Below are 72,089 nucleotides of genomic sequence, written 5' to 3' on the forward strand. Positions count from 1 at the left end.
CTGACATTGAAGGCTGTAGGGCAGTTTTAAACTGCTATTTTGACTTGATAAAATTAACCTTTGCCAGGCCTAAAGCTTTCTTTTTGATACATATAAGTCACCCCTAAAGTAGGCTCTAAGGAGGCCATAGAACAGGGTGCATTGTACTTAAAAACTAGCACTTTTTAAAGTTTTATATGTCCTTGCAGTGAAAAACTCTTAAATGTGTTTTTCACCACTGTAAGGCCTATCTAGCCCATTGCATAATGGTGAGTTACCTTATTATATTTCAGAAGTGCTAACATTTGATTGGCAGCAGATTGAAATGTCATGTTTAGACTCAAAATAATTGTAATTTAAAATCCTTTTTTAAGGTAAAGTTGATTTTAGATTACCATTTTTAAAACGCCACTTTTGTCAAAATGCATTTAAGGCCTTTTAGGAGTTACCAGCTGCACGGGTCTTTTAATTACTCCCCAATTAGGAATGTGTATTGTGCTTAGACAGAGAATAATAGGTGATGAGATGTGGCAAGTATGAGCTATCTTTCAAGGATTGTTAGGGGTGGAGCTAATCCCTGCCTCACTTACATTTCAAAGGGCTTGTCTCCAGCACACATAAAGAAACCTAACACTTATATTTGTGACCTCTTTGAGCCTTTGCAGGGAACAACTTTCCAGAGCCAGATGTGGAGGCAGACAAAACAATTCCACCACATTAAAGGATGGCACCAGTTACAAATATTGGACTGCCTGAATTAGTTGTCAGTACACTCCTGGACTTGCGGATATTTCAGAAGAAGGACTGCCTTGTTCCCCAGATGTCTGCCCTGCTGATTGAGGCTTGCCTTGTTCCCCAGAGGAATGTCCTGCTGATTGAGGCTTGCTTGTTCCTCAGAGGACTGCCTTGCTGCTTGTGGCTTGCCTTGTTCCCCCATAGGACTGTCCTGCTCTAGGCCTGCCCTACTCCTTGTGAAGGAAGGTAACACCCGCTTCCTTCATCCCAGGCTACCCCAGTGACTCGAGGGGTCAGTTGGCTGACCTCCTGTCCTGAGCTACAAGGACACACAAAGCCCCAGAGGCCTCCTTGACCAGCATACCTACTGCAACTGGACCTTGCCTAGACCTGCTACTGGACCTGCCTGGACCTGCAACTTGACCTACTTGAACCCTGCTGGCCTCTGCTGGAGTGAGGTCCTGATCCCCAATAGGTGCTTTGACCAGCCCTGGACCCTTGGCTGGTATCAATTGAGCTCCTTCTGTGAAATCTTGAACTTTCGAACTGTTTGCGCCGGACTTTGAGAAGGTAACTTTTCAATGGGACTATCTTGGTCCCTGTATGCCACCATCCATTTCATTTGGCCTGAATTTGTGACTTTCCCCTGGTCTAGCACGACTAGATGACTGCAAGTGGCACTTTGTGCTTTTAGGGGCTATTCATACTTAAACGTTTACAAGGCATATCTCCAATTCTACTGTTTGGATTTTTGTTGTTTTGGTCTCCATGTATTTATTACGCATTGCTGTATTTTCCTAAATTGGGTTTGATTTCTTGTGTTGTGTTTTCACTTTATTACAGTTTGTGTGCTGCATAAATACTTTTGACATTGTCTCTCAGTTAAGCCTGATTGCTTTTGTGCCGAGCCCCCAGAGGGCTAAGCACAGGTTTATTTGGTGACTTTCGTGGTTCACCCTGACAAGGCTTGTAGTTGTAGCTTGAGTAGGGTTTCTACCCCACAAAATAAAATTCCAGTTTCTTACACAGGAGTATTACAAAGGCTTTTTTCACTTGATCTAATATTACGGAGATGACGCAGAGAAGATGTGTACTGTGGATGGTAATCACATTCAACTTTCTGTAGTTTATACATGGCCTGTATTCACCATTCAACTCACAGATGAAAAATATAGGAGCCCCAGTAGTGGAAACAGATTGATGAATGAAACCTTCAGCTAAATCCCCTTCGACATATTGCTTCAATTCCAAATCTTCTTTGGGTATTAAGGGAAAAATTCTCTCCCGGGGACTCTTGGCTCTACATTACAGGTTGCTTGCACAGTCCAATGCACGGTGAGGGTGTAGGGTATATACTTTTCTTGCTGAACACATCTATAACGTTTTCATATGCAGGCAATATATGCAGATCTTTTGATTGTTTTTGAAGAGCGAAACATGTCAAAGTTATTTAAAGCCACACCTCCACTTATTTAGGTTTGAAAATACTTAACTACATTCTAATACTAAGATCTGAAAAGATTGCCCCAAAAATAGTGCATAACAATCAGGCTGACTTTATCCAAAAGTTGTTTGAGCCCTTGTTGGGGAAAGGTATTCAACAAGGCAAGATAGTCCTTTCTATATAAAACTTAGATATTTTGGGATTCCAGGGTAACTTATATAGGTATTATGTGTGAACCTTTAATTTAGGGAAAGGAATTAATTAGGTCTATTCATTTTCACCAATTTACTTTTATATAGTTGTAGAACCCCACTTACACATCTGAGAAATTATCTGATCTTATTCTATAAGGTACACCTTCCAGTACATCTAGTATCAGACTCTAGCCTGTGCTGATAATATGCTACATTTTCTTCTCAAACCCTATTACCTTTACATTGCAGGCTTTAAACATTATTGAGACATATAACTAGTGCCCAGGCTTCAAAATCATGCTATCTAAAATACAAGTATTCCTAATCTTTAAAACTTACAATAAGTGGCAGGTGACAAGTAAAGACATTAAAATCAGATATCTAGGTATACACATACTGTTGGACCCTTCAAATATTGTTGTCTTTAATCCACAGGACATTATAAAAAGGTGAGGGAGATAATTGTTACACTGAAAACACTGCCCATCTTCATAGACCATTTTAGTTGTATACTACATTTAATTAAGGAAAAATGTTTAAACCCAGCATATAAGTTTGTTGGGGAATACCTACATTTTCATGGGAAATGCTGAAAAGAGATTCAACCAGGGGTGGTTTTGTATTCCTGGGTGTTTAAAGATGTAATCTAATATTTACTTAAAAAAATTCTGAATGGTAGCAAGGAAGACAATCCTTGTATTTTAATTAAAATAGAATCTAGCACCTTGAAACCTTTTAGTATTGGTGCAGTTTTGTTTTGAGGCAGAATGCATACAAAAACAAATTGACCAAATCTAGTATCAGACTTTGAGAACAGGCACTGAAGCAGTTAAAACAAGTAGCATAGTATAACTTCAGAAGGAATCTGCAATCTAGGCCCTCATTATGAGTTTAGCAGTCTTTTGGCAAGACCGCTGTGCTGTCGGCTGCCAAAAGACTGCCAGTGATGGTAGTACAGTAACTGCTGTATTACGAGTCGCAAACTGAAGACCGCCCAAATACAGCCACAAATCCCAAACCGACACATGGACCGAGGGAAGGAGAGAGAGATGGTGCCACCACCAGCACCGCCATGCTGACTACACCCTGCTCTCCATATTATGACCAACGAATCAGCACAGCAGTCATTGCATGGCGGGAAACCATTGGCGGTGCGAAATCGCCGCAGTCAAAAAATCACTTCCACCAGAACCTGACACCACATTGGACAGTTTGAATAACCCACACCTGACACACACCCCACACACCTGCACACTGCACTGTATAACACACCCTCACACATTCCCACAATCCTTTGCAACCACAACTACCAACAGAGACATCGAGGAGCACACCAACCTAGGACACTGCACAACCATTACACAATACACAATTGCACCAGAAAAACAGTTCACACACTGCCAATGCACACATATACCAGATACCACCAACACACAAAAAAACCCTCCCAACCCACCAACCACCCTACACACCCAACCCACAACACAACCACCATGTCCTATCAGAAGCACCCACGTTTCACAGATGATGAGTTGAGGGTCATGGTAGATGAAATAATCAGGGTAGAGCCACAACTGTTAGGAGCTCAGGTCCCGCAAACCTCGATAGACAGGAACATGGAGTTATGGCTGAGGATCATTGACAGGGTCAACTCAGTGGGCACCCATCCATGCACAAGGGAGGACATCAGGAAGGGGTGAGACAACTTAAGGGGGAAGGTGCTTGCTATGGCATCCAGGCACAGATTGCCATCAACAAGACTGGCGGTGTGCCCCCACCTCCTTCCCCAGAGTTCACACCATGGGAGGTGATGGCCTTGCACATCATGCATCCTGAGGGCCTGACTGGAATCATCGGAGGACTCGACTATGGTAAGTCAAAAACGCTCCGTAGGCACCAACTACTCCTGGACAGCATGTGCCCCCACCACCCATCACTCCCTTATCCACCTAATCTCACACTTTTGCATCCTCCCTTCCCCCCACACGCTTCCCCTGCATGCCACCCTATTCCACTGCGACTATCCCCACACAGTCCCTCCCTCATGCATGGATACCAATCACAGTTCCAAGCACCAGAACTCCCACAATGCATTACTCCCTACACATCAAAAAATCACAGCCCCACTTCACAGTGAACACCTGCACGGAAAATTATAGCACATGCCACACCAACTGGATGCTTGCACTGTGTACCAACATATGGCAATGACGGCAATGCTAACCACAATCCACAACGGAAAACTGATACAATGCACAATATGTCACACGCAAGCAATGCCTGCAGTGCTACAGCTGTCATTGCTATCACTGGGAAGCAATTAAAGCTACCCCATGCATCAGACGATGACAGGAACAATTACATCTTGTTAGACTTCTCATCCTTGGTGGGGTCTCCCTTAACTTTTTGCCTCTGTTTCCCAGGTTGTTGTTGTCGCTGGACTCAGTTTTTTCAGTTTTTGTTACTCTGGGCACTTTACCACTGCTAACCAGTGCTAAAGTGCAAGTGCTCCTTTACAAAATGTGAATGAAATTGGTTCATCCTTGATTGGCATATTTGATTTACTAGTAATTCCCTAGGGCAGTGCACTAGAGGTGCCAAGGGACTGTAGACCAAATACTACTAGTGGGCCTGCAGCACTGGTTGTGCCACCCACATAAGTAGCTCTGTAATCATGTCTCAGACCTGCCACTGCAGTGTCTGTGTATGCAGTTTCAAATGTAAATTCAACTTGGCAAGTGTACCCACTTGCCAGGCCTAAATATTCCCTTTTCTTACATGTAAGGCACCCCTAAGGTAGGCCCTAGGTAGCCCCAATGGCAGGGTGCAGAGTATGGTTAAGGTAGGTCATATAGTACTGTGTTTTATATGTCCTGACAGTGAAATACTGCTAAATTCATTTTTCACTGTTCAAAGGCCTGTCCCTCTCATAGGTTAACATGGGGGCTACCTTTAAATATGATTAAAGTGTAGATTCCCTTTGGGAGCGGATGGACATATGAAGTTTGGGGTCTCTGAGCTCACAATTTAAAAATACATCTTTTAGTAAAGTTGATTTTGAGATTGTGTGTTTGAAAATGCCACTTTTAGAAAATTAGCATTTTCTTGCTTATACCATTTCTGTGACTCTGCCTGTTTGTGGATTCCATGTCTGGGTCAGTTTGACAGTTGGGCTGGTTGTACCTCACACTAGACAGTGACACAAAGGGAGCTGGGGTGCAGTCTGCATTTCCTGATGAGGCATCTGTGCTAGGAGGAAGGGGAGGAGTGGTTACTCACACATGAAATGGCTGTGCCTGCCCTCACACCATGCAGTCCTCAACTCCCTGGTGAGTGTCTGGGGCCTGGCCTGGGCAAGGCAGGATTTCACAATCAAGAGAGACTTTGCTTTGAAGTAGGCCTACTTCAAAGGAGAAAATGGGTATAAGAAGGGCACCCAAAAACACAGACTTTAGAACACTTCTGGAAACCAAAAGGAATCTCTGCCTGGAGAAGAGCTGAAGAGCTGAGGAAGAAGAGCTGTCCTGCCTGTGAATGTGCTTTGTGGAGCTATGCTGTAGTTGCTGCTTCTGCCAGAGTAGGAGGGCAGAGACTGGACTTTGTACGCCTTCCATCTTGTGAAGAACTTTCCAAGGGCTTGATTTAGAGCTTGCCTCTGTTGTTTGAAGTCTCAGGGACAGCAAAGACTTCTCTCTGCAAGCACCTGGAGTCTCTGGAGAGACTCCTACCCTGACAAGTGGTGCCCATCCAGTTCCTGGGATCCTAAAAGGAGAAGCTGGCAGCCTAAGAGGAAGAAATCCACGCACTAACCGCCGTGCGGGGAAAAGATCGACACAACTCTGATCTGCAGTTAAAAAATCAACGCGCCACTGGCTTTACGGCTGAAAATCGACGCTCGCCTACAACGCAACCTGAAGATTGATGCCTGGGGCTGGAGAAACGATGCACAGCATAGCTGACGGAGGCTGGTGAGATCACAACCTGCGCTGCGTGGTTTACGGATCATTGTGCAGCTGGTTTTCTGACGCAAACACCGCTAGGTGCGTAAAAGCAACGCAAAGCCTGCCTAGACCCGAGAGTGCTGACCAGATCGACGCATCGCTCTCTTGCGGAGAGAAGAACAGACGCACCCCGACCTGACGAAAGGAGAAATGACGCAAGTTCTCACTTGTGAGTGAAATCAACGCATCGCAAGCCCTTTTTGATGCACACTCTCCTGAGCAGGGTTATTTTTTTCACGCCCAAGGTACATTCTCATGCTAACAGTGTTAGTGTCTGTTTAAAATTACATGAAGATTCTTTTTGCATTTTTAGTGATAACTTCACTTGTGTATTGTGGATTTTTGTCGTTTTGGTCTTGTTTTGTTTAGATAAATATTTCCTAATTTTCTAAACCTGCGTTGTGTCATTTTGTAGTGTTTTCATTAAGGTACTGTGTGTGTTGGTTCAAATACTTTACACCTAGCACTCTGAAGTTAAGACTACTGCTCGTGCCAAGCTACCAATGGGGTAAGCAGGGTTAGCTGAGGGTGATTCTCTTTTACCCTGACTAGAGTGAGGGTCCTTGCTTGGACAGGGGGTAACCTGACGGCCAACCAAAGACCCCATTTCTATCATTGGTGATCAGCGGTTGGGAGTAGACTTGTAATTGCACTTGACAAACAGTAATTAAGTGTACACTACTGTTTGAGTTCAGACCACTACGTGACCACATATTACTTGTCTTTTAATTTTTGCTTTTCTCTTTGGGACTTCTTTTTGTTCTACTTCTTGCTGATCCCTTGATTGACTTTTTTTTTAAACTTCATTTAGGAACTTGTTTTTCTGCCTTTGTAACTTTGCATTTTTTAAAATCTTCATCATGTCTCAATCTGGAGATGCATCAGCTGGAGTTGCCTTTGACATAGAGAAAGTGGAGAGCAACACAGTAGCTCAGTTGAAGCAATTCTGCAAGGATTGTGCCTGTCCCATTAAGAGCTCATCCAAGAAGGAGGAGCTGCAAAAGGCGCTGAGGGCCTGGGTGACAGCCAAACAAGCTGAGGGGCATACAGATATTGAGCAGGAAGGGAGGAAGAGGTGCAAGTCACTCACAATGATGTAGTGGGTGGGCATGAACTGTCTAGGGGGAGAGTCTCTAAGGCAGGTAGCAGTGTGTCCTCCAAGGGTCTGACACCTGAAGAGTTACAGGACAGACAGGCAGAAAGAGAGTACCAATTGGAGCTTAAGAAGCTCAGCCTAGAGATGAAAGAGAGAAGGATGGTCATTGAGGAAAGGAAGATACTGCTGGCTCATGAGCTTAGCTTAAAGGAGTTAGATCATAGGAGCCAGTCCAGTAGAGATGGTGGCAGCAACAGTACAGTGCAGCCTGAAAGAAGGGTACACATCCCAAAAGACCTAGTGAAGGAATACAAGAGGGAGGATGACATATACATGTGATTCAAGGGGTATGAGTCTGCTCTCCACATGAATCTGGTCCCCAAAGCTCATTGGGGGGGCGGGTCTGTGGAAGCACTTTGAGGTAGAGGGAAGGGATACACTGACAGCCTTAGGTGATGCTCAGAATCTCACCTACACTATCATGAAGGATGCCCTACTGACAAGGTATGGTCTCACCCCTGAGCAGTATAAGGATACGTTTAGGTCCTATAAGAAGAAGGAATCCCAAACATGGTTGGAATGTGTTGTTTCTTATTGCAGGTCATTGGATGGTTGGGTGAAGGGCAGTAAGGTAACTACATATGAGGGGCCTTTACAATCTGATTGCTTGGGAGCACTTGTACAGTTTATGTTTTCCAGAGCTGCACCAGCACCTGATTGACAGCAAGCTGACTGATCCCAGGAAGCTTGCGCAGAAAGTGGACCGAATGGAGAGCATCAGGGTCCAAAAGAGGTATGGGGGAGACCACGCCAAGGGTGGGCAGGGTACCTCTTAGAAGAAAGGGGGGGTAAGGGTAAACAGGGGGAGTTCTCTAAAGGGCCCCAAACTGATTCCCAGGGTAAGGATTCCCAACCCCCAAGTAAGAAGAAGCCATGGTTCTCCAAAGGGAAGATAGTGGCAGGGGGACCCCCACCTAAGTGTTATGCATGTGACCAGGTGGGTCATGTGAGGGGGGACCCCAAATGCCCCAAAAGTACACCGGCACCCGCTGTTGCGCCGTCCCAGGGTTTGGCCAGTGTAGCGCTTGGGGAGGAGTTGGTTCCAGGTGGGTGGGAGCCAGCTGAGAGGACCCTTGTCTTACTAGGGGACAGTGAGATGGTCCAGAGGACCCTCGTGCCTGAGAACACTAAGGAGTACAGGCAGTGGGTGACCATCAGTGGACAGAGGGTAGAGGATCTGAGAGACACAGGAGCCAGTGTGACAACAGTGAGGAGTCAACTGGTGTCTGAAAAGCAGATTGATCCCTGGGTACTTCACTAAGTAGTTGCAGTGGACAACTCAGAGCACCTGTGCAGAGTGGCACAGGTTCCCTTTGAATGGGGGGGCCTCAGGTTCCTTGAAGGTAGCTGTGAGTCCAACCATGCCTGTTGATTGTTTGCTAGGCAATGACCTGGAGGATTCCCCTTGGAAGGAGGTGGAACACAGGTCTCACTTGGAGATTTTGGTCTGCCTAGGTGGGTATGCTTATCCAGCCGGTCAATGGCAGCCCGTCAGGGTGGTCAAGAGCCCCTGGAGCCTAAAACAGTGGCCCAGGGGACCGCCAAGAAGAGGAAGGGCAGGGGGAGTGGGAAACTGGTCTCTGAAGTTCCCACGGGCCGAGAGGAGGCGGAGCCTGAGGGTGACACCCTGGAGCCTACAGGGGACCAGGTGGCTGAACTGGGGGAGGTCCCTGAGCTGTCGCAGTGGCAGCAGGAAGGGGGGCCCACCAGGGAGGCATTCTATGAAGCATAGAAAACTTGCTCTACTTTAGAGGGACTGCGGCGGCAAGCTGCAGCCTGGGCAGCTGGTGAGGAGCCAGGTACTCACATGATCTATTTGGAGGATGGCCTCCTGTATAGTGAGCCCAAGGTTCCTGAGCCTAGGTCAGCTCATATGCTGGTGGTACCCCAGTGCTTCAGGGCCTTCCTACTGGGGTTGGCTCATGATGTGCCTTTGGCAGGACATCTGGGGCAGGACAAGACCTATAAGAGGCTTGTCTCCCACTTCTATTGCTCCCAGATGAGCAAGCACACTGTAGGTCTTGCCCAACTTGCCAGGCAAGTGGCAAGAGTAGGGGAAATGTAAGGCTCCCCTCCAACCTTTAACTGTGGTTATTACTCCCTTTGAGAGGGTAGGTATTGCCATTGTGGGGCCTCTGGACCCCAAGACAGCCTTGGGCAACAGATTCATTCTGGTCTTTGTGGACCACGCCACCCGGTACCCAGAAGCCATCCCTTTGAGGTCGGTCACTTCCCCTGTGGTGGGTCGTGCACTGATGGGGGTTTTTACCCGCATGGGGTTCCCCAAGGAAGTAGTATCTGATAGGGATACCAACTTCATATCCACGTATATGAAGTCTCTGTGGAAAGTGTGTGGGGTGACCTACAAGTTCACCATACCTTACCACCCCCAAAGTAATGGTCTGGTTGAGAGATTCAACCGCTCCTTGAAAGGCATGATTCAGGGCCTGTCAGAACCCTTGAGGCGGATGCTCTCTTGCCATGCCTGCTGTTCGCTTACAGGGAGGTGCCTCTAAAGGGAGTTGGGTTTAGTCCCTTTGAGCTCATCTATGGCCACCCTTTGAGGGGACCTTTGAGTCTGGTGAAGGAGGCTTTGGAGAAAGCTCCTAGTAAACCCCCCCAGGATGTATTTAGCTACATGCTGGCTTTTAGAAACCAGACTGCCCGCTTCAGGAGTCTCTCACAGGAGAACCTAGAAGCAAGCCAGGAGGATGTGAAACGGTGGTATGATCTGAATGCCACTCTGGTCGAGTATCAACCTGGACAAAAGGTGTGGGTGACGGCACCAGTGGAGCCTAGGGTGCTCCAGGACAAGTGGACTGGGCCATTTGAGGTGGTGGAGCGCAAGAGTGAAGTCACCTACTTGGTGGACTTGCAGTCTCGAAGGAACCCTTTAAGGGTCCTGCATGTCAACCGCCTCAAACCTCACTTTGAGCGGACTGAACTGTCCATGCTCCTTGCAACAGATGATGGGGTGGAGGAGGAGAGTGAGCCTCTTCCTGACCTCCTGTCTGCGGGAGAAAAAGACGGGTCTGTGGAGGGAGTGATCCTCTCCCCCTCCCTGACTGAAGAGCAGCAGAGTGACTATCGCCACATGTTGGGACAGTTCCCCTCAGTATTTTCCCTCATCCCAGGAGTCACACACTTGTGCACACATGCTGTGAACACTGGGGACAGTACACCCATTGAACAAAAGGTTTACAGGGTGACTTACAGGGTCAGGGCTTGCATTAAGGATGAATTATCCAAAATGCTAACCCTAGGGGTTATTGAGCACTATAGCAGTCCTTCAGCCAGCCCAGTGGTATTTGTCCCAAAGGCTGCTGCACCTGGTGCCACTCCAGAACTCAGGTTCTGTGTGGACTACCGTGGACTCAATGCGGTCAGCAAGACTGACGCACACCCCATCCCCCAAGCTGATGAGCTCATTGACCAGTTAGGAACTGCCAAGTACCTCAGTACGTTTGACTTCACATCTGGGTACTGGCAGATTGCCTTAACTGAGGGGGGCAAGGGGAGGTCAGCATTTTCTACCCCAGATGGACACTTTGAATTTAAAGTCATGACATTTGGGGTGAATAATGCCCCTGCCACCTTTCAGAGGATGGCCAACCAAGTGTTGGCTGGGCTGGATGAGTTCAGTGCTGCCTACCTGGATGACATTGCTGTGTTTAGTTCCACACCTGCAACACCTCTGGAGAGTGTTAGAGGCCCTTCAGAAGGCAGGCCTCACTATTAAGGCAAGCAAGTGCCAAATAGGGCAGGGTTCAGTGGTGTACTTGGGACACCAAGTGGGGGTGGCCAGGTGGCACCCCTACAGCCAAAGATTGATACCATTCTGGCTTGGGAGCCCCCCAAGACCCAGACTGAAGTGAGAGTCTTCCTAGGTCTCACAGGATACCACAAGAGGTTTGTCAAGGGATATGGTACCATTGTTACCTCCTTGACTGAGTTGACTTCTGAGAAGCAACCCAGGAAAGTGATCTGGACAGAGGCTTGCCAGAATGCGTTTGATGCCCAGAAGGCTGCCATGTGCACAGCACCTGTGCTGAAGGCACCTGACTACTTCAAAGAGTTTGTTGTGCAAACAGACGCCTCAGAGCATAGTATTGGAGCAGTACTCTCACAGCTTAATGAAGAGGGACTAGATCAACCTGTAGCCTTCATTAGCAGGAGGTTATTTCCAAGGGAACGTAGGTGGAGTGCTATAGAATGTGAAGGGTTTGCTGTGGTCTGGGCGCTGAAGAAGCTAAGGCCCTACTTGTTTGGGACTCACTTCTGGGTTCAGACCGACCACAGGCCCCTCAGATGGTTAATGCAGGTGAGGGGTGAGAATCCAAAACTGTTGAGGTGGCCCATTTCCCTACAGGGGATGGACTTTACGGTAGAACACCGTCCTGGTACAGAACACGCCAATGATGATGGTCTGTCCCAGTTTTTCCACCTTAGTGATGAGAACTCCCATGAGGGTGGGTAGTTGCTCCCCACTTTCAGCTGGGGGGGACACATGTTAGACTTTCATCCTTGGCGTGGTCTCCCTTAACTTTTAGCCTCTGTTTCCCAGGTTGTTGGTGTGTGCTGGACTCAGTTTTTTCTGTTTTTGTTACTCTGGGCACTTTACCACTGCTAACCAGTGCTAAAGTGCAAATGCTCCTTTACAACATGTGTATGTAATTGGTTCAACCATGATTGACATATTTGATTTACTAGTAAGTCCCTAGAACAGTACACTAGAGGTGCCAAGGGCCTGTAAACCAAATGCTACTAGTGGGCCTGCAGCACTGGTTGTACCACCCACATAAGCAGCTCTGTAATCATGTCTCAGACCTGCCACTGCAGTGTCTGTGTGTGCAGTTTTAAATGTAAATTTGACTTGGCAATTGTACCCACTCGCCAGGCCTAAACCTTCCCTTTTCTTACATGTAATGCACCCCTAACGTAGGGCCTAGGTAGCCCCAAAGGCAGGGTGCAGTGTATGGTTAATGTAGGACATATAGGCCCTCATTACGACTTCGGCGGTCTTTCCGAAAGAACGCTGAAGCCGCGGGCGCCACTATACTACCAGTGCTGGCAGTATATGTGCCTCCCTATTTAGACTTTTCCGCTGGCCCAGTGGAAAAGTCACATCAACATTGCAGCCGGCTCATAATAGAGCTGGCGGAAATGTTGATGTGCAGCGGGTGCAGCAGCACCTGTTGCGCATTTTACTGCCTGAAATTCGGGCAGTGAAATGCATGATGGGGCTGTGCCTGGGGGCAACTGCACTGCCCATGCCAAGTGCACGGGCAGTGCAGGGGCACCCCAAGTGCCCCCATACCGCCAGCCTTCCCATGGCGCAGGTGGGCAGTCATAATCCCCAGGGCAGCTGTGCTTGCACCGCTGCCCTGGGGATTATGACTGCCAGACAGAAGCCTGGTGGTATGTTGGAGGGGCCTGCGGTATGGCCGTCGCTAATGTGCCACGGTCATAATATGCTGGCAGAACACTGCCAGCCTGTTGGCAGTGTTACCGCCAGCTTATCGCCGGCCGCCAGGGTCGTAATGAGGCCCATAGTAATGTGTTTTATATTACCTGACAGTGAAATACTGCTAAATTCGTTTTTCACTGTTTCAAGGCCTGTCACTCTCATAGGTTAACATTGGGGCTACCTTTAAATATGATTAAAGTGTAGATTCCCTTTGGGAGTGGATGGACATGTGGAGTTTGGGGTCTCTGAGCTCACAATTTAAAAATACATCTTTTAGTAAAGTTGATTATGAGATTGTGTGTTTCAAAATGCCACTTTTAGAAAGTGAGTATTTTCTTGCTTATACCATTTCTGTGACTCTGCCTGTTTGTGGATTCCCTGTCTGGGTCGGTTTGACTTTAGGGCTGGTTGCACCACTAGACAGTGACACAAAGGGAGCTGGGGTGCAGTCTTCATTTCCTGATGAGCCATCTGTGCTAGGAGGGTGGGGAGGAGTGGTCACTCGCACCTGAAAGGGCTGTGTCTGCCCTCACACAATGCAGTCTCCAACCCCCTGGTGAGTGTCTGGGGCCTGGCCTGGGCAAGGCAGGATTTCACAATCAAGAGAGACTTTGCTTTGAAGTAGGCCTACTACAAAGGAGGAAATGGGTATAAGAAGGGCACCCAAAACCACAGACTTTAGAACACTTCTGGAAACCAAGAGGAGTCTCTGCCTGGAGAAGAGCTGAAGAGCTGAGGAAGAAGAGCTGCCCTGCCTGTGACTGTGCTTTATGGAGCTATCCTACAGTTGCTGCTTCTGCCAGACTAAAAGGGCAAAGACTGGACTTTGTGTGCCTTCCATCTTGTGAAGAACACTCCAAGGGCTTGATTTAGAGCTTGCCTCCTGTTGTTTGAAGTCTCCGGGACAGCAAAGACTTCTCTCTGCCAGCACCTGGAGTCTCTGGAGAGACTCCTACTCTGACAAGTGGTGCCCATCCAGTTCCTGGGACCCTGAAAGGAGAAGCTGGCAGCCGAAGAGGAAGAAATCCACGCACTGACCGCCGTGCCAGGAAAAGATCGACGCAACTCCAATCTGCTGCTGAGAAATTTACGCACCGCCGGCTTCGCGGCTGAAAATCAACACTCACCTGCAACGTGACCCAAAGATCGACGCCCGGGGCTGGAGAAACAACGCACAGCATCACTGATGGAGGCTGGTGAGATCGCAACCTGCGCTGTGTGGTTTTCAGATCATCGTGCGGTTGGATTTCTGATGCAAACACCGCAGGGCGTGTAAATTCAACGCAAGGTCTGGTCGGACCCGAGAGTGCTGACCAGATCGATGCATCACCCTCCTGTGGAGAGAAGAAACAACGCATCCGACCCGATGAAAGGAGAAACAACGCAAGGTCTCGCTCGTGAGTAAAATCGCCGCATCGCAAGCCCTTTTTGATGTACACTCTCCCGAGCTGGGTTATTTTTGACACGCCCAAGGTACATTTTCACGCTAACAGCGTTAGTGTGTGTTTAAAATTACATGAAGACTTTTTGCATTTTTAGTGATAACTTGACTTGTGTATTGTGGATTTTTGTACTTTTGGTCTTGTTTTGTTTAGGTAAATATTTCCTAGTTTTCCAAACCTGTGTTGTGTCATTTTGTAGTGTTTTCATTAAGTTACTGTGTGTGTCGGTACAAATACTTTACACCTAGCACTCTGAAGTTAAGCCTACTGCTCGTGCCAAGCTACCAAGGGGGTAAGCAGGGGTTAGCTGAGGGTGATTCTCTTTTTCCCTGACTAGAGTGAGGGTCCTTGCTTGGGCAGGGGGTAACCTGACTGCCAACCAAAGACCCAATTTCTAACACATCTCCACAATGTAATGCCCTCCCTCTCCATCCACAGGTCCTGTTGCCACTGCTACCCGGCAGCCGAAGCCGTAGAGAGAAAGCCCTCCTCATGATGAAGGCCCCAGTGGATGTCTGGAAATTCTCAACTTGCCTGGCACCTCTAGAACAACTGGTCAGTTCACCACCACAAGCCCCACCCTGGATACATTCGAGTCCCCCACCCATGTGACTACCACAGCACAGCCAACCCTTCATCCTCAAACCTGTGTCCCAAGGACAGGTCAATCAGCAGTGTGCCCCACAGTACAGGAACCCGAGTGAAGCCCACACACCCAAGACGATAAAGGACCTGGTACAACTGGGAGTGGGCACACTGTGCCAGAGGCACAGGCACAGGGGGCCACAGGATGTAGGAGGGCACCTGTGGGCCAAAGTATGGGGCACCCACAAGAAACGACTGGTCAGGAGGCCATCACCCAAGTCCAGGGATAATACCACCAGTCCCAGGACACTTTGGGCAAGATCCACGCAATCGTCCAGGAACACCAGAAGCTGCAGAGAGAATACCACAAGGAGGCCATGCAGCAGTGGCAGAGCCTCAATGCTACCATGGCCTCAATTGCAGGGGTACTGAAGGAACTGACCACCATCCTGCGTGCATCCTCCACCCACCATCAGGCCCCTTCCACTAGTCACATTCCAACAGACCCCCCCCCCCACTTCTGTGGCAGCTAGTGGAATGGATACCCTGCCAGAGGACCTGCTGACCACCAACACCCCTCCAACTGTAGCTGAGGAATCCACATGCAAGCGAGGACGTCCATCCAGACATCCTGCAGGACCTGATGCCAAGACCAATACCACTGCCAGGAAGTGACCCTCTCCTGAACATTCTCCTTTGTCTGCCACTGACAAATCCTGTTGACTGTCCACTGTCATATCTCCATTTTCCCATGGCCCCTTGGATACTGGACCTGGACAACCTACAGCTGGGAGAACTACTCTGATGATTACACCCACCATGACTCAACTCACCACCTATTGCACATGTGAATAAGATTAAACACCATTGAGCACAGCTACTGCCTGTGTGTCTTTATTGTAACAAGTAAGATCTTCTGGTGTATAAAATGTCATTACAGTCAAACCATTGTCCTGCACATTTCTGTGAGATAGACAGAAGGGGAGCAATATGCAGCAAGGTTGATGGTAGAGCATAGATATCCTGGAAACGTGTGTCAAGGGAGCCACCAGGCAAGGCAGGTACCAGAGTTGCACCACACGAATGCCCTGCAAATAGACCAAGTCAGTGGCAACTATCACTATAGGAGTCAGTGCAGGCCACTAATCACACATGCTGTACAATATCATGATCCCTAGTGTTATTTGGCAGGTGGGATCAAAAACCATATCCCCAGGTCAGATCCACATTTCCAAGACATCCATACCCAATGGTACTTCCCTTCACAGCTGACAAATCTCAGCTAAAAGCATGTTCCACAGTCAGTAACAGTTGGGTCACAAATTCTCCCAATGTGGACTGTGAGGATTACTAGCAATCCTGAAGATACCACTATCTTTGGCACTACAATTGCAGTTGACAAAGCAGTACAGGGAACATAGCACATGTACAATAAATTGCATTAGTGATGCTACACAACAGCAGAGTGAAAATAGCACTCACATTTGAACAGTAACACCTCCTCTGATGGGGAAAATGTACCACCCCAAAGCCACCCAGAGCGAGAGCTGCACTCAACACCTCCACTGATGACAGACACCAGGAGGAGCTATCTCACAAGGCAGACAGTAGTACAGGTCACATACAGAACACTTGACACATACCTGTTTCTTATGGGACGTATTGTTGAATTAACTCTGCTCTAGAGTCATCTGCATCCTCATCATCTTCCTCCTCATCACTCACTATGTCCCCTTCATCAGCCACTGGTCGAGCTGCCACCTCCTCTTCAGCCAGCAATGGGGTGTGACGCCTCAGGGCCAGATTGTGTAGCATGCAGCAGGCAATGACGATCAGGCAGACTTTAAGTGGTTTGCAGAGTAGGGCACCTCTGGAGACATGTAGGCATCGGAATCTGGCCTTCAGTAGACCAAAGGTCTTCTTGATGACATGCCTCGTCCTGCTGTGGGCCTCACTGAAACGGTTTTCACCATCTGTTGTCGGATATCTCACAGGTGGCAACAGCCAGGGAAGGTTTGGGTACTCAGAGTCACCTGTGTGCACAAAGGTAGGACACATCTCTATACCGGTGGGGACACAGTGCACAATGTGAAGAGAGGTAAGATTACAAGGGCACACATAATATTGGACACATACCGATGAGCCAGGCCCAGTCTCTCTGTAGTTGTGCCATCATGCGTGGGAGGTTGCTGTTCCGCAGTATGCATGAGTCATGTACAGAACCATGTAACGTGGCCGTAACCTTCGAGATATACTGGTCAGCGAGACACTCCACCTGCACATTTATCGAACAAAGGTTTTTCCGGTTCCTGTACACTTTTTCAATTATCCTGGGTAAAACCAAGGCACTGTGGGTGCCATCTATGGCCCCTATCAAATGAGGGACACGCGCCAAATTGTAGAAGGCAGCCTTAACAGTGGCCAAATCTGCACGTTGAGGGAACCTGATGTAGCAGGGCAGATGTTTGAGCAAAGCACACAGTATATACTTCAACACATTGATGAACATTGACTGTGACATAATTGCTGTCAAGCCCACTGTCATCTGAAACGAGCCTGAGACAGGAAGTGGAGGGATGACGTATGCCAGGCAACACATAAGGCTCCAAATGGCTACACAGCTCCATGATAGTCTGACGGTTCAAACGATACGTCTGTATCATGTGTCTCTCTTCCAGGGTAGCCAGGTCAGCAAGGGGCTGGTACACAGGGGCAAGTCTCATCATCCCCATTGCACCATATCTGGGAATAGGAGAGAGGACAAGTCAAAAGTTGATCGATGCAGTGTGTGGACATTGTCAATCTATGCAGTAGTCACTCTATATCATCCATGACGCACCTAAAATTCATCTTCGATACACATATTGCATGTAAAATGGCAGCTGCCTGTCCTGCATACACATAACAGTTGGAAGTGACCTAATTCCGCCGGCGTTAGACGTCATGGCGGTAGGCAGTCTAAATCCCTGTGGAACTCCTCATTGGTAACAATGTTGTATATGGGAGACTGCGGCCAATGGTGATCATCGCTAGGGGTGACGGTCAAGTACGCAGTGGGCGTGACCGCCATATACTGTTACATAGCTCACTTGACTCCTGACACTCGTGCAAGCAAGACCTCCACTGCGTGTGCTGCTGTCTTCTGACTCAGGAACCCAATATGCCCGTCCTACAGGAGATAGGGCCCCAGCCTTCACCCAGGATGAGCTGGACAAGCTGGCGGAGGGGGTCCTACCCCTATATGGACAGTTGTGTGGGCAACAGAACAGCAGGTGAGTCTGATGTCACTGTCCTGTGTACTTGTGATGTGTGTGAGGATGAAAGGCATTGGATGAGACAGATGGAGTGGATGCATGGGGATGGTTGAGGAGTTTGAGAGTTGGTGGCGTGATGACACGTGAGCGAGGTCATGAAATGTGTCTGATGTGTGATATCCACTGCTGACCCTGTAATGCCACTCTACATGACTTCGTCCTTATGTCTGTGTCTCCCATGCAGGTCAGCGCCCATCAGAAGAAATGTGTTTGGTGTGCCATGGCCAAGCAATAGCGGACCTTAGGGGTCCATGCCTGGCGGAGCACCCACTGCAGAAAGTGGTAGGAGGACCTGAGACGCTGGGCCTGGAAGACCGCAGAGGCCCAGCTGGGGATGTCCTCCCAACAAGAGAGGGGTGCCTGTTGGACCCTGACCCCTCTAATGGCCTGCATTTTGGCGGTGGCCTACCCTGAAGTGGAAGGCACTTGAGTGCAGCACAGCAGCCTCAAGAGGGTAAGTACACACTGACACCTCTATAATGTTATGCTTGTATGGTTTTGGGTTAACCACTAGTGGAAAGATATAGCGTAGGTGATTTTCAGTTGCACTCCAAGTATGAGTATTAGCCACCCTGACAGGATGGGTCAAAGATGTATGCCCATACCATGCAGACAGTGACTATTAAGGACATTTCATTAAAATTTGGGATTTGTGTGGTCACGCGCAACAAGGTTTAAGAGCCCAGCTCCTACCATCAGCATCAGTACATCTGAGAAGTCAGGGCATTGCTATTAGTATCAGCCTACCACTTTGGCAGAGGTAACTTGTGAGTCCTCTTTCAGCTGCCATGAACTGAATGTGTAGATAGGCACAGTGGGCCCATATGTCACTGGCTATTTGTCATTGGATTAGTGGGCATGCTACCTACCCTTGCAGGATTCTGTTGAGTAAGGAGTACAAGAAATGTCTCCATACACTACTGTGACGATGTGCCAGGCACTGACCATGTGTGACTAGAATGACCCTCATCACGTAAATGAGTGCTACTATACCACCATTAGCAGTTTACTTCTGCATTGCTGTAGTTTCCCCCATGTTGTCCTACTTTTATAGAATGTATAGGTGAGGGCATGACCTGGCATAGCAGCAGATGATGATGTTGTTACTCTATGTGTATGTAGGGTTGGTATTTACCCATTGCACCTTGTCTTTCTCTGCCACCCTCCCTCCCGCTCCACCTCTGTCTATGTGTGCATCAACATCATCAGGCGAAAGAGAAGGGGCGCTGGTGAGTGGGAAAGCTGCAGCCCATCAGGACCCAGGAGGCTGATACAAGCGGAGCCAAGGTGACAACTGGGATGGAGGGTGAGGGCAGTGCCACAGGGAGACAGGATCAACAACAACATCTTTGAATTCCTCCTCCAATGGATGCTCCTTGGCGGTGGCGGACCCATCTGGGACCATCCTTGTCCACCACCCCCCTTACCAGCACTGCCCTCCCTGAAGCTACCTCCCAGTTGCCCTTGCCTGCTCACCCAGGAGGGTGGGCATCTCCTTTGCCGCATGCACCTCTACCCCTGTCCCAGTCAGGCCTGCTGCCTTCAATGAGGAGGCTACTGAACTCCTGAGGTCTATCTCTGTAGGGCAGTCAACCATTGTGAATGCCATCCAGGGACTGGCATCACAGATGCAGCAGTAAAATGCCTACCTGGTAGGCATTCACAGTGCCCTGGCTGCCCTGTAGAGATCATTTCAGGCTCTGGCCTCCTCAATGATGGCAGCCAGTGTCCCTTTTTCTTCCGTCCCCCCCTCCAACTACATGTTCCCAATCACAAAGCCTTCTCCCCTCACCCATCCAAAGCACACCTTCTTACCAACATGCATCCACATCAACAGGTATGGATCACAAGGACAAACACAAGCACCCCAAAAGACGCAACTGCCATGCACAGACATACCAGACACATGCAGACACAACAACATCCATTCCCTACACAGACTCCCTCACCACCTCCCCCCTCACAGACACCACACCACTGATTCCTGCAGTCACTACATCATCACTGAGGTGCCTGCATGCCCCATTGATGCCCCTGCCATGTGGAGGCCACTTTGCAGTTGTGTGTCAAGTTGGGGCCATGGACATTGCCCTGTGTGCCTGCGGCACACATCCCAGTTGGACTGGCCAGTAGTCCTCTGTTGTTCATAGTTGCCATATTTATTAAGATCGCACTTTAATATATCTGCACCTGGGACCCCTTGGTGTTGAGGCTTACATACTTGTCCTGGTTTTCCTTCCACATGTATGTGCTGCATAGGTACAAATTGTGGTGTGTGGTTTCTGTGTAAGTGTTTGTGTGTGTTTGTTGGTACGGGTGTTTGTTTGCTTGTTTGCGTGGCGTCCGCTAGCCGTGACAGGTGTGTGTGTTGTGTGTGGGTGTGTACTAATAGCCATCCCTTCAGTGTGTGCTAGGCGGGTGTACTTAATGTTGGTGTCTTCATCGCTGTCGCTGGTTGTGGAGGTCTATGTCCAGCAGGAGCATTGGGAAGGCTTCCAGTTCAGCTTCCATGGCGGCTGTGGACGTGCCTGTGTTCCTGAAGGTGAGTGTCCCTTTTATGTTGTCCGTTTCTGCCAGGCTTTTTGTGGCTGGGTGACCGCGGCAATATCCTGCCAGTGTGCGACCTTGTAATATGGTCGGGGGTAACATGCTCCCTGCCGGCCTCGAGATACCTACTGCCGGCCACAGCGGCCCGCCGAAATGGCGGTGACTTGGCTGTGTTCCAGTTGGACTACCGCCATGGTCATGATATGGCAATCTGCTCCACCGGGCCCACGGCTGTGCAAATGCCACCTCCACCGCGGTGGTCCTCCGACCTCCAAATTAGTAATGAGGGCCTGAGTCTTTGAACATAATGGCCACATTATCGTTTGGTCCTCAAGAAATTTTGCTGGAATAATTGCGTCTGGAATAATTTCTCTCCATTAGATTTTTACCATTCAAAATTCAAATACAAGCTGCAATTTTGGTAGAAAGTAGATATTTTCTAATAGTAATGAAATTCCTACTCCTTTCTTTTTCACTTACTGAAAAAGGAGAATTTTTCTGATTCAGCAACTGATAAACTTCTGAAAGTATCTGTTGAGGATAAACCTTTAAGAACTTTAAAGAATAATTGTGAATTCGATTTTGAGGAACAGAAATTAGACAATTGTGGTCCACATTCCTGGATATCAACTTTAACTTTTTAATTGATCTAGGAATAATATTTACATAGCAAAAATCCATTTGGAAAATACTGTATGCCGCTGAAACTTCCCGATTGGGTTGTCAGATAATGACAGACGTTGGACATGTAATGATCTTGCCAATGGATTAGTACACATGGAGTATTAATACAAAAGAATAAAACAATTGTGGAAAACAATCTTTGGCAGAATCTTGATAGTTTTGAAATTGTAAGTAACAGTCTCTCGAACACTGACTACTCAGGTTTATGATGATGAAATGAATTTAGGTAGGGTTGTGTGAAATTTGGGTACTTTGCTTTTAAGTAACTATGAGACATTTCAGCAAAAAGACACATACTTATGCAAAATACAAATCTTCACTTTATATTTTAGCATGAAATGCCCCTTTCAGTTAATTTTTGGGGAAAGGATGTATTTAAACAAGTCACCATGAATAACAGATGCTCATGTTCTTTTGTTTGTGTGTGTCAGAAATGGTGAATTTTGTGGTACCTCAATTGGTGTGAAATAATGCAAAGTGGTGCAATGGTGTAATTTTGTGAATCTTGTGATACACGTGGAGCCTTAAATTCCCAAAATTATGTGAATTATACTGGTGTAGTTTAAATTTTACCAAGGTCTAGATTTAGGTGGCTGTTCAGGGTCTCTGTGTGAGTGTTGATGGAGCCCATAGATCTTTGTATGTTGGAGCTTCCAGGACTCACAGAACTGGGTAAAGTCTTCTTCCTTGAATCTTGGCTCCCATGCACACCTTTGCAGCTAATCATATGGGGTTGGTGACCTAGGTAATGAGCCTCAGTGAGGATATAGACCTTAAGGTGGGGTGAGGTGTCAATGGATACATTCCAAGGAGCACTATATCAGGCAGATGTGTGATGTGTGGTGAAAAATCAGACATGCTTATTGTGAGTGGGTAACATGGTTGGTGGCAAGTGGTAAGTAAATGATAAATATAGAAGCTAATTCCATGTGTGTAGTAAAGGTGACAGAGGTAGAGTGTCAAATTAAGAAAGGGGCTCTGGAGACCGGTTATATTTCACCATGTTGTGCCATAGCATCATCGGTCAATTACGACTCTACCCTAGAAGACCTTGCAAAGCATTTCCAAAACATTCTAAAAGTTGCCAGTTAGTCCTTAGGTTTGTATGATGTGTTAGTATCCCATTATGACCAACGTCCCTTTAATCCAGTGAGAGTGTGTTGGGACCTAAGGAGTTCTCAAAAGTCAAAGGGGCATATTTATGATACTTTGGCTCAGGGCAGCGTAGCAAGTCACCTTGCTGCCCTACATCAAAGAGAAAGGGCAGGAATGTGCCGTACTTAAGCAATACTAAATACAAACTCGGTCACTCAGGGGAAGTAAATACCTAAACTTCCATGTAAAGTTGAAGATATTCATTCGACCTATTCAACAAAGCATCTTCCATTTTTACAATAATATGCTGGTGTGTTACGGAGAAATAATCCGTCAAAGTAACACTGAAATAAAATATAAGATTTTTAGTATCATATAAAGCCCATTACTTACACTAAATGGAATCAAGGGGTCTTTTTGAAGTTCACTTTTGTATCTATAATCTTAAACCACATGTTGTATATATTGAATATAAACACTCTGGCACTTTAATAGCACACTACTCACTTTCACTGCACGGTTATTTTAGGAGCACCTATTTTTGTTATGCTTTAACTATGTACTGTGCTCAAGAAGCTCATTAATATTCATTTTTGTTTGCAGATAAAAGTAATAAAAGAGATATAAACCGCTTTAAGGATATTATGGCCCTCATTCTGACCTCGGCGGTCTTTTCGCAAGACCGCTGAGTTACCGCCGCGGTGAAGACCGCCGACCGCGGCGGTATGCCGCTGTGCGCATTCTGACCGCTGGGAGCGTTCCGCCGGGAAACCGCCGGCAGCCAGACTGGCGGTCGGCGGGAAAGTGGAGACTGGTCAACCTCCACCGCCACGCCAGCAGAACACCGCCCCCAGAATTACGACCCACATTTCTGTGTGGCGGTCTTCTGTTGGCGGTGTGCTGTCGGCGGTCACGTCCCTATGGCTCCCGTCGCCTCCCGGAGGACCAACGCACAAGGTAAGTTGATCGTCCGTGAGGGGAGGGGGTGGGGGGGTGTTGTGTGATGTGTGCGTGCATGGGGGTGTGCAGATGTGCATGTTGGGGTGCGTGCATGTCGGGGTGCGTGTATGTGCATTTCGGGGCGGGGGTGGGGAGGGGGTTCGTACCACCTCTGGGGGATGGCAGGGGGGTGGAGGGGGTGGGGGGAGGACTCGGGGGGCAGTGGGGGGGACCCCTATCAGTGCCAGGGAAGGAATTCCCGGGCCCCGATAGTGCCTACCGCCATGGTTCGCATGGCGGTTCCCGACCGCCAGAAACCGCGGCGGTAAGCAGGGTCATGATACGGGTGGCGGTCTTGGGGCGACCGCCGGGCCGGAGTGCGCAAACTCCAGCCCGTCGGTCATGACCGCCGTGGCGGTCGGAGTGGGGAAGTGGCGGTCGATCGCGGCGGTGACCGCCGCGGTCAGAATGCCATTTTTTGGACCGCCGGTCTGTTCGCGGTCCGACCGCCGCCTCTCCGCCGACCGCCAAGGTCAGAATGAGGGCCTATATCCAGTTTTTAAAAATGTATCATTGTCATGGAAGTTTAGATATCTACTTCACCCGAGTGACCAAGTTTGTATTTATTATTGAATTACCCAGGTCTAAGGGTTAATTGGGTCTGCCTCATTAGGTATAATAAGTACTTAAGCAAAACAGCACATTCCAGTCCTTTCCCCCTGTGCTGGCACTCTTTTGGCTGCCTAGCGCCAATGCAAGTACCCTTGCAACATAGTGCAAGAGTGTCTGCATTTCATTCAGGATTGTTTTGTGCAGGAAAGGGCATCTTCCTGGAAAAAACAAACCTGGGAGGATTTTTCCTCTATCTATTTGTGCTTCAGAATGCAGCACACTTAGGAAGAGTTAAAAACAAGAAGAAATAGTGATATCTCTCCTCATTGCGCTTCACCTGGTGAGCATGAGGTATTGGTGCATCCCCAGGTTTACAAGGTCTGATAAATCTGGGAATGTGTCAAAGACCATGGGTGTTGCGGGGGAACACTCACCGCAACACCCATGAAATGCTCCTTAGTGCAGAATAAGGCAACGCAGCGATTTGCGCTGCCTTGCCATACTCCATATTTATGTGGCCTCATAACTATGATTTAGTGGTTTGCACCACCATTGCAGCACAAAAAGTGATGCAACAGTGGCACAAGGGTCTCGAAAATATGGGCCTAAGTATGCAGGTTTGGGCTGTAGATCTCCATCTCCTCCAGAGTAAGGTTATCCCCTCAATATCATGCAAGGTGTAAACATGTCAAGCAGGGGCTGTACCAAGTAGAGGTACCCACAGAAGGTACAGGGGCATTCAACGCAGTGCAGCAAGACACCTTAGGAAAAGGCAGAAATGATCAATATTTAACATTATATGACACATTCGAGTCATCTTCTTATAATGGCGTACTATATGCTGTCTAGTGCCTACTGCTAATGACTGCTAATGCAGGCATTCTTGCACCAAGGGACACATTTCAAACAATCTTTTGAGGTGTAGCAAATATAGAAAGAGGAAATACAAGGAAAAATAAAGATATTTTTCCACTTTACGCCTACCCTGGGATGATGTAGCATTTTGACACATTTCCAGGTCTACCACTCTTGGTAAATTTGGAACTTGCACTGCCTTGTGTTATTCTAATTTACCTAGTCACCCAGGTCCATGCAAGGTGGCCTTGTCTGGCTTGGTAAATCTCATCTTAGGTTTTGTGTTGCCCTGTGCCCCCTTGTGTGGTGCAAGAGTGATGCAAAACCTTTGATAAATATGCCCCCCATTTTCAGACCTGTAATGTGTGAATTTGTCACAAAATCATAGAATATGCAGGTTGTTACATGTAGGCTGTCCACATCACCAGTAAGTTGAGGTTGTGCTTATGGGCACCAAATGTACTCTGGCTATTGGCCAATTCCATTTTTGGAATATTTTAAAGCAGCTGTATTTGAACCTAGCTTCCCTGAGTCCTTTGCCATTGATTAATAATATATCAGGCCAAGAGTTTTTTCTGCCATTTGGTCTTAAGCACACATGTAATTAGCATCGAAAAAGGGTATGCCATTGATTAATAGTATATCAGGCCAAGAGTGTTTTCTGCCATTTGGTCTTAAGCACACATGTAATTAGCATCGAAAAAGGGTATGTATTATGGTTCTCTAAAAAATAGATACAACCTCTTCGATTTTGTCCCAGACTCTGAAATAATTCCATGTAAGTGAGATGGTGATTGACTATGGAGGGGTGCCTAGCTTAGAGCATATGCAGCGGGTGAGTTGTGTATACTTCCAGAACTATGATGGATGTAGTCTGAGGGACTAACAGAATTTGTCAAAGGACTTCCCATCAGTAGGTCGTCGATGGTAGCTTGCCTCTGCCCAGTTTTTCCAGAAATGTTCCTTTTTGTCCATCTAGGGTGTAGGTGACAGTCAATACAACCAGACGTTTGTCGGCGACCCACAAGGCCAGAACATTGATGTGAATGCAATGTAATGTAGGGGTATTTGTTTAGTTCACTCTCACATATGTTTCTTGGCATTCTTGCATTTGGACAGGGAAGTAATGAATAATGGTGAAAGATCTCCAGAAGCATAGCAGTGATGGTTTATTTCTCAAATGGAAAGACAGCAAATTCTAAAAGTTTTGTTGGCAAATTACTTTTCTGACTCTTGTTACTTGGAGCAAAAATTGGTTCTCAGAGCAGAAAAGCCTAGCTAAGGTATACTAAGACATTTTTTGCCAAAAATGTTGGTTGGAATAAGACGGCAGATTTGTACACAATTGTCAAAGCTTTTAAGATAATGGGGGTCATTATGACCCCGGCGGTCTGAGTTAATGTGGCGGTAGTACCGCCAACAGGCTGGCGGTACTTACCGCCACATTATGACATTGGTGGGTACCACTCCGACCGCCATGGCGGTAGCAGCCGCCGGGCTGGAGATATCTCCAGCCTAGCAGCCGCTATTGTGCCGCTGGTGGTATCATGACCCAGCCTACCGCCATGGTTCCCATGGCGTTCATAACGCCACGAAAACCACGGTGGTAGGCCCTATCAGTGACAGGGAAATCCTTCCCCATCACTGATAGGAGGCCCCCTCACCCCAACACTCCCCAGATGGCCCCGCCCCCATTAATCTACGCTCCCCCTCCCTTCCAACCTCCCCCCATACACACACACACACACGCAGACACACACTCATACATACATGCATGCAATCATTCATTCACGCACATATCCGCACACACATCCACACTTACATGCAGACACGCATTCTAATTTCCATTCATACACGCACTCACACACATGCATACACGCACGCAAACAACATTAAACAACATTAAACATACACTAACATTCACCCACACATTCAAACATACATGGACACCCTCCCACACAAACACACTACATCCCCCTCCCCTGTCGGAAATCCAACTTACCTGTATCCAAGGGGTCTTCCGTCAGGGGATGGGACGGGACGCTGCTACCGCCAGCAGTGCCCGCCAGCAGAACACTGCCAAGCCATACTATTTTTCACAATACGGCTGGCAGCGGTCTACTGGCGTGGTGCTGCTGGTGGTAGCAGCGCCACCTTATCACCATTCGCCAGTATGGCCGGAGCCGGAGCCGGATTTCCGCCCTTCTTGTGGCAGAAATCCGGCTGTGGTCATAATTTGGTGAACAGATGGTAGCCGCGGAGACGGTTTTTTGGCAGCGGTTGCCATTTACTGCCAATGTTAAAATGAGGGCCAATGTGCCTATGCACAGGCAGCCAGTGCAAGACTTTGAGAGCAGGGAAACATTGTCATATTTCTCCAGGTTACACAACAAGTGAGCTGCTGTTTTCTGTTGAAATCAAACAATCAGACCCAGTGGGTATTTGAAATGTTTCATGACAATACTCCCAACATGGTTGGATTAGAGCTATAATCACTGGCTAGTATCCTTTACTCACTGTCAAAAAACAGAAAAATATATTTTTCAAAGATTTCTGAAAGAAAAGGTAGGTCTTTGCAATGTTAGTGGCATGGGATTGAAGTCTAAGGTTGGAATCCATTTGAGTACCCAGATTTCATTCTTGTGTGGAGGCCACTGGAGGACCACTAAATACGGGCAATTTCAGATTCTTTATCTGCGTTTTAGGAGAAGTTAAAAGTACCTTCATTTTGCTGGAATTTAGCTTCAAAATGCTGATGGCCAACCACAAACAAATTGCCAGCATACAATCAGGAAGCAGAGAATGAGCTATTAACTGAGGTGAAAGACAAAAGATTGGCTGAGTCTATCAATTGGTCTACATTGTGAAAAAAATGGGTGGTACCCTTTGCTGTTCATTCGCTGCAAAATCTTTCAGCCAGACCAGAACTAACCACCTTAACTCTACAGTTTGTTGTTCTAGTGAGTAGAATGTTATAGTTGATGGTGTCAAAGATTGTGGAGAGGTGAAGCAGCACTAAGGCTCTTGGCCACTTTGTGTACATCATTTGTCACAAGTCATCTATAGTGGAAACCTCCACCAGTTCTGTACTTACTCCCTGGCTTAAAGAGGTCCAATATATCTCTGGATTTCACAAACTCAGTTAACTGGTAAAATACAGGAGGATAGAGATAGGTCTAAAATAGGTTGGTTCTATCTAGCATGGCTTTCTTTTGAAAGGGTTCATTACTGCCGTCTTCCAGTCTTGAGGAATCATTCCATTTGTCAGGAAGCATTCAAACTGAAATCATGCCATCATGCATAATTATGCATAATTTGTGGTAAACTTTAGGGCAAATGCACAATTCATTGTAAAAAATTCACTATGAATGCACTTTAACAGCAAAATATGAGTAGCTGTTGTTCTCAATGCTTTCGTGTTTTGCACTTTCTAGCAAAAGTGGTACGTGGTATCAAAAATTGACAAAGGGAGACATTTTGCGCGAAACTGAAGCACTAAATGGCATGTTTGTATTTTATTTAATTAGGTGTAATTTTGCAGAGATTTTGTGTAACCATGCAAAAGCAACTTACACGAATTTCACACATCTCTAGCTGTGATCCAGAAGGCTGACAGTTTGAAGCTACATCAAGGAACTGGTTTTTGTCTAGAAGTGAGAATTGTTCTAATGATGCCACAACTTTCTCAAGGGAGCCAAGCGACTCAATAACTGATAGCTTAATAATAACCTGAGCACCAATCTGCTTAAAGAGTGTAGTTATTTGATCAGAAAAAAACTAGATATGTCTCACAGAATTCACAGAAGACTGTGACACGGTTTTGAGTAGAGGCTGAGTTTTGTAGCTCCCTGATGATGGAAAAGAGTGCTTTAGATAGGTTTGGAGATGTTCGTTACCGTAGAGGAGAAGTAGATTTTCTTAGCTTCTTGTACTTTCCTTGGCTTTGAGGGCCAAAACTTGCACTTTTTTTGTAATTCTGAAGTGTGATGGAAACAAAAATTTTAATGGGATCAAAACAAATCAGGACACTTTACTTTGTGATGCACAAATGATAAATATTCACTGAAACCCGATTTCCACTCATTATTTGTGTCCAATGTAGTTTTATCAATAAAACTGAATGTCTGTGCAAATTTAGTGGCCATTTCAATGGAAACTGTGCTGTTTGTAAATGAGAGTGTGCTACCACATGATGCTTTAGTAACATTATAAAATTGCCCACCTTAAAGCTAGATGGATCATGAACATTTGGAGATCTAAAAAATTTCTTGTGGTTCTAGGCAATTTGTGAAGCACTGCTCTAGGAGCTTCAGGGAGGGAAAAGTCCCTTTTACTTAAAATGCATTAAAAAACTAACTTCACCTTAGAGTTGGGCTACCAAAAAATATTAAAAACATTTCTTGAATCACTATTCTAGCTGGCTCCAAACGTTAGATAGCAGAATTAATATTTATTGTTTCTGAGTATTTCTCTATGGGGCAACCACCCTACCTATAGTGAAAACAGGTTTTGATGGCTAATCACTGTCAGGGCATGCTAACTTTAAGTTTCTACATGTCCTACTTTTAAATTCCATGCACCTTGCCTTGTAGCAGGCCTATATAGGCGTGACTTATTCAATCAATCAAATGATCTTTATTTGAGCAAACTGCCATAAAAGAACAGATAAAAACACACCTAAAACATTTAAAAATACCAGATAAAATACATCAATTAGGAGAAAAAAAAGAAACGAGTAAGAGGGAAAAAAGAGAGACATTTCAGTATACAGCATATTTGATTCCCCGGCCAACCGAAGATAAAAAAATAAATAAATAAATAAAGGCAATCACTAGCAGCTTATTACAGCGGCGACGCCTAAAACAATTCTCACTGACCTCATAAAGTGCAGTGCTAGTTAATGGAGGGGAAATCAGTTGCAGCACATTTCCTTAATGGTAAAAGAAGATGAAACACAGTTCACTACATCTACATAAAGTGCATAATAAGTTTTAAAAAATAAAGGATTAACATTTGGATTGCACAGCCTCTTTGACACCTAAGTCAGTTGATGGCGAACTAATATTTGCCTGGTTTGCCACACTGAATATAAGTATCTTAAAACAGCAAATACTATGGCCCTCATTACAACCCGGGCGGTAAATCCCACTTACCGCCGGCCGCCAACATACCGTGGCCGCGGCGGAAATCCTCTACAGGTATTACGACCCACATCTCGTAATCCGCCACAATACAGACACCCACACAAGTCCACCACACCAAAGGTCAGTGATAAACTGGCGATAGCAAAACCTACACCGTCACGCCAACACGAATATGCCCACAGTATCACGACCCACGAATCAATGCGGCTGTTATTCAACCACAGTAAACCATGGGCGGCACACTACGCCACGCTCAAAATACACAAACATTAACAAAACACAACTACATTGGACAATTCAAAATACACACACCTGATACACATACACACACCACACCCGCACACACCCACAACACTATAAAACACACACCCACATTACCCACAACCCCTTACAATGACATTTTTGGAAGAAGCAGAGAGAGAGAGAATAGCAAACACAACACCAGCATCCACAGGCACACAACCCATCACTCATACAACATCCACGCACCTCAAAGAACACACCCCAACACAACACATCACACAGCACAACAAAAATCACCTCACACATCACCCACACCACATCATGGCGCCTCAAAGACACCCCAGGTTTTCTGAGGAGGAGCTCAGGGTCATGGTGGAGGAAATCATCCGGGTAGAGCCACAGCTATTCGGATCACAGGTGCAGCAGACATCCATTGCAAGGAAGGTGGAGCTATAGCGGAGAATTGTCCACAGGGTCAATGTAGTGGGACAGCATCCAAGAACACGGGATGACATCAGAAAGAGGTGGAACGAGCTACGGGGGAAGGTACGTTCCGTGGTATCCAGACACCAGGTAGCCATACAGAGGACTGGCAGTGGACCCCCACCTCCTCCCCCACAACTAACAACATGGGAGGAGCAAGTGTTGCCAATCATGCATCCTGACAGCCTCGCAGGAGTAGCAGGAGGACTGGACTCTGGTAAGGCAAATCTTTACTACTATATCCTCCCCACCCTACCTGCATGCTATTACAAACTCCTACCCCTACCCTCACACCCATCACCCCAAAATCTCACACATACCCCACTAGCACAACCCACTGATCCCAATACCAAGCCCTGCATGTAACAGCAATGCATGGACACCCATCACAGACCTGCATGGACACCCATCACCAAAGCATGTCCAGTAGAGAGACTCACCCAGGCCACAAAATCACCACTCACACATGTGCCAAGGCAACAATGCAAGCACAGGAGTAGAGGGAAACTCACCCAATGCACAGGATGGCACACACATATACAATAACTATGCATTTACACCCCAACAGGACCCCTACACAACGTCACCAGACAGGAGGTGCCAGCCATATCCAGTCCCCCCCACAGAAGAGGCCCACAGTGACGACAGCAGCTCTGCATTCCTGGATTGAGATGACCAGCCCGGTCCATCAGGGACCACAGGACAGTCAGTTCCCCTGCCACAGTCACAAACCACCACTAAACCTCCCCCTTCAGGAAACACCACCACAGCACCCACCCAGCGGGCCCATGCCACTGTCCCCAGGACATGTCAATCAGCAGTGTGTCCACCACTACAGGGACCCCAGTCAAACCCACTAACCCAAGACAATCAGGGACCTGGGGTCAGTGGCAGTGGGCACACGGTTCAGGGGACAGAGGCACAGGACAACAGGGAAACTGGGAGGACTGCTGTGCGACAGGGGGAGGACAGGCCCAGGGAACCCATTCTCCACGAGGCACTCTCCAACATCATGGGAGCATACCACCATTCCCAGGAGACCATGGGCACGGTACTGGCCAAGTTTCAGGAGACCCAGCGGCTGCAGGAGGAACAGTACCTGGGGATCAGGGAGGACTTGAAGTCTATTAACACCACCCTGGTCACCACTGCAGGGGTGCTGGCAGACATGGCAACACCATGAGGGAGACAGTGGCACACCAACGGGCCCCTGACACTAGCCCAAACGATGAACAGCCCTCCACATCCACCGGCGGTAGTGGACAGGAGGTCCCGCCACAGGACCAACAGGCCACCAGCACCCCACCCCCTGCAGAAGGAGAACCAACCTGCAAACGGTCCCTGCGATCAAGGCACAAGGCAGAGAACATTGCCAAGACCTCCGCCAGGAAATAAGACTCTCCTGATTGTCACCCTTCTGTCTCACTCTGTCACCCTGACCACCTTGAACTGCCATTACTCCACTTCCTATGCCCCCTTGGACAATGCACCTGTGATACCAAGACACTGGACTCTACCATGGACATTCCTCCACCATCACCCCAGCCCATTGCACATCCCCCTCCACTGACTGGCACTTAAATAAACACCCTTGAATCACAAAAATATCTGGAGTCAGTCTGTACTTTCAAAAATGTGTTATTACAACCTCTCTGACAAATATCAATGTCAATGTTCATTTGCACATACTAAAGTATGACAGTTGTTGGGCAGCTGTAAACATAGCAGAAGGCAGAATGTGGTACCCAGATCTGTGAAAAGGAAAGCCAAAGTGAACTGTCAGGGTCCATACACAGAGGTAAAAAGGCAGAATCATGCAATGTCCTACAGCAGTCTGATATGAGAGGAGCAGTGCCAGTCTCTTACCTGTGTCTCACTGGAAGTATTGCATGATGATGTTGTTTCGGTTGCAAATATCTTCTTCTTCTGCCTCCTCTTCTTCACTGTCCACAGGCTCCACAGCTGCCACAAGACCATCATCAGGCCCATCCTCCTGCAGAAAAGGCACCTGGCGTCGTAAAGCCAGGTTGTGCAACATACAGCATGCCACAATCATCTGGCACACCTTCATTGGTAAGTAGTATAGGGAGCCACCTGTCAGATGGAGGCACCGGAACCTGGCCTTCAGGAGGCTGAAGGTCTGCTCTATAATCCCCCTCGTACGCCCATGTGCCTCATTGTAACGTTCCTCTGCCCTTGTCCTGGCATTCCTCACTGGGGTCAGTAGCCATGACAGGTTGGGGTAACCAGAGTCACCTGCAAATATCGAGGGGTATCTGTAAGACATACACAAACCCTTAGGGACTCTCCCATACCCAGACACCTATTCAAACTGTGTGGGGACCTGGGGCTCACCTATTAGCCACACACGGTGCCTCTGGAGTTGGCTCATCACATAAGGGATTTTGCTATTCCTCAAAATGTAAGCGTCATGCACTGAGCCAGGATACTTGGCATTCACATGGGAGATGTACTGGCCTGCCAAACACACCATCTGCACATTCATGAAATGGTAGCTTTTGCGGTTTCTGTACACCTGTTCATCCCTGCAGGGTGGGACAAATGCCACATGTTTACCATCAATGGCACCAATGATGTTGGGGATATGTCCCAGGGCATAGAAGTCACCTGTCACTGTGGGCAAATCCTCCACCTGGGGGAAAATGATGTAGCTGCGCATGTGTTTTAGCAGGGCAGACAACACTCTGGACAACACGTTAGAGAACAGTGGCTGTGACATCCCTGACGCCATGGCCACTGTTGTTTGAAAGGAACCACTGGCCAGGAAATGGAGCACTGACAGGACCTGCACTAGATGGGGGATTCCTGTGGGATGGCGGATAGCTGACATCAGGTCTGGCTCCAATTGGGCACACAGTTCATGGATTGTGTCTCAATCAATTCTGTAGGTGATAATGATATGTCTGTCTTCCATTGTTGACAGGTCCACCAGGGGTCTGTACACCGGAGGAAGGAAGTCTCCATCTCATCAGCTGCCCCAGCGGATGTGCCCTATGGAGGAGAAAGGTGAGCAGAGGGTCATATACCACATAATTTGCACAAGGGTGTTTTGCACTATTGTGATTTAATCGGTGTGTGGCGCTGTCTGTCCGTATTCCTGCCCAAAAGCGCTGTGACGCAGTTAGGTGCCCTCCTGAAATCCTGACCTGTAAGGAGGGACAAGGGGAAATGAGGTAACTGCACTGGCATTGTGCAGCGTCACCACAGGCGGACAAAGACCGCTGCGCAATTCAGGATTCTTTATCATTGGGCCCTATGGGTTCCAGGAGCCAATGACGATGTACGCCTGCGGTGACGGCATGCACCGCCGCGGACGTGGCCGCCATTTTCTATCTGTTCACTCACTTGATACATGACCTTCAACAGGAGAGGACCTACATTGCAAGTGCTGCTGTGACCTGAGTCTGGACTCGACAATGGCTACAATGTCTGGGGAAAGGGCCCCTGCCTTCATCGCGGAGGATTTGGACAACCTGGTGGGTGGGGTCCTACCCCAGTACACGCTACTCTACGGTCCTCCAGACAAACAGGTGAGTACACTGTGTGCATGGTGGATGAGACATTAATGTATGTAGTGGCGTAGATGGAAGATACGGGGGGCTGTGGCCTGAATGTGAGGATGGTCAGTGTATGTGTTTCAGGGCATGGGTGGGAAGTTGGGGTCAATGAGTAAGAATAACCGGACGGGGGAGTAAAATCCATTCTTACTTTACCTTTCCTGTAGGTCAGCGCCCACCAGAATAAGGGTATTTGGCGTGCCAATGCCAAGGAAGTGCGGACCCTGGGGGTCTATCATAGACAGAGCACCAACTGCCGCAAGTGATGGGAGGACCTGCGCCGCTGGAGCGAGAAGATGGCGGAGGCCCAGCTGGGGATGGCCTCCCAACCTGGAAGGGGTGCCCGTCGCACCATGACCCCCCTGATGTTCCGGATCCTAGCGGTGGCATATCCGGAGTTGGATGAGAGCTTGAGGGCATAACAGCAGCCACAAGGGGGTGAGTACAGTCTCATTCAGCTGACTGCGCACTTTACGAGGTGTCTGTGTGGGGGAAGTGGGCTGTGGGTTCCCCTAGGCCAGGGCAAACTTGCTTGGGTAGGTCCCTTCTTAGGCAGGCTCTGTAGCACTCCAACCCCAATAGTGGTAGTGGCCATCTACACCTAGTCAGGCTCCTGTGGGTTCCAGGTGTGCAGCAAATGGGCTTAGGCATTGTCCCCCATGGGCAGGTGATTTTCCTAAGAACTGTCAGTGCATGGCCTAGTGCACAGGGCTACTTCCTGTGTGTTGTGTCTGCCAACGGTGGTGTTGTTGCTGGCATTGGCCATGTGTATCCTCTGTCTCCCCCCCCTTTTTGTTTTGTCACCCTGTCCTTGTGTCCATTAATATCATCTGGCGGGGGAGCAGTGCCACCAGAGCAGGAGGGAGCTGCAACCCACATGGCCCAGGAGGGTGAATGCACCAGTGGGACGGAGGGTGAGGGGAGCTCCACGACGGGGACAGGAGGGGACACCAGCGACAGCAACTCCTCCTCTGATGGGAGCTCCCTTGCAGTGGCGGGCACCTCTGTGCCCACCGCAACAACAGGTACAGCCCCCCCTCACAGCACCGCCCTCCCAGCAGGCCCTCAGCGTGTTTCCCGTGCCCGCTCACCTAGGAAGGTGGGCATCTCCTTCGCCCCAGGCACCTCAGGCCCTGCCCCAGTCAGCCCTTCTGCCCTCAGTGAGGAGGTTATTGACCTCCTGAGATCCCTCACTGCTGGGCAGTCAACCATTCTGAATATCATCCAGGGTGTCGAGAGGCATTTGCAACAAACAAATGCATACCTGGAGGGCATTCATTCTGGCGTGGCAGCCCAACAGAGAGCATTTCAGGCTCTGGCCTCAGCAATGATGGTAGCCATTGTCCCTGTGTCCAGCCTCCCCCCTCCAACCTCCACTACCCCGACCCAAACCCCTCTACCTTAGCCTATCCCAAGCACACCATCAGACCAGCATGCACACTCATCAACACACAAAAGTGGCTCAGGCAAACATAAGCACCACACATCCCACAGGCACTCACACAAGCACCATACCCATGCAGACACACAAACATCCACTGCCTCTGCTGTGTTCCCCTCCTCCACGTCCTCCACCTCCCTCCCCGTCTCATCTCCACTCACACCTGCATGCACCACATCCTCATCCACTACCTCCATCACCAGCACGTCCATCACCACACACGCTCACGTGCAATCACCACCCCCACCACCATGCACACGTCCCCTGTTTCCTTTCCCAGTGTGTCTTTGAGCCCTCCTCCCAAAGTACACAAACGCCGGCACACACCCACTCAATAGCCATCCACCTCACAGCAGCCTCCAGCCCATGCACCTTCACCCAAACTCAGCAGACGCACACCTCCTACAACCACTACCTCTTCCTCCACTCCCAAACACCCTCCATCTTCCCGTCCCAGTGTGTCTAAAAAACTTTTCCTAGCTTCCATTGACCTCTTCGCTACACCTCCCCCCCTCGTCCTTCCCCTAGGGCCAGGATGTCCAGATCCCAGCCCAGCACCTCAGCCACAAAATCCTCGTCCATTGTGGTCCCTGCAAGTCCGGGAACATCGAAGCCTGCACCCATCAGGGCTGCCAGTGTGCCACCTAGTGAGGCCAAGGGGCCCGCATGCCAAAGAGAAAAGCTGCACCAACCACCCAGCAAGGCCTCTTCCAGAACCAAAGAGGACAGTGCCAAGGTCCCAGCAGCGACTTCCAAGGTGGGGAAGGGACACAAGGGCAAAGGGAAGTCAGCTCAGGGCATGAAGCCTCCAGGTGAGGGACTGGTGTCACCCCTTCGGCAAGACAGACCAGTAACCTGTACGGCGGTGGCCATCGCTGCAACGACCGCCACCTGCACCGCCACCTGCACGTCTGCTGCCTCTACTATAGTCACCAGCATCATCCCCAGTGGGCACCCTTCTGAGACTGCAGGAGACGGCCTGGTGTCTCCCTCCACAAGTGCAGACATCTGCACCACCAGCAGCATCTCCACCGCAGACACCACCGCAGCAACCGCCACCTGCCCCGCGACATGCCCAGCCACTGCCACTACAACGGACATCAGCAGCATCCCCAGTGGGCAGCCGTCCGAGGCTGCAGGACACGCCCTGGACCCTGCACACACTACATGAGGCACCACAACCAGCACTGGCAGTACCAGCGGTTGGCAGGCTAAATCGCCCCAGGGTGGAGTGCGGCTCTGCCTCCATGGAGTATCATGCTACCTGTTCCCTGAAAATCTCGTGGCTCACACACCCAGGTGAGGGAATGGGAACTGCCACACCCCAGGTGCAGCATCACTGGGCACCAACCCCCCCTCCAGAACCAGTGGAGAACAGCATCCACTCCCCCAGTCCTTAGCAGGATGAAGCACTCTAAGCACAAAGCCCCCTCCAGAACCAGTGGAGAACAGCATCCACTCACCCAGTCCTTGGCAGGATGAAGCACTCTGGGCACAAAGCCCCCTCCAGAACCAGTGGAGAACAGCATCCACTATCCCAGTCCTTGGCAGGTTGAAGCACTCTGGGCACCACGCCCCCTCCAGCACCAGTTGAGAACAGCATCCACTCAACCAGTTATTTGCAGGATGAAGCACTCTGGGCACAAAGCCCCCTCCAGAACCAGTGGAAGAAGCCACCCACTTGAGAGACTGTGGCTTTGCACTCCCCAGGACCAAGCAGTGGGCAAAGCACCCACTTGAGAGACTGTGGCCTTGCACTCCCCAGGAACTAGCAGTGGGAAACCCACCCACTTGAGAGACTGTGGCTTTGCTCTCCCTAGGACCAAGCAGTGGGCAAACCACCCACTTGAGAGACTGTGGCTTTGCACTCCCCAGGACCAAGCAGTGGGCATAGATCCCCCTCGAGGAGCAGTGGCGTCGTCCCATCATCCGGCTGAGGTGCCTTCCCTCCCCTTCCCCCTGAGGTGCCTGTGTTTTTTTCAACCCAATGCCCCTGCAGTGTTCTCTCCGTATTGAGGCAGGTGTCATGTGTGGGCCTTGCCCATGCTTTTTGGGACCACTGGTCCACGGACATTTAATGGAACAGTGTACGGACTTGTTTACTTGCTGTAAATATTTGTATATACTGATGATTTTAAGTTATCTTGGCCTATCTGAATTTTCGATTATTACACTTGTTTAAATCATTTCATTTTGTCCTTGCATTCTTCCAGGGGGTGACGGGGTGCATCTGTGATGTAATTGGATGTGTTTGTGTGTATGGTGTTGTGGGTGAGGGTGGGGGTGGGGGTGTTGCCTATTGCGTGTGTGTGTCACTCTCTTTCCCCCCCGTGTGCTAGGTGCAGTACTCACCGAGGTCGTTGCCACCGTCTTTAATGTTCCTGGTAGATGAGGAGGTAGAGCAACATGGGCAGGACCTGTAACTCGGGCTCCATGGCGTCCTGGTTCCTTGTTGGGTGTCGTGAGGTGAGTGGTTTCCGTTCCAAAGACAGTTTCTGCCGTGCTTTTGATGGCGTTGGTACCGCCCGAAAAAAAGCTGGCGGATTGGTGCCTTGTAATAGTGTGGGCGGTACATTGTCTTCCGCCTGTCTTTTGGTGGTTACCGCCGCAGTGTTTGTTGCTACCGCCGTGGCGGTCGGAATGTTAAAGTGGCTGTCTGTGTTGGCGGTTTCCGCCATGGTCGAAATTCCATTTTTTTTACCGCCGGCCTGTTGGCGGTATTACTGCCGCTTTATCACCGGCCGTCAGGGTTGTAATGAGGGCCTATGTGTTGTCTTGTGTCAGTTTGCAGAATTCTAAAGGCTTCCTTGTGCTGATTGGGTCCTAAATTCCAACAAACTGGGATTAACCATTTTACCATAGCCTTCTTGTATGCTGAGCAGAAAAAAGGGCATGTTCCACTGATTCTTTAGTGGCGTCACAGGACGGGCATACTGGGTCTGTTGTTCTAGTGGTGTGCACCCAATTAGCTGTGAATGAGTACAATGGAAAGGTCCTAAGTCTAAACTGGAAATATAGCTTCATGGCCAATGCGGGTTAAATTTCATCTAGATACTGCTCTGCTTCATATTTATCCTTCATCTGGAGGAAAGTATCTGTCAGAGGGCCCAGAGAAGACCTAGTCAGGGAAGCACTGAATTTGTACTGGCTATATTTTCTCTTAAGGACTACTTTGGAAATAGATGAAGCCACCATATTGCCCTCCCACAGACTCTCATTCCCCATCTCTCTCAGGGTCTTGATTGCATACTTTAGCCAGGGGAGATCTACAGACCCTGCAATACTAAATACCTCCTCCAACCCATGATGGTAGGAGTGCGTCTCTTGGGTGGCCCAGGTTCTTCTCCAGTACAGAAATGGTCTAACGCTAATCCCATCAGAGATTAGTCTGAGCCTCATATCCAACCTAAGGGAGAGCAGTAGGGTGCCAACCGAAAGTCCCAAAAGCTGCCACAAGAATCGATTCTCTGAAATGACCAGGGTATTTAAATCCTGATGCCCCCATACTTCTGTGTCATAAAGAGCAGCACCCAGATCTTGGTGGATGTAATTTTATGTCACTGGAGAAATTGGTCGAAAATGGCAGCTCCGATAGGCTTTTACCAGCCCCCCGGTGTGATGTTCCAGTTTGAGTCTACACCTTGAAATACGGGTAGCTTATTCTAATTGCTTGGTGAGAGTGAGCCTGCGGTAGTCAAAAGTGTGCATCTGGTCCAGTTGGGTCCCCTTCAGGGTTGGGTTAGGGCTAGTGGTGTGGCAGGGATTACGCACCATGTATTAGGTTATTGCCACAATAATTTCCAAACCCCTCTGTCTGCACAAACTCTTGACTTTATTTAAAATTTACTGAAGCCCCACTGGAGATTTGGCCAGGAGGAGCGTATCATTTGCGAACATTAAGGAGGGAACGTTCATGTTAGCTAACCTTGGGGCCTCGCTCTCGCATTGGTTTAGATGGGCTACAAGGTCATTAACATACAGTGTAAAAAGTGTTGGGAAAAGAAGGCTCATTACCTGTCTAACGTATTCATATTTAAATTAAGTTTTCTCCTTCAAAACAGTTTATTTTGACAGACCAGGTTAAAGTTTTAAAACTGCAGCAGGAGGGCTACAATGGAGTCATGTTCGTTTTGTCACACCTGTGGATCGCACTATAGTGCTGTAGTCTACAGGTGACGTTTAACTTTCCATGTGATGGATGTACTTTAGGCAACATATACTATGGTCATATAGGAAAGTTATACATACACTCTGATTTTGTGAATAACCCAAAGTAGTAAAGTTACTCAAAAGTGTAAGAGTAAATTTACACTCTTACAGGTGTCGATTTACCTTAGCTAATGAGCTCCCCACATTTATAGTTATAGACACGTATCTGTCACCTGATTTCTTTGATGCCTGGGGGCAGAACAACGGATATCTTGACTGAGACGTAAATGTGCATGAACTCAGTCTAAATATTGTTTATTTTAATTTGTATACACTGTAGTAGACAAACTTTTATGTTGCATACATTGCCTAATGCATATTTCGGAATGAATATTAGCCTTAGGCTCTAATTATGCATTCTATGAGTAGGTGAGGCTTATTCCTGATCTACTGCTGACTCACTGCTGACTTACTCGAGAGTAAACATTTTTCTAGCTTACGCGTCAAGCATTTTCAATTCTATTAAGGACACGGAGGCGAGGATTATGCTTTCTCTTTCTTTACTGACTTAAAACAGCAGCCAATCACAAACAAGTTTAACAAAAAACTACACATCCCATGATGCTCTAGTCAATGTCACATGGTCCAATCACCTATCACGACCTCTGCCCATATAACACCTGACACTCAATGTCACTTCCTCTTTCTTTGGTCAAGGCAGATATAGTTCACATTGAAATCGAAACTTCTTACAGCAACTGTAACTCAGAGTTCGGATAGTCCTCTTTTTAACAGGTAACATGAGTTTGGAGTCTCCAACTTGAAAAGGAAAACCATTCCATCGAAATGAAGGTACACGTCTTTACCAAGATCCTGCACTCAGGAGTTCTTCTGATCAGAACCTATTAAATAAAACAGGTAGATAATATTCTCAAAGGAAAACACATTCCCATAAATAATATACACATAACTGGTAACCAATGGGAGGGAATAATAAACAATAATCACTTCAGATAATAAATTTGTTCAATAATAACATTTTTTTATGGGTGGGATAATCCTCACCTCCGTGTCCTTAAAAGAATTGATAATTCTTGACGCGTAAGCTCGAATTTTTTTTATTCTATGTCAGGACCGGAGGCTCCGATTATGCTAGTTTAAAGCTGTCCCATTACCACAGATGCTACATCCATCACAGGCTTGTGATAACATTTACGAAACGTATTCTCTGAAGACCAATCTGCAGCTCTCATAACGTCCTCTATACGAGAACCTAAGGCATAAGACTTGGATGCCATAGCCCCTCTAGCTGAATGAGCTCCAAATACTTTGGTATCTATGCCAGCTTCATTCATTAACCATCTCATCCATCTAGCTAAAGTAGCTGATGCAACTGGTTTAAATGGTTTTTGCAATGATATCAATAATTGACCATTAACATCTTGTCTAAAACTTTCTGTGACATTTTCATATTCTTTTAAACAATGAACAACACATAACTCAGAATTATCAGGATACATTGGATATGTTACTGACCTGTAATTCGTTTTAGTCCTTCTAGATTTTATGAAAGTCACCCCATTTGGTGAGTATACTCTACCAGATAAATCTAACGCTCTGACATCTGAAACTCTTTTACAGCAAACGAGACATAACAACATGGTTAATTTGGCCGATAGTTGTTTGCTAGATAAATCCTTATTATCAGGCCAGGAATCCAGGAATCTTAGGACAACATTAACGTCCCATAATACCAAGTATTTTGCATGAGGCGGTTTAGACAGGTGAATGCCCCTTAGTAATTTACATATTAAAGGATGCTCACCTACAGGTTGACCTTCAACCGGGATATGTCCCCCTGAAATGGCTGATCTAAAATTATTAATCGTCCGGTAAGCTAAACCGGAATTGGCTAGTTCTGCTAGAAAGTTAATGATTAACTCGATATGTGCTTCCATCGGATTGGAACCTCTTCCATCACACCAATTACTCCATCTGCGCCAGGCTGAATCGTATCTTTTATGGGTACTACCCGCTGAGGCTTGTTTAATGAAGTCCTCAGCTTATTGCGAAAGGCCTGAGGAACTCCATCTTGACCTGAAATCAACCATGCTAGCAGAACCAGTTTTCCTGACGAGATCATTGGATGTTGATGGCCTTCCGGATTCAGAAGAAGATTCCGACGAGGAGGAATGAGAAGAGGAGAGGCACAAGCTAAATTCAGCACTACTGGGAACCACGGTTGTGCTCTCCAGAAGGGAGTCACTAACACGATCTGAGATTTCTGTCTCTGGACTTGAGACAACACCCTGGCAATCATAAGAAACGGTGGGAACGCATAACCTCGAAACTGAGACCAGTCTTGAAGAAATGCATCTGTCTTCATTGCACAGGGATCTGGTCGCCAACTGAAGAATTTTGAAATCTGGCAATTGAGGCGGGAAGCAAACAGATCTATCTCGCAACTGCCCCACTCTTTGATTATCTGGGAAAAAAATCATTGGGTCCAGTTTCCAGTCGTTGGAGTCTGTCAGATATCTGGAGTTCCAGTCCGCTACCATGTTCTGGTCCCCAGGAAGGTATTCCGCAATGACTACTATGCGCTGTGTCAGGCAGAAATGCCAAAACTCCTTGGCTATCTCTGCCAGGATTTTGGATTTCGTTCCCCCCAATTTGTTGACATACCTCACTGCTGAAACATTGTCCATTCGTAGGAGTATGCAACAATCTGTCTTCTGAGGGGAGAGACTCTTTATTGCAAAGGAACCTGCCAGAAGTTCTAGACAATTGATGTGTAGGGTCTGCTCCCATTCTGACCATCTGCCTCCTGTCACTAAGGAGTTGCAACGTGCTCCCCAACCCCAACGGCTGGCATTGGATTTGATCACCACGTTCGGATGAGACCCGAATATCGCTCTGCCATTCCAGGCTTCCATATGTTGTGGCCACCACTGTATCTCTGATTTTACTTCCATAGTCAATGGGATCTGTTCTGAATAGCTCAGACCCTGTTGTAGGTGTCTGATCTTGAGTCTCTGAAGGGCTCTGTAATGTAAGGGAGCTGGAAATATTGCTTGAATGGAAGAAGCTAACAACCCAACTACTCTGGCTATGTTCCGTAAGGAAACCGTCGACCTGGTCAAAAGGGACCTCAATTCCCTCTTGATGTTGCGAATTTTTTGAGAGGGAAGAAGATGTTGACATGAGATTGAGTTTATCCGAAACCCCAGGAAATCTATTACTTGTGTCGGATTCAACAATGATTTCTGCGCATTGATAAGGAAACCTAAATCTTGCAGAATATTGATGGTCCAATTCAAATGCAATAGCAGGGTCTGGGGGGCTTGAGCCATCAAGAGAATATCGTCCAGATAAATGATCAAACGGACGCCCTTGGCTCTTAGCCATTCCATGACCGGTCTCATCAGCTTCGTGAAGCACCAAGGTGCTGATGACAGGCCGAAGGGGAGTTCCCGAAATTCCAGGCACTGACCCTTCCATTGAAATTGGAGGAACCTCCTGTGTGGAGGAAAGATTGGGATTGACATATAGGCATCTTTTAGGTCTAGACGAACCATCCAGTCCCCTTCTAATAGAAGGTCCCTTAGCATATGAATACCCTCCATTTTGAAATGTCGATATAGTATCCATTGGTTGAAGTCCTTTAAATTCAAGACTAGGCGGTGACCTCCCCCTTTTTTGTCCACCACAAAAATAGGACTGATAAAACCGTAAGGATGAGGGGTGGAATACTGTACTGCGCCTTTTTCTAATAAGGCCTGGACTTCTTTGTCTATTAAAGCCTGATTTTCTAGGGAAAAACACATCTGAAGCGGAGGGTTGATCTGAGTGGGAGTACTGACAAACTCTGGGTGAAAACCCAAAACCGATTGGAGAACCCAGGGATCCCCGGTAATCTTTCTCCAATTTTTTATAAACAATGCCACTCAGTCCCCAAGAGTGACCTGAGAAAAGGGAATAATGCTCACCTGAGAAATTAGAGTCTTGAATGGCACCTTGTTGCCCTCTGCGAGGACCTCTGCGGAAACGTTGGCGTCCTCCTCTGTGGCGAGTGGGGTAGAAAGTGGTGTCTTGTTCTCCATACCAACCACCTCTGCCCCTGGGGTAATAATTCTGGGGACTGATATATGAACCTCGGCCGGCCATGCGTCTGCCGTAACGACCGGCCCTGGTAAAAAGGCCTCATTTAAAGACTTTTTAAGTGACATTTGGGCTTTATCGAGAGATGAAAAGGTGGAGCCGAACTTGGCTAGCTCTTTAATAAAAGACGAACCAAATAGAAGGCCATCAGCTGAAGGACCCGCTTCCGAAGATGCTAGATCGGATAGTTTTGGGTCAATGCGCATCAAAATAGACTTCCTACGTTCAGAGGAAATAGCGCAGTTAGTATTCCCTAACTGACAAACAGCCCTTTGAGCCCAACCAATCAGGATGTCAGTGTCCACTGGGGTGCTTGACTCCTTGGCCACGTACGCCATTTCGAGAATCTTCGTCAAGGGACCAGAAAGGTCCAAAAGTTTATCTTGGCAGTTCCGCCATGATCTATCTAATCCTTTCTTAGGATCTTTGGAGAATTTTTTCATAAATGTGACCATGGTTGGGTCTATTTCCGGAGTCTCTGAGACTCTGCCTTCTAAATCTGGCATGGGGCATTCTGCCTTTAGACGAGAGCGAACTTCTTTATCAAAACCTTTTCTGATATTAGTTTGCACATACTGGGCTACCTCAGGAGGAGGAATCCAATTCGAAGCTCTAGGGTGAATGATTTCCGATGGCTCGAAATCGAGTACTAAAGAAGGAGGGATGACTTTTTTAGCTTTCTTATTAGGTACTGGGGACTCTGAGTCGTCTGAGTCCTCGGATGAGGAATTTTTATCTGATGAGGAAGGAGAGAAGGTAGTATCTTTTTTTGAGCTGTAATTATGCTCTCCGCTGTGCTTTTTACGCAGCTTCTCAAAGGCATCTGCATGAAGGTCACTAAGAACAGGGGAAGACTCTTCCAAATTTTGGGCTTTTCCTTTTGCCTTTTTTCCCTCCTGGTGTGGGGCTTGGCCTTGCACCCATCCTTGAGATCGTGCGTAGTCAAATAATTGGCCTGAGAATGGGCCTAGAGCTTTTACCAGCGCATCGTTAACTGATTGCTGTACCCCTAGTATCAAGGGCTTCCACTAAGTCCACTTCTAATTGGCTTCCCAATTCTTCAGTGTAATATTCACCATCTTGATCATTCCACTGAGCCATTTGAGCTCAATAGATATTAAAGTAGATGTAAAGTCTGTGTGTCTACACTTACTTAAGTGTGGGAATCAAATAAATACTCTAAATATCAGGGGGGAGTGCAAAAACCCCAAAGCAGGCAAACGATTCGATTGTGCCCACAATAAAACGTGGAGGGAGCTGCCTGCCGGCACTCTAGGCAGAAGCCTAATTTCAATTTTACAACCCTCGTTCCTATTTAGAGAACGGGGCGTCAGGGAGCAATAAATTCTTTAAATAGAAGGGCACAGATGGCCGTCCGCACGCGTCTTAACACGCCGATCGTTCTAAAACCCGAAGGATCGGCTCTGGAATGAGTTTAGCACGCGCGCGTGAGCCGGCAAGAAACATAGAAGAGATACTGCGTGGAACACGCAGTGCGCTCCCGCTCCCACTCCACAATCGGGCATAAACACGGCAAAAATGCTGAAAACTGAAGCGCAAAAGTGCGCAAATACACAAATAGAGGCGCGCTAAATCGCGACGCCACACATTTTAATAATTAAGCAATTATCATTGAAAATAAACATTTGCATGAAGAATAAAGATAAAATGCACTTATCTGCTGCGAAGCAGCAAAGAAAGAGGAAGTGACATTGAGGGTCAGGTGTTATATGGGCAGAGGTCGTGATAGGTGATTGGACCATGTGACATTGACTAGAGCATCATGGGATGTGTAGTTTTTTGTTAAACCTGTTTGTGATTGGCTGCTGTTTTAAGTCAGTAAAGAAAGAGAAAGCATAATCGGAGCCTCCGGTCATGACATAGAATTTCCACGAATAAGTCATACCTACTCATGAAATAAAGGTTTGTGAATCGAGCTGTGGCATTCCCCGACCTGGCATTACAATTCTAACCCAAAGTCTACTAAATCCGAGGCTTCCAGTTCTTTCACACTGAATAATCCGGTGCTGAGTGTTGTATTTACAGTTATTTCTAAAATGTCTATTGTTGCCAAGCTTGCATTACAACATTTACCACAAATTAGAGAAACTGTAGCTGGTGTGGGTAAGTGGCTGCTTTGTGGCTTTGTTTTTTAAAATCACTTTTCATTTGTCTTCTGCCTATTTGTTCCCTACCACAATGATTGCTTTAACACATGAGCGTCTTGTTCACAGTTTGCATTTTCACAACTGTTTTATTTACAGCACACAACGGTGAGGTGCTGCGTCATTCAGGCATTTAGACTGCTTAGCAGACTGAAGGCTTTCAACACGCTGTTCTGCTTTAGAAAGGTTATTTGCTTCGAAGGGAGCACGGTGTGTTGGATGGCTAGGGCAAAGGGGCACTGTACAGTGAACTTGGCTTAGGGAAATCCTGACAAAACATAGAACTCTCAAGTTAAAAGCAAAACTATCGGTGGACCTGTGTTGCTCCCTCTGTACTCAAAGTAACGAAATAGGTCGGCGTTCAAACCACAGTTATTATTAGAGGTAAATAGAGTAGTTTACGGTAAAATCCGTATTGCTTCGTTCTTTACTTCAAATGTTATTTTTAGGTGACGTTTCCCTGGCCCCAATTTTCTATAATTTGTAGATTAATCCCTCATCCTTCAGGGCACGCGCTGGAATTGCCCATCAGAAAGTTGCTTTTTCGCTTCTCGTCTCGAGAGGTGGAAGAAGAGAGCTGAATTCTAGAAGTTTTGCTCTAAGAGGAACATGACCGAGACATCTGGGGAATCTGGGGAAACTATTAAGGCTGATATTGTATACTCAAAACCTTCTCAAGATTTGAATATATTAAAATGTCATGTTTCACCAAATCTCCTCCTCATATTGTTTAACTGTCAAAAATTAACACTTTGCAAGGACTGCAAAGTGGACTTCAGAAGAAACAAAAAAACAAAGAAAACTCGAATATTGTCTAATCTACAAAATAAGCAAAATGAGACAGAATGAAAACCAGATCTGTCTCAATCTATCCTTGTATGTATGGTTAGGTACTTAAATGGTGTGAACCAATCTGAGTGTAACAAAGCGATGGAGAACAAGCATCAAGGGAGCAAGATAGGAAGGGGAGGAGATTGAACATTGTGTAAGAAGTGTGAGAGGGAGGAGGAGGGCCCCTTGTTAGTCATGATCGAGAAGGATAATGGCCATAGCATATGCACTAGAGCCACTTGGTCCCAACCAGTGGCGCAACAAAACTGAAGCCCCCTCCCACTGCAAAACACATGGAAGCAGGGCCCTCCTCCAGACTCACTCAGGTCAGGTGCTGGGCTGAGGGGGCCACCTGGAGTTCAAGACCTCCCCGCACCGCAGGGGCTGCGGAAGACTTTGTTTCGCCACTGGCCCCTGCAAAATCATTGTGCTAAAACTGAGATTTGAGTTTATTGACACTAATATCTCCAAAAATCTGCAAGCAGGCTGATGTCTTAATCTATCAGCTAATCTCTGCCAGGGCATGGCTTCTGACTGCGCTCATTAGGGGTTGCGCACTGACACTGCACCCAACTACCATCCGCCCTTCGACAGCCCACACACAAATTAATATGCATTCTTTCAATTGGTTTCATGTTCATAAATCTTATATGTACCCATTGAGCCACTCTTTCATTCTTAATATATTTGTACAATTCACAGTGCCTTTAATTATTTTCCATGATTAAGAATTTGTTATGTACTCACTTTATTGATTCCTAGGTGCTCATTTGCATCCATTTGACAATGCAGTTTGTTCTGCCTTAAATCCTCAACATTTTATCCATTGTGTTGCTTAAAGACAAAGGCCCTAATTAAGACATTGGCGGTAAATGCCACCTACCGCCGCGGCGACGACCGCCAAAGATCCATCGCGGCGGCTTATATCTGTCTGCCAAATTATGACCACAGCTGGATTTCCGCCACAAGAAGGGTGGAAATCCAGCTGTGGCGATACTGGCGGATGGTGTTAAGGTGGCGCTGCTACCACCAGCAGCACCACGCCAGTAGACCGCTGCCAGGCGTATTATGAAAAGTAATACAGACTGGCGGTGTTCTGCTGGCGGGCGCTGCTGGTGGTAGCTGCGCCCAGTCCCATTCCCTCCCGGAAGTCCTCCTGGATGCAGGTAAGTTGGGTTTCTGACAGGGGAGGGATGTGGGGGGTGTTGTGTGTGTGTGTGGGGGGTTGTGTGAATGAATGTGTGAGTGTATGCGTGAAAGCGAATGTGTGTGTAGTGTTGTTTGTGAGTGGGTATGGATTTGTGAGAATGCGTGTCTGAATGGAAATGTGAATGCGTGTCTGTGTGTCTGCGTGTCAGTGTGAATGTGTGTACGGATGTGCGTGAGAATTAATGGATGCATGTGTGAATGAATGCGTGTATGCCTGGGTGAGTGAGGGTGTGTATGCGTGGTGCGTGTCTGCGAGTGTGCGTGAATGGGTGGGGTGGGGGATCAGAAGTGGGGGCTGTGGATGGAGGGTGGTGGTGGGGGCATCTGAGGAGTGTTTGGGGGTGGGTGAGCCTCCCACCAGTAACAGGGAAGAAATTCCCTGTCACTGGTAGAGTCTACTGCCATGGTTTTCGTGGCGTTGAACACCACGAAAACCATGGCGGTAGGCAGGGTCATGATGCCACTGGCGGTGCAATAGCGGCCGCCGGACTGGAAATTCTTATCTCCGGCTCTGCGGCTGCTACCGCCAAGGCGGTCAGAATGGTAAATTGGCGGGTTGGCCTGAGCCAACCCGCCAATGTCATAATGTGGCGGTATGTACTGCCAGCCTGTTGGTGGTATTACCGCCAGGGTCATAATGACCTCCACAGTGTTGCAGTGTTTCTTCCAGGTTCAATGCACACAGGGTGTTTAGAGTAGTAAAATGGCTGACAGAAATACAGAATATTGCTGTGAACAAGGCAGCAATTTCTGAAACGCGTCAATGGCCATCATGTCCTTGAACTAATAAACTTTCATGTTAGCACACATTTGGAGTACCAACAATTTCTTCAAGGTATGTATTCATTTTTCCACTGGAAGTTTAGACACATCTACAGCCCAAACGGCTGAATGGATTTATGCCCAATTTGGCACAAAGCTAGATCTTGGCCAGAAACAGTGTTGTTTGTGATTTGGTGTAAAACCATTCAAAATTGTATATTTCATGTCACTGAGGATCTGCAGGACAGAAGGTCTTCTGCTGAGATCAGATTGGCTGATGCCACATAAACCAGGAAGTGGTGGCATCTATCTTCGGACTCAGGATTCAGTCCCAAGTACTAAAAATGCAAAAAAGACATTGGGGACACAGTAGGGATGCCCTGACCCCCCAATTCACGGAGGATCTGTGAATCTGTAGCCAAATAAAACAAAAACAGCAAGTGCATCCTCTGTTCGTGTTTCATCAAAAGCCCCCAGGGTGGGCCCGGACCCGGGGAGGGGGTGACACATGTTATTGTTTTGGGGTGGGGTGCATGGACCCCCTCCATGAGCTCATGCAGGGAGCCAGCAGTAGCTGTGGGGTTGCTGGGGCTCCCTTTGCAGCCTCAAATGTCTTGGTTGGTGGGTACCCCGAGTGGGCACTGAGACACCCACTTATTCTAAACATAGGCCCTGGGTGATGGAACCCTGGGGCTAGAGAAAGCTCAGGGAGGGGAGCTGCAGGGCCCCAACCCTTTTAATAATATACAACCTTGGGAGATGGGGTCCCCAGGACCTTTGAAGGCTCGGGAGCTGGGCCGCGTGGCTGCCCTCCCAGAGCTTTCCCGGGCCCTATCCACTTTTTAATAAAATAAAATACGGCCTGGGATGGTGTCCCTGGGCCTTTGAAGGCTCAGTGAAGGGGCAGTGCAGTTCCTTCCCCAATTTAATTGAATTTGGCCAATGTGTGATGGGGTACCCAGGGCCTAATAATGCTTGAGGAGGCACCTGGCCCACCTCCCCTTTTTAATTGAAATCAGCCCCATGGATGTGGTCCTCAGTGGCTATTAAGACATGAAGAGGAGGGCTGCTGGCTCCTTTACCTTAATATATATAGTTTAAACCATGGGGATGGGGTCCTCATGGCCCCAAGGCCAGCCCTACGCATTGTATGCCAAATGCTGTGTGAGGCATGAGGTTTGGCATCCTGCAGGGGGGGTTGCCTGCCTTCGGGTGAGTTGGCTGCAGGCCAGGCTCTGTGGCCCGCTATGCACAACCAAAGCCCATGCACAACGTAAGGTTTGTTGCTTCAGGACTTTGGGAACATGGCCTGGTTGCTTACAAGTGTGTACTGCTTCTCTCTGTGAACTTTGCAGAGGTTTGTGATTGGATGTAGTTTGCAGTTGGTCACCACAGACAGGATGCAGCTTCTCGAGTACCAGGCTGGGTTCCATGAGGACATGTCAATCACAATATTCAGTGAAATTCACCAGTTATAGTTTAATGAGCCAAAACCTGCACCCACTGTCTGATAGGAAAAATATATGTATCTATTCGTATATGCTAATTATCTATTTTCAATTCTCATCTGCATCTTCCCAACCCACTAAACTATCTTGCCTCTCTCTACAGGAGTTGCTGTTTCAAGCCCACCCTTCTTCATGCCTGGATCATAAATTCTGCAGAGGACAGTCTGTGCCACAGGGAATTTGGGAGACCTCAGGGGCACCCTCCCAGAGTGTAGAAGGGGACCATCTGATTATCAGGTTGCACCAGAACACAGAGAAATTAATTTAAAAAAGTGCACTTATTTGAACTGTTCATTGAATAGTGTTTTCCTTTTATTCATATGTTGAATGGTGTTCTCACTGAATTATATAGTGAACAGTGTTTCACTGAATTATATGTGGAATGGTGTTTCACTGGATTGACTTTTGAACAGTTTTTTCATCGAGTTGTCTCTGACTTGTCAACAGCCAGTGATTTTTCTTGTCTGCTGCCTAACCTCTTTTCCCTTGCAGGACAGCAGTTGATTTTTCTTGTCTCCTGCCTAACCTCTTTTCCCTTGCTGGATAAGTTTTATTGTGTTTGTTTTTCAGATAGTAATCACACATTAGGTGAGCACGGGGGGCAGTGAAGGGTCCAAAAAAGGGGGAGTGCTAGGTCCCCATGCGCAGAAGAAGACAAGAAAGTTATTTAAATAGTTGGCAGGAAAGAAAGGTTTCAAATTGCCACAAGATAGCCCCACAGCTCAGCTAGTTGAGGAAACAAAGTGTATGCAATTCCTTTTTGCGCTCTAGTGTGGAAATGGACTGAAGGGAAGTGGCCCAAAGATGGTTCTTTTGAGCCAGAAGATAATACATATTTGACAGAGACTATGTAACCTTGTGCTGACCCTACATGGGATTTTAACTATGTGATTGATGGCCCGTAGAAGTGAATTTTAGTTGCTAAAAAGAGGTATTGTTTCAAAGAAGAAAGGCCAAGGAAATATAAAACCACAGCTGCCTCTTGACATAGGGCACAATGCATGTTCTGCAGGTTACAGTAAGTGTGCATTGACAAATAGGAAAGAGTTCGAATTAGGGAAGGAGTGGCCTAGGTCGAGTAGCCAGTATTTACTAGAGCTGTGTAACAGAGTACTAACAGAGCAGCATTTTCTGTCACTGTGCAAAACACTGTGGCTTTGTGACAGCTGATGTTGACTCGATTAGAACATTTCTCCAACCCACCTGGGTTAGAATGTCTGCTGCTGTACTGTGTCTGTGGATGCATAAACAAGATCATATTGACAGTAAAAGGTTAAAGAAATTGTTCACAGCAGCTCAACCATAACGACTATAGGTCAAGCTGGGAGAGGGACAAAAGTGAGAGTATATAGATGACTATACATGGATTGAAACAGAGGTCTATTTGTTAGCAGAGAAAGAAAGGAAACAACAGATGATGACTGGGAGTGGTGGTAATAGTTCATGGTATGTGAGTAGGGATGATAGTAGCAGGTGGGGTTATGTTGTGAAGTTATAATCCAAAGTAAGTTGTTTTAATGGGATTTTATTAAGTCCAAAGTAATTATCTCATCCACCATAAACGATCCAGCAGCTCACAACACCTCCCTCTATCTTCCTCCTCTCAACCAGTTCTCCTCCCACCTTCCAGAATCCCCACAAGACTCCAACAATCCTTTACATAATAGCATTCTACAGATAGAGATGAGATGCCCAGTATATGAAGATACCACACATCTTTCCCCCTAAAACAAACAGAATAAACAAAAACATGTAACTGCAGAAACTTTGTACAATATCATAATACTGAGATAAAAAAAACGCATATAGAGAAGTAGAATAATAAACATGGAAAAGATCTGCCATTGAATCTTTACACACACGTTTTTTTTTTAGACACAACAATGCGATTGAAATTCCAAATTCTTCCATCACACACTTTTACAGCATTTCGAAATAACTTTATAACAGTAAATGGTCCCCAAAACCTGCTCCCACTTTTACCAAAGGTTGGTCTCTTAATCAGAACCTTGTCCCCAACTTCCACTTTCACATCACAAGTACGTTTCGTCATATCAAAATAATCTTTCCTCCTCTCCGCCGCCTTCTCCTCATGTATTCTACCAGACCAAGACACGGCATCATTCTTGCCTCCACCAACCCAACCAGGGACCAGCATTGTATTAGCCTTCCTTCCCCTAAACAACTCAAACGGAACAACCCCTGTGGAAGTATGTGGAGTAAAACGATAAGCCATCAAAAATCTCTTCAATCCTTCCTTCCAACATCTTCTTGCTGCCATTTCTAATTGAACACACTCTTTGACACATTTGTTAAATCTTTCAACAATTCCATTTCCCTCAGGATGATAGAGGGAATACAACTTGTGTTTAATTCCCAACCTCATGAGATACTCTTCCATTTCTTTGGAAACAAATTGTGGTCCGTTGTCCGTGAGAATAGCATTGGGAAAACCCTCCCGAGCAAAGATTTCCTCCAGAAGAACTATAATCCTCTTGGTTTCAACACTATGCACAATACCGATCTCCACCCACCTGGAGAAATGATCGACCAAAACCAAAATATAGCTAATCCCACCTTTACCATAAATAGGACCCACGATATCCATGCCAACAATATCCCACGGTCTTTTAGCCGGACTTCTGATACACATCGATGGTACTCTCATTCTATAGATCTTGTCACTGTTACAACAGTCAGGACAATCCCTGACCACCCTTTCTATACCCACATCCATTCCTGGCCACCAATAATTCAAGCGAATTCTTGATTTGGTTTTACTTATTCCTTGATGACCAGAATGTCCAAGTTGAATGATCCTATCCACCAAAGTACCAGGAACTACTAGTCCTTCACCACATAGTAACACACCATCAGAAATTGACAATTCATCTCTTATCATCCAAAACCCTTTTAATTTTTCAGAGTTCCTTAAATTTGCAAATTTCCATTTGCTCTTTATGAAATCACTTACACTCTGTAGAACAGGATCATTAGCAACCTCACGTACCCATTCTTCATGACTAATAACTCCTTCCGTAATGCTACACACACTAAACTTATCCTCCTGTTCCTCAGAACTGTCCTCCTCTGAAACCAACGTAAGTCTTGATAAGCAATCAGCCGTGTTATTGCATGCCCCTGGAACGTAAAATACCTTGAAATCAAAATCTTGCAAATTTACTACCCATCTACTAATCCTGGATGAAATTTGATCAAGGCCCTTTTTCATGAACACCTCAACTAATGGTTTGTGATCAGTGTACACATTGAAGGATCTTCCCCATACAAAATTTTTCAATTTCCCTATCGCCCAAGCAACACCCAGGGCTTCCTTTTCAATAGTTGAGTAATTCTGTTCTGAACCTCTTAAAGTCCTTGAACAATATGCCACAGGTTTTAAATCATGTACATCACCTTTTTGTAGAAGCACAGCACCCAAACCTTTAGTACTAGCATCAGTCATAACAACACACTGGTCATTCGGATTAAAAGATTTCAAACACCCTACCTTTGATAAGCTATTCTTAACCTCAATAAATTCCTTTTCACAACCTTCACACCAGTTGAAACTAACACCTTTCTTTAGCAATTTACGCATACTTTCAGTTTTGGCAGCAAGATTTGGAAGAAATTTCCCATGAAATTCCACCATACCAAAGAAAGCCTGAAGCTCTTCTTTGCTCTCAGGCGGTCGCAGATTCAAAATACTCTCTACCAGCTCTCTTTTGGGATACAACCCCAAAGAAGTAATTCTATGTCCCAAATATTCTATCTCCTCCTTCGCAAAATGGCATTTGTTCAGTTTCAACGTAAGACCATGATCACCCAACACTCTAAGAACTCCCTTAACCCTCACATCATGTTCCTCTTTTGTCCGACCAAAAACCAAAATATCATCCTGAAAATACTTCACTCCCTCCACAGAGCCAAACAAATCATGCATCACACGTTGAAATACTGAGGAAGCTGAAACCAACCCAAAAGGCATCCTCACAAACCTGAAAGTGCCAAAAGGTGTAACAAAGGTCGTGAGATCCCTAGAATCCACATGGAGCATAATCTGATGGTATGCCGAAGCTAAATCTAATGTACTAAAATATTTAGCTCCATGCAACAAAGTTACCATCTCAGAGATATTGGGAAGAGGAAATACATCACTAACAACAGCTTTATTGAGATTCCTCAAATCCACACAGAGACGAATCTCACCAGATGGTTTACGTGCCACCACTACCGGTGAAACCCATTCCGAGGCTTCAACAGGTTCTATGATACCACACTGACACAACCTGTGTAGCTCTTTCTGAACATCCTCCCTAATAGAAATTGGTATGGGTCGCACCTTGCATACGATTGGTACTGCATTTTCTTTAAGCTTTATACGGTGTACATACTTAGTAAGGCATCCCAATGCATCAGTGAACACGCTCTTGAATTCGTTCACAAAATCTGGAAAACCACTGTCACTAACCACATCAGATATCTTACATATTCTGTTAACATCATATTTAAAATCTTTTCTCAACATCACAGGCGTAGGATTATTAGGATCCAAAACAACTTCAAGATCCTTCTGATGTGGCCAGCTAATAACACTGTCACCTTTTACTGGTACATATATTTTACCCACAATAGAATTAGATTTAAACTCTATTTTAGATTCGAAATATCCCCTCAGATCTATAGCTTGGCCTCCATAACCCCCTGGAACCACATCGGGATTTTTTAGTTTCACTGAATGACTCAAATATTTATCAAATGTTTCATTAGACATAAGAGTTAACCAAGCTCCTGAATCAAAAAGGACTTCACACATAACACCCCCCAGGTTTACAATGTCCTTAGGATATTTCTTCTCAGTGACACGATCCTCCACCATCAAGATACGATCTTGCACCACCTTAACAGAAGTAGAAGGTAATTCCTTTGGCGATCTACAGCATTTTGCAAAGTGTCCACGTTTTCCACATAATTTGCACACAGCAGCAATTGCAGGACATTTTTTATAAGACGCAAAATGACCCAGGTTTCCACATCGAAAACATTTTGTATCTTTAAACTTAGATTTCTGTATCTGTGATAACTTAAGTTCATCCTTCTTTCCATCAACCTCTAAAACATTGTTCTCTTGTGATTCATTCTTCGGACCAATTTTATTCACAGAAGGATACTTATTTTTCTCTAATTCACCAACACACGCCATCGTGTGCTCAACACCTTTAGCAATAGTTATCACTTCATAAAGCGTAGGATCATCCTTACTCCAAAGTTCTTGTCTGATTTTGTCACTGGAGCACTTCAACATAAACTGATCCCTTATGCGTTCTTCAATAGTCACCCCAAATTTGCAAGTTGCAGCCAATTTCCTCAAGGCTGTTATATATTCCTCTATAGACTCATTCTGTCCTTGTTCTCTCATACCAAAATGGTAGCGTTCCAAAATTGTACTAATCTTTGGAAGGTAATGAAGATCCAGTTTCTTTATGCAAAGTTCAAATTCATTTAATTCTGCCCCTTCATCCTCAGGCTCAGGTAACGTTTCAAAGACTTCCAAACCTTCACATCCCAAACAATGCATGAGGAGTGAGACTTTCCTTTCATTAGATATAGATGAACCACAAACTCTTGTGTAATGAAGAAATGACTTTTTCCATTTCGACCAAATTATAGGAGGATCTCCAGGTACAGTTAAGAAAAAAGGAGGAGGTGGTATATTCTGCATGTTTGAACAAAAGTGTAAAATGTAAAGTTCTGTTTATTTGAACAAAAATGTAATAGGTAAAGTCTAATGTACAGCTCCTTCACTTTATAGTCTTCCCCAAACTCAGGCCAAAATCCAAGTAAACATTTAGTACCTTTGAGCCCTCAATGTGATACACAAAACGAAGAGGCTATTTTCTACGTTGAGTTCGTCTTGTTTTATGAAAATGAGGCTGTAGTAAACACTCGTAAATGTATTTCTTGTGTTTATACACAGAAAAAATGCCCACGTAACATTTTAAACATCTGCACTGAAAATCCGGAAGGCGCGGTGAATCGTAGTCTTTGTTTGTTTATGGATCGGAAAGCGCACGCGATTTAAATGCAGCTTCAGAAGAAGCGCGTGCGCTCGTGCTCCACTTTTCAAGACACACACACGGCAGTTCCTGTTTGTTTATTTTGGAAATCGGTGAGATGTGAGCGCACGAGATGGAACGTGGCTTCAGAGGAAGCGCGAGCGCTCGCCTCAATTACAGAACCAGGCAATTGAAAGCGACGCGTGCCAGCTTCACGCGGTGAGCAAAATATTCAAAAATATACCGGCGTCGTGTGGCAACTGTTGGTAAAGCTAACACATCAAGTCCATAGAATATTATTAAACTTGATGAATGTGTACAGCAAACCTGACCTTAGTCAATTAAGCCCTCTGCATAGACTGTAAATCACAGTTATTAATTCCAAGTCATTTCTTTTAGGAGACAGGGCTTAAGTCAGACAATCCACAGAACGAATTATGGAAATAAATCCTTACAGGTCCTCCTATTTTTGCCACATACCTTGTTGTTACAATTGTTGGATCCAAAATAAAGTCATCCAATATAAGAGCTCCTGTTCTGTGTTCAAAGTAGAAGTTCCAATATCTGTGTTGAGATAATTTCACCAACGCATCCCATCCTCGTCGCCAATGTGAAGTTATAATCCAAAGTAAGTTGTTTTAATGGGATTTTATTAAGTCCAAAGTAATTATCTCATCCACCATAAACGATCCAGCAGCTCACAACACCTCCCTCTATCTTCCTCCTCTCAACCAGTTCTCCTCCCACCTTCCAGAATCCCCACAAGACTCCAACAATCCTTTACATAATAGCATTCTACAGATAGAGATGAGATGCCCAGTATATGAAGATACCACATATGTGCAGGAATGAGGATTAGCTGACAGACTCTTTTCTGCAGAGACTGTTCTATCTCCATCTCCCTTTGCTGCCCCTCCTACTCCACCTTTTGCTTACCCATCTCTTCAAGGCCCCTACTTACAATTAGAAAGGATCTCGACATGCACAGGCACAGACTTCACAAACAGGTTTAACATGTATCCCTTACCTAATGCTTCAAGCACATGCTGAGAAGTCCAAAATCAGACAGCAAATGTCCATTAGAGTTTAAAGGTCCATTCTTTATTTAGATTCCTCGCCCTTTGCCAGCACGTGTTCTAGTTATTTGACTATACAAGATGGGTATGACACTGTAACATTATTATCAATCACAGATCAAGAGGAGGATCCTACTATAATGTCCAAAGTGTTAGAAGACTTGGATGTGAAAACAGATTCCAGTATTGATAGTGAGCTCAAATGCTGGACCCCTCCACTGACCAGTGGGAACAATTTTTATATGTTTTTTCAAATGCTGATCAGAGAATTGGATAGAATGAACAAGCAGTGCAATGTCCAACAGCGCAGAAATGGGGATAACCTTAGCCCTGTTGAGCGAATTGCTCTCAAGCATTTACACAGTGATGATAGCTTGATAATAAGGGAAGCTGATAACGGTGGGAATATTGTGGTAATGAACTGCTTTGATTATGTTCAGGAAATGTATAACCAATTGAATGATGTAACATGTTATAAGAGATTGGATATGAATCCTATTTTTGAAATGACCAAATGAATTATTACTGAGCTAAAATAGTGGTATGAGAATTGCTTATTAAATGAAGATGAATATATGCACTTATGGGTAGATTGACCTAGACACTCTTGTCTTTATACTCTTTCCAAGCTACATAAGGACCTCTCTTTCTACCTGGGTGGTCCATTATTTCAGGGATTGGTGGTCCAAGTGAAAAGTTATCAGAATGTTTGGATATTTTCTTACAACCATTTGTGGTTAACCTTCAATCTCATATACAGGACAATACAAATATTTTGAATGCATTATCTAATGTGTCTTGGGATCTGGGCATGTTGATGGTGACACTTGATGTAGTGTCACTATATACAAGTATAAAACATGACAAGGGTTTAACAGCCCTCAAACATATACTCAATGCAAGGCTTATTACTTTACTTGAACACACTGAGATGTTGGTGTCAATGACAGAGGTTATGCTTGAGAATAATGTGTCCCTATTTAATAATGTATGGCCTAGACAACTACAAGGGACTGAGATGGGATCCAGGTTTGCTCCTTCTTATGCAAACCTCTTTAGGGGGTGGTTTTAGAAGGGGCAGATCTGAGGTTCACGGGGCGTGGAGTGAATACATACTCTACTGGGGGCTCTTCATTGATGATTGATTTGATTGGACAGGTGATGTGGAACAACTGGAATCATTCTGTGCGTATATGAACACAAATGACTGTAATATACATTTTACTTACCAGTACAGTGGGGAGAGGATAGTTTTTCTTGATGTTGAAATATATGTACAAGATAACACAATACATAGTAAATTATTCTATAAGCTGACTTCATGTAACTCCATTTTGCATGTATCTAGCTTGCACCCTAAATGTCAGATTAACACAATTACATTTGGAGAGATGATGCGTGTGAGATATAACTGTGATGATGAATAGGAATTCTACAGGTGCCTACAAGATATGGAGATGTGTTTTTTACGAAGAGGATATAACACACATACTATCCAGAGAGATTGGAGTAGGATACTAAAGATTAATAGGTCTAGAAACCTTTCTATGAACAAATGCAACAAAGTTCCAGCAGAGAAAGTCTGATTGATTACGGAATACAACTGGGCTACATGTAAATTCCACAGGTGTCTACAACAATATTGTAATTATTAGAAGGGGACAAAAGTTTGACTGATTGTATGTCAGAAAGACCTGATATTACTTTAGACAGAGGGAGAACCTTGAGAAACTTAATAAGTCATAGCTATCCAAAACAGTTACTGTGTGAGAACTGGCTGATGCTGGACACACTTTTTTTTTGCATGTGGACACTGGGTGATGTGCATATGGGCACTCGATAATACTTGAAGATTTCAGAATAACAACACACATGATTATGTGATCCATAGCAATATTAATTGTGGGAAAAAATACGTTGTGTATATTATTGTATGCAAATTTGATCGCATATTTGTAGGAAGTACGATCAGTGCCCTCGGGGACAGAGTTGGAGAAAATATGAGAACACTGAAAACAAGTGATGCAAAATATCCAATAGTGGTTCATGGCTTAGAATGAACAAAACAAGGTATACATAGATCGATTCAGTTCTTTGGAATTGAACAGGTACCCAGGAGCCCTTGGGGTGGAAACAGGGAAAAGGAGTTCAGATGCAGAGAAGCCTTGTGGATAATGTGATTGTATGCAGTAGTCCAAGGGTTGAATACTGACCATGAACTGCAGCATTTCTAGGGATATTAAAAGAATGTTATTGTTTTATTATACTTAGCTTTGTAATGTGTTATATGTTTGAATTACCTCTCCACCACAATATAAAAAAGGGAATACCTAACATGAGTAGTGATCGATTTATTATTGCTACAATAGGACAATAGTTAGGGGTGAAGCATTTTCTATTCAGATTTGGCGTGATTTATTCAGGCCTTGTTACTATCCATAATGTAGGAGGTGATGTTGACAAATGTTATGTATTAATTGGAATTTGTGTCCTAACCGTGAAGAAAATGAAAATATTGTCACTTCTTATCACTTGAATTTATTAGCAACCTGGGGCATTAAAGTATGGCAGCCACTTCAGTAACGAATTGAGGAGCTGTCTTTATTGAACAACAAGACATGTTAATTTGGATGAAACTGAAGATGGTGGCTTGTATAGTGTAAGAACATGGATTAGTAGGGATAAGTATGCACCTATCACTAGCAATAAGGCTGCCACCCGAATATAAGGCCCAGTGAAGGTCTCAATACATTACCTGCCTTGCTCATTCCTTGGCTGCGAGCAGGCAGGCTTAACTTAGGAGACAGGTATGTAAAGCATTTTAATACACCAATACAGGAAACAAGTAAAACACAGACACAATAAAAATCTCACACCAATTTATAAAAATAGATAATATTTTTATCTTTAAAATGACACCAAAATAACAAAAATCCAATATAGGAAACCTGAGATGTGAATTTTGAAAGATTAAATAAACAAAAATGTGCTTTCTAGTGCTTAACAGCCAGTAGCATCAATCGGGGACATCAGGTCACGCTAAACAGGGACCAAGTCACAATTTGAGCCCAATCGCGATGGAGCTCTGCTCGGATACACTGAGAGGGATGCATCGGTCAAAGTTTTACCTTCGGACCTAAGGCCTGATTATGACCTTGGCAGATAGCATACTCTGTCAAAAACGTGACGGATATCCTGCCCGCTGTTTTATAAGTTCCTCAGGAAATAATGGATAATGGTAATATGGTGGACAATATATCTGTCACATTTGTGACGGAGTATCCCATCCGCCAAGGTCGTACTCAAGCACTTTGTCTTTTTTCTGGAGCTTTTTCTCGTGCCATTTGGCAATGCTCTTCTTCAGGCCAGGACCTGATGCAACATCATTGACTAGGCTCAGCGCAAGCTCCCAGTCAACTCCTGAAAGTCTCATCAATGAGGAAAAGCTCTGGAGCTTCAGCAGGATGAACCTGAAATTCAGACCAGGTTTTGGTTCATCTGCAGCGGCTTGACTCTCGTCGACAGGTCAGTCACCTTAGGGAGCTTTTTCCAAAAGCTGTTCCAAACTTCTCTGGAATGTCTCCCTGAAGTTCCTCTTGAGGGTTCAAAGTGTCCAAAAACAAATGTAAGGGTCTAGAAGCTCTGAGATGTTCCTTGGAAGTTTGGACTGCAATTCCCACAATGCACCTGGCTAAATTCTTGAAAGTCCACTGTACTCACTCCAGGCTGGGGGCTTCTTGAGGGAGAAGGTGCAGGGTAGCTCTGTTAACCTGTTGCATTTAGGGAGTCTATTCATTAATCCTTTTGGAAGTAAGGTAAAGTCCTTGGGACTGTAGTTCGTAGTGTGTAGCAGGAGCAGTCTTTCAGAAAGCAGTCCTTTGGAGTGCAGACCAGGGTTCCAGTAGGGCAGTCCTTCTTCTCCTTGTAGTTTCAGGCAGCAGATCTGAGTTGCTATGAAGCTCTCACATATTTATTCAATGGTCTGGGGAGATAAACACGGAGGCACCCCTCTCTAATGAAATGCAGGTTGCCACCCCAAAGAATGACAGCTTTCTCCAAAGTGTGCCATATTCCTGTCCCACAAAGCACTGAACTTTAAAAATCCAATATGGTAGATTTCCTTCCAGCAGAGTAGGACCTTGCTAAACCAACCTACAGGTATGGCTCATTTCCATTAACACCCCCTCCCCCAAGACCATCTGCAAATTCCATTCCTAGGCCTGTCATCTGTCTGGTGGGTACAGGATGAAGGGGTAGGTCTAGATGGCATTCCTTTCTGTCCTGTTCTCTTTGATGCCCAGTTTGATTTATCCAGCCCCCTTTCTGGCCTGTGCTCTGCAGCTGCAGAGCTCCCTCCACCAGATCACCTCTGCTCTATGCAGGCCACTTATCACCTCATCAAAACAGCCTGGCTAAGCCTGTTAGGGCTGACCAATCAGGAGAGGCTGCTGAGGATGCTAGAAGGCTGAATGTTGGCTCACAGAAAAGAAAGTCGTATACCTTTTTTCTGAAATAGGTATGATACATTCAACAGTGGCACATTGTTGGATTTTCCATTATCAGTCTTTTGAGTCCTTGAAGGACATGTCTAGGTCTTTTGTAGCAATATTTATTGTTAAATAAACTATTCCAATGTTAGCCTATGGATCTAGGTATCTACAAAAGGAAACAAGTAAATGGACAGTTTTTCCCTCACCAGGACATATAAAACATATTTATAATGTCCCTGCCTATAGTTACATGGCACCCCAACCCTGAGAAACCTAGGGGAGACCATAGGCGTGACTTATATGTAAAATGAGGTAGATTATCACTTTGGAGGTACCTTTAATTGCAAAGTCAAATTTGCATAAATGTTACTTTTAAAGACAGTCTGCAAAGCAGGACTGCCTTTAGAAGTGTCAGTAGGCAACACAGCAGTGCATATTCCAGTACAAGAAATCTATTGGGCCTCTAAACCTCCCTGACCTATTATATACTAGGAACCTTTAGCTAGTTTGAATCCCCCTCGCTTTATTATGTACTAGGGACTTACAGGGGTCTGTCATTGCCAATTGTAATTTTACCTAATTACCTTTTTCATCAGAGCACTGGCCCTGGGCCTGGTTAGCAGTGCCCAGGGCACAGTCAGAGTCAGTTACAACCAGTATCATTCAGGAAAACATTGGGTTGCACAGGGCTGAAAGGATGACGTTCTCACATATAGATGCTGGGGTTTACAGCTGTTATTGTGTAGATCTGTTCGACTGACCATTACAAAAGAAACTAAAGATGGTGACTGTAATAGACACTGGGGACATGACCTTCACGTTGTAATTATGATGGCCACATTTAGGGACTGGGCGGAAATAACAGGCATCCTCTGTGTATAGCAAATAAGAAAGAGGGACGGGGAGATTAAATAAGTTCCAGTGTACTGCCTCCCAAAATGTTAAGCACATCAAAAAAGAGTACACAGTTCCTAGACACCAAGAATAAAAGTACAGGTTCAACTTCGACCCTTCCAGTATTCAGAAGTACAGGCCCTCACACATCCATTGGATGTCTTGCTTAATCATGGGGCCTGCTCCAACCCAGACCGCCACTGCAATGTCTGACGGGCCCCCAAAGGTGGCACTTAGCCGGAGATCTTCAAAAACAGTGTGTGTCTCACGACAAGTGAAAAGCAGAAGGGAAAGAGAACAGGAATAAAATTGGCTCAATGACCTCCTAACAGCAGGTTTTATTAAAGTGGGGGCCTTCATCAATATTGAAAACAAATCAGGAGTGCATATACATATACATGAATAAGGAAGTCTGAAGGTATTCATAAAGATTTTTCTTTACCCGGAAGGTGGTTAGTTATGGTGTCACAAAGGTGGAGTGTGTTAGTATTCTTTAGTACATTGTATTCGCCATCGTAATATGGTGACCAAAAATACTTGGTAAGTCACAAGTCAGTTTTTGAGTGCACTGCTTTGAGCAGGCTGATTTGAATGGAAATAAAATATGGCGGGTGTAGTGAACACAGGGACGTGCAATGCACATGCTGTTGATGAGACACAGATGAAGTGCTTAGTAAGTATGAATGGATAGCACAATTTGGGGTAGGGTAAAGAGCTTTCGAGGTAAATATTTTTGAGCAAGGTACAATAAATGTATGAAAATCAGGTTTTTGCAGATTACGGAAATATAGACATACACGTCTCAAATAAAGAAGATTATGAGAGCAGCTTTGAAGATTTTTGGTGAGTGGGAAAGGCAATTTTTTGTGATTGATTGAAATTCGAGTTTGTGGTGACTTCAAATAAAAGCGTTGCCATAATGTTTTTGACAGAAACCTCCAACTTATACTGAATAAATAAGAAGACTCTCTGCCCTGATTATTTACAGGGGTAGAGGATGAACTTACACTGGAGCCTATTGTGAGTCTATTTTGTATATTCTGAATTTAGAAATGATAAAGTGAGTCACATGGTGTTGTGGTGACGTGACACAGGGCTGGTGTTTGGGATAGGCATTTTGACACGAAGATATATGCTTTGCGGGTATACACAGTTAAGATATAAGCACCTTGGTTTTTGGAGTGTAATGTTGGGGATCATATGGGCTCACTGAAGCATCTAAGTGTGGTAGAGGTGCAATTGACATGTGACACAAGAGTTTGTGAAATAAGTTAACTTTACATTGTTTGTGAGCTCCCACCATGAGATGTAATTGGAATTTGGCATGTCAAGTATTTGTATGACACAGGGTGTGTTTGCTCAAACTATGAAAGACTTGCAACTAATTTGTAAAAATCAGTTATTTGTGGTTATTTCTAGCCCTGATGAAGTCGTAAGGGAAAAACGTCCATTCGAAGAAACATGTGTTGGTATAGGGCAAGGAATCCAAATAAAGAATGGACTTTTGAAGTCGAATGAACATTTGATGTCTGATAAGAATACTTTGTTTTTGGACTTCTCAGCATGTGCTTGAAACATTGAGTCTTGTTATAACCCTTTGGTTTGTACAGGGTGTGGGGAGGACATTGTTCCTCTGATCACCGTAAACAATAAGAGAGAGAGAAATAATATGAAATATATAAGCGAGCGCCAGTTCTGTAAGATCACCCCTGATTTCGTTGATGTATCCCTTACTTTCATATTTCACTGGAAGGGGATTTGACAAGGGTGTCTGAAATGCTGACTGGCCACCGAGGAAGAAGTCTTAGAATTCCTGTCCTAAATTGACACATATCTTATTTAGGGAACATGACACGAACATAGAGGTCCCCAACCTCTCTCCACAGGATGAATGAGGGCTAAGTGCAGACAAGATGGAGAAGAGATGGAGATGGTGGGCGAGAGGTTAGTGCAAATGAAGAGGGAGGCAGCAGTCTTACAGCAGATGATGGCCTTTAGTAAAGAGTACCTTCCAAATCCCACAAGAGATTGGTCACATCTGACTAATAATATGGATGCCACAGAGCATCGAAGGAAGGCTTGGTTGGTTTCTGCACAGGACACAATTAATGGCCTAGCCATAAAACCTGAAGAGTTTTCTCAAGTTACGGCCACATTGAAGAAGCCAAGTAGCTCAGTGGTTGATTACATTTTAAGGTACAATGAAGCATGGGACAATAGTGCATTGGCACCATGGACAGCAGAAGCTTAAAAAGTGTTGGCCACCCAGACCCTTATGAATGGATTATTAACTCCAGTGGCCCATAGTTGTAAGCTATGCCACCCTGATTGGTCTTCTAAAGGGTATGAGGAGTTTTAAATGCGTCTGATAAATACAGAAAGGGATGGCATTTTTAAGGTAAAGAAAGACGCAGCCAAAAGTGACAAAGGAATAATGATGCAGCAGTTGTAAATGGAGGAGAGCCCTGAGGGAACACACTACCAAGGGGCAACATGCAGACACGATGGAGAGCAAAGATACCAGAGGAAGGATAAGAGTGCTATGTTTGTAAAAGGTATGGGCATTGAGGTCGCCATTGTAGAAGTAACAGAGGGAAAGTGAATAGGAGAGAAAGATGGGTACAGGATAGGAATGACAGAGATGAGGTCTGGTTATCAACACTACAAATGGCCAAAAAGATCCAGGAGACACAGTATTTTATGTCAAAAACTTTCTGAGGGCAACAAGGATCAGCGTAGGACAATGTGGAGAGAGAGACAGTGACACAAATTGCAGAAACCCCAGCCAGGTGTTTTATAATGAAGTTATGAGACATGCCCAAGGAGAATCACATGCTTCAAATTAAAGAACACAGTGAAGAGCTTGATTTATTGATAGACAGTGGGGCCAGTGTATTAGTGGTAAGGGACCACAAGGTAGGACCAAACAGTGGTCAGAAAATGACCACTGTGGCTGTGAATGGAATGTTGATGCATGAAGAGTTAACTGAACCCCTACCAGTATCTGTTGATGATTCTAAAATGACCCACCAGTTTGATGGGTTGTGATGTGCTTCATAAATTGCATGCCACCTTATATTTTTCACAAAATGTGATTTACTTACAAGTACCTGAGGACAAGTTAGAATTGGCTAATAGAGCAATAAGTGCTTGCAAACTGAGTGAGGATTCAGTGTTGTGAAAACTCGTTGTCTTGTCTCTCTCTCCAACATGATACAGGGAGATTTTTATTGTGGTATGTTGCAAGAACTGTATAAATATAGCCCTGAAATTGACACTGACTTAGCAACGCATTTACTGCAGCTGATTTTAATGCCAGGACCTATCCACTGTACTGCAGCATTTCTTTCAGGTCCATTGTCTGAGTAGTGCGCCTACATGGCAGACAGACAACTGTAAGGGACAATGTAGTTGGTGGAGGACACATTATATATGGTAAAGGAAGATTGTGCAGAGAGCATTGAGTTAAGACCATATGAGGAAAAGTTATTCCAAGTACCAGAATCAGAGCCACATGTGTCTATAGCTGTGGCACCAGGCTATTACTCTCGAGATTTGCAACCCATGGTAAAATGTCTTCAAGACTTACCAAGAACAAAAGACTTTATGGTAACTTTGGGGGCTGTGTCTGTGTTGGGAAATGGTCATGGATGGTGTTGGATTTTGTGCATGCTCAGAAATGACAGAACATCAGTGTTTTACCAGCTAGAAGGAAATGTGTTTTTTACAGATGACTAAAAACAAGGTTCCTGAGCAGGTGCAACCTGTGGTTTGGGCAAAACACAAAAATGGGGCAGGAGGGTTGAAAACATGCCCCCCCATTAACTGGCACTTTAAGAAAATGCAGAGGTACCATATGAGTGACATTATAGATTGTCACCTCAGGCAGAGGAAGGAATGAGACCTGTGATGAGTACCTGTTACAACAGGGTATCCCAACAATGCTGCAAGTCCTTGTAACAGCCCTATTTTCCTCTACCCAAGGAAAATATAGGACATTATAGATTTGTACAGGATTCATGCCAGATAACAGCATTGTAGTTCTCTCATCACATGTTGTGCCTGACACTTATACTATAGTATCCTCTATTCCAATAAGAATAGACACGGAGAGTGGTGTTCTCTTTGCTTTTACATTACAAAATGACCAGTACACTTGGGTAGACTCCCTCAATGCTTTACAGAGAGCCTAACCATCTATGCGCAGGCAGTAAGGAGACCTTGACAGTCTACATGTGGAAGGTGGTAGTATCATCTTCCAGTGTGCTGATAATCTTCTTGGTGAATCTCCATCACTTGAGGCATGTGAAAAAGACATTATTGCACTGCTAAACAACTTACAGGAAAGAGGACAGAAAGCCTCATTATCAAAATTTCAGTGCTGCCAGCCAGAAGTGACTTACCTGGGTTATGTGGAATTCAAGAGGCATATACTGCATATCACCTGAGAGAATAAAATTGATTTAGAGCATGCAGCCCACTTCCACCAAGAAAGGAATGATGTCCTTTCTGGGAAGGATGACCTTTTGCCACCAATGGATCCCTGACTATCGATGCTATGATGCTACCTTGAGGCAATGCACACTAAAAGATGCCCCCAACACCATTGAATGGACCAATGAACTTGCAGACTGTTTGAAGAAACTGAAAAAGATATTGTGTGCTGTGCCAGTATTGAGGTTGCCAGACTACAAACTGCCCTTCCACCTCTATGCATCAAAGCACAGTGGCATTGCAAATAGTGTGCTAAGACAGCACTATGGCTCTGGAAAAAGACCTGTGGCATACTACTCTGTGTCTTTGCCTTCACCAGTTACTGGTCATTCTTCCCGGTTGCCTTCTGTGGCTGCAGATGCTGTGGTGGTAGAGAGGATGGCTGCCATTGTGTTATATTATCCTTGTATTGTTTACATGCCACATTCAGTGCAGTTGTCATCCGCAGCAACACAACATTTCTCGGATGCTAGACGCACAGATTATGAAGTTACTTTGCTGTCTAACACCAATATCACCATTAAAAGATGCCCACCTGTTAAGTTGGCAACATTATTAACTGACACAGGTAATTCCGATGACACCCCGATCATGATCGCTTTGGGGTTGTAGAGACATGCACCACACCCAGACCAGACTTTCAGCAGACACCATTATACAAGACTGACTATGAGTAGTACATTGATCAGACTGGTAGACACTGACTACAGAGCAGGGTATGGTATTCCCACAGTTGAGACCATAGTAGAGTGTTCAGCCCTGCCACTCTGCCCAGAAATCGGTGCTGTATACCGTAACAAGAGCATGCATCCTAGCTGAAGGGAGGTCGCTTAACATTTACACTGACTCATGTTATGCCTTTGGTGTTGTCCATGATTTTGGCCAACTGTGGCAGTATTGCAGTTTTATTACAGCTATAGGGCATCCTATTCAAAATGGTCCCTTAGTAAAGAATTTGTTGAAGGCAATGGTACTACCTCACAGAATAGCTATAATAAAGTGTGAAGCCCATATTGGAGCTCACTCTGAAATTGCCAGAGTTAACGTGATGGCTGACATAGCAGCAAGAGCGAGCATGTTACAGCCAGTGCACATGATGCCTTTAATGGCCAAAAGCATACCAAAAGTACAGTACATGCAGAGACAGTTATTGGTGGATGATGTGAAGGAAGCACAATGGCCTGCAACACCATATAAGAAGAGAGTGTGGACCAATGCTGGATGTGGTGAACAAAATGAAGGATTGTGGGTCCACTGCGATGGGAGGCCTGTGGCTCCAGGAAGCATGTTCCTTTTCCTTACAAGGCTTGCACATGGACCAACACACATGTCAAAAAGAGAGATGAATAATTTGATTAGACAAGAGTGGTTTGCACAAGGAATAACAGTACATTCCAAAGGTCAGTCCCCTGTTACACATGATCATTTGTCGGTACCACAGGGTCCACAGGGTCCACAGGGTCCCTTCACCAACATTTATCTGGACTTCGCCTACATGCCCCAAGTTAATAGATTGAAATACTTGCTAGTGTGCGTGGATCAGTTTTCAAAGTGAGTGTAGGCATTTCCCAGAAGGGAGAATGCTGCTGCAACAGATGTGCGCAGTGCTTGATGAAATATATCATCCCCAGGGTTCATCAAAGCATAAATAGTGGGGTGAGTTTGTTACTTCAATTGTGCAAAAGATGTGTGAGTGTTTGGGAATAGATTGAAAACTGCATGCCCCGTACCACCCTAAAGTTTAGGCCATGTGAAGCGAATGAAATCTAATATTATAATATAATTAAATGAAATCCACTGAAATCCATGAAATGTATAGAATGAAATCCACTATTATAATCCTAATGTATTGGCAAAGACCACTGAAGCGACATGTCTTAAATGGCCTAATGCTCAGCCTTTAGTGCTGCCTGCCATAGAAGCAACATCATCTGGAACAACCCTTTTGCTCCCTCCATGACTTACTGATGGGGGGGCCTATATCATTGGGGGTGAGGTTGCTGCTAATAGCATCCCAAGCGGCACTGTTGTACACAGGTGAGAACATTTCTGATTATGCTGAACAGTTGTCAGCTGTCTCCAGGCACCATCATCTCCAGCTAAAGGAAGCTTTGCCCCATCTGTCCTCGGAACAAACACACACTTTTAAAGCTGGTGACATGGTCATGATGGGAAAAATAAAAGATTTTTCTCTTATTTCTAGGTGGACTAGGCCACACCCCATGCTCCTGGTGACACGGATGGTGGTAAAGGTGGAAGGTCGTCCTGAGTAGATTCACGGGACAAGATTGCGAGCTGCACCAACAATGCCTGAGACGGAGGCACCAGCAACTAATGAGCACCTGCCACCTGCCGGACTACAGGCAGCTGAGCTGAAGGTCCATCACATTTAGTCACTGGAGCTGCTGAGTGAAAAACCAAAATGAAGTGTCACAGAATGGTGATGGTCTGCACCTGCAGAAAAATAGACTGAAGAGGACACTGCAGCGCAGGCCCGGAAAATGCCCCTGACCAAGACAACTCCAGACCAGTAGGAGAAGTAGATTATAGAACACCATGTGCCTTTGCATCAGTCACACCTAGAGGAAATGGCCTAAGTCTGTGTTAGTAAGAGACACTATCATGAGAAAGTTGCACAAGTTTTAGGCCTAAATGATTGCTGGATTTATAGACAGTTATCAGGATACCCCAGCAACCCTACTGGATTATGTGAAGCACTTGTTCCTATAGAAAATTAATCACAGCCCAATGTCCAGGCCCTATATCAAGTGTCACCTGTGGTGGCACACATCACCAAAGACAACGCTTTTCCTGTGTGTCCTAAGAATCATGTTTAAGGGTGTAACTGAAATTCCCGGTCCTTAGGGGATTTACCAAGTTATAGGTGCCCTAACATATTAGAGTTTGATAACACCATCAGTAGTTGGAACATGAAGGACAGAGAGTTAGTGAGTAGGCACTGGACCACCGAGGTAGAAAGAAAACTATTGAACTACACTTTATATTATTGGAACATCACTATAGAAGAAGAGACATTGTTAGTCAGCTGATGGTCTTTTATGTGACCCGCTAATAGAAAAACTGAATGATGATGGTATTACACCATGTGTGATTACTTACTTATAAGAATAGGCCTTATGGTTAACTCACTGTACATACATAGCACCATGGGCAAATGTTTCACTTATCAATGCCACATGGATAAATTACAACTGCTCTGATAGATTTCAAAGTACTTTTACTGAAGGGGTAGGCCTTCCTCTTAGCACATATCACACATTAGACACATAGGCCCAGATTTAAGAGGGCTTAGCGCCTCCTTGCGCCACATTAGAGTAATTTTTTATGATGCTAATGTGGCCCAATAAGGCCAAATTTGCAGCACCATATTTACAAAGTGGCGCAATGCATGCATTACAACACTTTGTAACCCCCTGCATCACATTATGCCTGCTCCAGGCATAATGTATGCAAGAGGGGCGTTACCCCGTTAGGGGGACCGCAAAAATGGCACAGTGAAATCTAAGAGGTTCCACTGTGCCATTTTTAGCAGCTCGTTTGAACGCCTGCACTGATCAGGCATTAAAAGGGGGACTGTCATTGTTTTCAATGGTCCCCTATGTACTCGGCAGGACTAATGTTGACACTATTGCCCTTACCCTGTGCCATGGTGTGCCGTATATTAAACACGGCACACGCATGGTGGTGGTAGCGGGGCAGTAAGTGGCGCAAGGAAAGTTGCATTGGATGCAGCACCACTTTTCTTGAATTCGGCCCCTAGTTACAGAGAGGGATGTATTTCATTTGTGGCACAAAAGCCTAGAAGGTGCCTCCCAGTCTTTGGGAATGTATGTGTTCTGTCACGTATCTTACTCTCAGAAATTTACTAGTACAGCACATTGCTGCACATAAGCCATTAAATTTCGAGAGTTTGGATTATACGTATAAGACTCATACATCTATTCTGGAGACCAGGAAATGTCTATTTTTTTAACTAATGCATATATTCCTCCCTGGCTATGGCATATATGACTTAGAGTTGGCCCTTGTGAACATTTCTGCTGAACTGGCTATTGCATTTAATGTAACTGGTGATGCACTTCAAGACTTGCAGTTGGAAATTATTGCAGTGGCTGGCATGACCATTCAAAATAGAATTGCTCTTGACCTTCTGATCTTTCAGCAGGGAGAGGTATGCGTTTTTCTGAATTTGAGCTGCTGCTACTATTTCAACAGAAGTGCAACATCACCATGGATGTTGCCCACATAAAGTACACTGTTAAAGTATTCAATGGAGCACAGAAGGTCACCGAACCCATGAATTTGTCGTGGCAGTGGTCTTGGCTACCAACT

This window comes from Pleurodeles waltl, chromosome 2_1, assembly GCF_031143425.1.
Source record: "Pleurodeles waltl isolate 20211129_DDA chromosome 2_1, aPleWal1.hap1.20221129, whole genome shotgun sequence".
In the NCBI taxonomy this organism is placed as follows: domain Eukaryota; kingdom Metazoa; phylum Chordata; class Amphibia; order Caudata; family Salamandridae; genus Pleurodeles; species Pleurodeles waltl.